The sequence below is a fragment of the Octopus sinensis genome, linkage group LG1, assembly GCF_006345805.1.
Source record: "Octopus sinensis linkage group LG1, ASM634580v1, whole genome shotgun sequence".
Classification (NCBI taxonomy): domain Eukaryota; kingdom Metazoa; phylum Mollusca; class Cephalopoda; order Octopoda; family Octopodidae; genus Octopus; species Octopus sinensis.
In genome coordinates, this window is record NC_042997.1 from 197752847 (window position 1) to 197824935 (window position 72089).

Consider the following 72089-nt stretch of genomic DNA (forward strand, 5'->3'; position numbering starts at 1 on the left):
ATCGTTAATCCAATCAGTTACTTCGTGATGTCCGTTTTCTTACTTCAATTTTTACTTCACAGCCGTCAGTTACTTTCGGTAAACTCTTTAAAGATACCGAATTTCCAAATAGATTTTATTCCGTCGCCTGTCATTCATCTCGCTTTTGTTATGTTTAGTTTATTTTTCATTATATTCGTTCTTTTTAATCAATAACCAAATACTATTATATTTGCGGATCAACTTTCCTCATAAATCACAATTAAACCGTAGCTTTTAATTTCTTTTTGTTTTCTTCAATTAAAGTCACAACTCTACACATATCTGCCTTAATTGTAAATACTGATCAGACAGTCTTGCACTCACCAAGACAGTTCTCAGTTTTTACAATACTCTTTTCTCTTTTACTTGTTTCAGTCATTTGACTGCGGCCATGCAAATCGACCCCGGGACTTATTCTTTGTAAGCCTAATACTTATTCTATCGGTCTCTTTTTGCCGAACCGCTAAGTTACGGGGACGTAAACACACCAGCATCGGTTATCAAGCAATGCTAAGGGGACAAACACAGACACACAAACACATACACACACATACATATATACATATATACGACGGGCTTCTTTCAGTTTCCGTCTACCAAATCCACTCACAAAGCATTGGTCGGCCCGGGGCTATAGCAGAAGACACTTGCCCAAGATGCCACGCAGTGGGACTGAACCCGGAACCATGTGGTTGGTTAGCAAGCTACTTACCACACAGCCACTCCTGCGCCTGATTTATTTTTCTTACTGTTTCCTATGTATTACATTTTATCAGTATGCCGCTACGTTCTTAGTTCAAATTCCGCCGAGGTCAACTTTGCCTTTCATCCTTTCGGGGCCGATTAAATAAGTATTAGTTACGCACTAGGGTCGATATAATCGACTTGGTCCGTTTGTCTGTCCTTGTTTGTCCTCTCTGTGTTTGGCCCCTTGTGGGTAGTAAAGAAATAGAATTTCGTTCCCCACCTCGGGTATATTTTAGCTATTGTGTTTTACCACCGCTCTCTTCCTCTCTCTTTCTCTCTCCCTCTCTCTCTTTATCTCTCTCCCTCTCTCTTTATCTCCCTCCCTCTCTCTCTTTATCTCTCTCCCTCCCTCTCACTCTGTCCCTCACTCTATAATTCTATGAGAGGCTAGGACAAACTTTTAATGGCATTTCTTGGGATGCTTTACCCTCTTTACTTGCTTCAGTCATTTGACTGCGGTCATGCTGGAGCACCGCCTTTTAGTCGAGCAAATCGACCCTAGGACTTATTCGTTGTAAGCCTAATACTTATTCTATCGGTCTCTTTTGCCGAACCGCTAAGTTACGGGGACGTAAACACACCAGCATCGGTTGTCAAGCAATGTGGGGGGGACAAACACAGATACACGAACAAATACATACATGTATACACATATAAACGACGAGTTTCTTCCAGTTTCCGTCTACCAAATCCACTCACAAGGCTTTGGTCGGCCCGAGGCTATAGTAGAAGACACTTGTCCGAGGTGCCACGCAGTGGGACTGAACCCGGAACCATGTGGTTGGTAAGCAAGCTACTTACCATGCAGCTACTCCTACGCCTATCCACACACCCACTCCTACGCTTTGCTGATTATTCTACAAAATCTTTTTTCTATGCTGATATTTTTATTCTCAGTGCTAACTTGTAGCTGACCGTTGCCTCTAACTGGCAATGATCAGTTCCAAGCTAGCTGACCATTTTGCAAGCCAGGTTGTTCTCATGTTGGTATAAAGATAAAGATTTCGTCTTATCACCAAATATAAGCTTCTTTGAGGTATGCTCTCAACGCATCACCAAGTGCAGTAGAGGCGTAATGGCCCAGTGGTTAGAGCAGCGGACTCGCGGTCGGAGGATCGTGGTTTCGATTCCCAGACCGGGCGTTGTGTATGTTTATTGAGCGAAAACACCTAAAGCTCCACGAGGCTCCGGCAGGGCGTGGTGGCGACCCCTGTTGTACTCTTTTGCTCCAACTTTCTCTCACTCTTTCTTTCTGTTTCTTGTCTCGGACTTCCTACGCAACCGCTGAGACTGGATGCGCATTTATCCATCCGTCGATGCTCTCGGTGTCGGGGGTTGACCTGCTTTTTCTTCTGCGGGTCTTACGAATAGCAAATGACCACGTTGCGGACTTCTCCCACTACGGACTTCTCCGCTCGCTCAACATCAACATCAGCAAGTGCAGTTTTTGCTAAATCTGGTCCAATTCTTCTGATTTCACCAAAAAGCAAGAATGTGGCTCTATTCACAATATTAACGTTACCTCTGAAATCTTGTAAAGTATCATCGAGAGCCTCAAATGCATATCTGTGAGATGGTGTGCCCTCATCTCATACTTCCAGCTTGGCCTGCTTTAGCACCTTCAGCCCTGCAGATTCTTTACCTATATTAACAGTCAGAATTGTCAATGCACGCAAAGGAGAAGGAACGGTTTTGTTACCATCTATGCACCCAACGGCAAAAGCAAAAACATTGTGTATCACGAAACCATGCAAAACTGAAATTTTGGAACAAAGATACCTCTCCCTCCGACCACCTCTCTCGCCAACCTCCGACCACCTCTCTCGCCAACCTCCAACAACCCCTCTCGCCAACCTCCGACCACCTCTCTCGCCAACCTCCGACCACCTCTCTCGCCAACCTCCCACAACTTCTCTCGCCAACCTCCCACAACTTCTCTCGCCAACCTCCCACAACTTCTCTCGACAACCTCCGACCACCTCTCTCGCCAACCTCCGACCACCTCTCTCGCCAACCTCCCACAACCTCCCACAATCTCTCTCTCGCCAACCTCCCACAACTTCTCTCGCCAACCTCACACAACTTCTCTCGACAACCTCCCACAACTTCTCTCGCCAACCTCCCACAACTTCTCTCGCCAACCTCCCACAACTTCTCTCGACAACCTCCGACCACCTCTCTCGCCAACCTCCGACCACCTCTCTCGCCAACCTCCCACAACCTCCCACAATCTCTCTCTCGACAACCTCCCACAACTTCTCTCGCCAACCTCCCACAACTTCTCTCGCCAACCTCACACAACTTCTCTCGACAACCTCCCACAACTTCTCTCGCCAACCTCCCACAACTTCTCTCGCCAACCTCCGACCACCTCTCTCGCCAACCTCCCACAATATCTCACGACAATCTCCGACAACTTCTCTCGCTAACCTCCGACAACTTCTCTATTTGAGAGGCGCAATGGGCCAGTTGTTAGGGCAACGGACTGGCGGTCATAGGATCGCAGTTTCGATTCCCAGACTGGGTGTTGTGAGCGTTTATTGAGTTGAAACACTTGAAGCTCCACGTGGCGAACCCTGCTCTACTCTCACCACAACTTTCCCCTCCTGTTTCTGTTGCACCTGTACTTCAAAGGGCCAGCCTTTCCACACTCTGTGTCACTATGAATCTCCCCGAGAACTACGTTAAAGGTACACGTGTTTGTGGAGTGCTCAGCCACTTGCACGTTAATTTCACGAGCAGGCTGTTCCGTTGATTGGATCAACTGGAACCCCTCGTCGTCGTAACCGACGGAGTGCCGTAGTAGGAATATCAGTGCAGAGTCAGAAACGGCAAACTGTTTCTCTTTCATAAATCTGTCTCTGTGTCTTTCACCCATCTCTCATCCTGCATACATATATATACAGATATAAAGACACAACACAGACGTACAGATGAAACGTACATCAGAGATGCTTTGGAGCTACTTAGAAATATTGAAACCATTTCTCTTGACGATGTGTCTAACAAACGTAGACTGATTAACATAACAAGACAATGTGAAAGTAGTCAAAACAAAGATCTCTCTATAAAAACAATGAAGTACAATCTAGAAATTAAGGACATCGAAAATAAATATAAGCGGACACTTTAGATAAACAGAAAGCAGTAGGCTTAGACAGAACAAGATGTTTAGATAGAACAACGGGTTTAGATTAAGCAAGAGGTTTAGAATAAAGATGTTTAGATAAATCCAGAAGTTTTTGTTAAAATTAGATGTTTCGATATAAAAAAAAAGGTTTGGATAAACAAGCTTAAATAGGTTTAAATAAAACAAAAAGATAAATCCAGAGATAGCAGCAATCAAAGTTGTGTGGTTGACATTTTACTTCGCAAACACTTAATTCCAGGTTCGATTCAACCGCTTTGCACAATATATGACCTTTTTCTTATATACTTTTCTACTCTAGGCACAAGGCCCAAAATTTTTGGGGAGGGAGCCAGTCGAGTAGATCGACACCAGCACGCTACTGGTACTTATTTAATCGGCACCGAAAGAAGGAAATGCCAAGTCGACCTCGGCGGAATTTGAACTCAGAACGTAAAGACATACGAAATTACTATTTCTTAATTACCCACAAGGGGCTAAACACAGAGAGGACAAAGAAGGGCAGACAAACGGATTAAGTCGATTATATCGACCCCAGTGCATAACTGGTACTTATTTAATCGACCCCGAAAGGATGAAAGGCAAAGTCGACCATGGCGGAATTTGAACTCAGACCGTAGCGACAGACGAAATACCTATTTCTTTACTACCCACAAGGGGCTAAACACAGAGGGGACAAACAAGGACAGACAAACGGATGAAGTCGATTTTATCGACCCCAGTGCGTAACTGGTACTTATTTAATCGACCCCGAAAGGATGAAAGGCAAAGTCGACCTTGGCGGAATTTGAACTCAGAACGTAACGGCGGACGAAATACCATAAAGCATTTCGCCCGGCGTGCTAACGTTTCTGCCAGCTCGCCGCTTTTAAGAAGAAAAAGAAAAGGTGTGAGTGATCGGTGTTTTGTTCATCATCTTTAAACAACCCTTATTCAGGGGCCTTTTGAGCGTAGTGGGCTACTCGACCTGACAAAATGTCTAACTGGTTCTCACCTGCAATGTTATGCGTTGTTTATCTTGACATCAGGTCACTATGTCGCGCACATATGGTATGTATGTACCTGGTGCACCTTTATCAGACAGGTAGTCATGATGGTTACGTTAAGTTTCGTATATTTGTACCCTTAGTATCACTTTGAGTGCATGCGCTGCTCTCTCACATAATAATAGAATGGTTTCAAATTTTGTCACTAGGCCAGTAATGTTAGAGAAAGAGGTAAGTCAATACAAGCGACCCAGTACTTGGCTGCTACTTATTTTATCGACCTCAAAAGGACGTAAGGCAAAGTCGGCCTTGACGGAATTTGAACTTAGAACGTGATGACGGGCGAAATGCCGCTAATAATTTGGTTCGAAGTGTTAAAGATTCTGCCAGCTGAAAATTAATAATAATAATAATAGTGGTTTCAAATTTTGACACAAGGTCAGGGGATGAGTCGAATACGTCGACTCCAGTACGCAACTGGTACTTAATTTATTGACCCAGAAAGGATGAAAGGCAAAGTCGAACTCAGAACGTAAAAACGGACGAAATGCCGCTAAGCGCGTTCACGATTCTGCCAGCTCGCCTTATTATTATTATTATTATTATTATTATTATTATTTATGGATTCTTTTCATTATAACTTTATTTCAGCTGCCTCAGTACCGGGCAGACAAACGGATTAAGTCAATTATATCGACCCCAGTGCGTAACTGGTACTTATTTAATCGACCCCGAAAGAATGAAAAGCAAAGTTGATCTCGGCAGAATTTGAACTCAGAACGTGAAGGCGGACGAAATGTCGCTAAGCGCTTGATCCGACGTGCTAACCATTCTGCCAGCTCGCTGCCTAAAATTACCATTAATAATAATAATAATAATGATAATAATAATAATGATAATAATAATAAGTGGGGGAGCATCATAGCCATGTGTTGAGAAGGATTCTTTGGGGTTTGAATAATTCACCTCTGGAAACATGGGTGTTTCGTTCAACGTCCTTAAACAACCTTATTCAGGGACCTTTTGAGCGGGATGGGTTACTCGATCTGAAGAAAATTCTAACTGGGCTCCACCTGCAAGGTCATGTGCTGTTTATCTTGATATGAGATCACCATGTCGCGCACATATGGTTGTGATGCATGTGCCTGGTGTACCCTTATCAGACGGGTAGTCATGATGGGTATACTGGGCTTCGTATATTTTACCCCAGTGTCACTTTGATGGCATGCTCTGCTCGCTCACTCAATAATAATAATAATAATAATAATGTCAAGGTTTTGATAATCTAAAGAGTTAATTCCATTCTATATCATTTAAAAAAAAAGCCCGTAACTTAATCCACTGAAGGTATCAGACAACACGAAATAACTTAAAGTACTTTTGTGCTGTTAACAAAAAACGGGAATATCTTCTTACTGATGAAATCCAGTGCTTTCATACGAGACCATCCTGCGTGTTCTCCATAATTCTATTCCGAATGAAGTCTTACTTGATTTAATTTCAGCATTTTGTTTTTATTAATATTGCAAAAGCAATATTAATAAATATTAGTTTTAAATATAAGAAATCATAATTCCTAATGTTACACCACGAATATAAACTCAATTAACCAAATTTAATTGTCTTTTTTTTGTCTTCAATTTCAGTTATTTGGTTTCAAAATACATAAATAGTTTTAAAAAAACAACAGCGAAAAGATACAAATACAATAAATTTTAGTCTGGAAATAGAAAAGTTATGCTAATGGCCTCACTGAAGGATGGTGGATTGGCAGTTATTAATAATGAATGACTAAAAACTTTACAGAATATAATTTCGGTTTTTTGAGTTCAAATACCGGTGAGATTAATTTGGATTTCATGCTTTTCCAACAGTCATTAAGTTAAAGCACCAGTGATATACTGGGGTCGATTTAATCAACTATATGCTCCATCGAATTTTCAGGCCTTCAGAAAATGATAGAAATCTTTCTATATATAAAGCTGAAGTTGTCTGTGTATGGCAAGTTTGGTAGCCTTCAACTAACACTATCTCCTCCGAGACCCTGCGGCGCAAGTTGACCAAAATTGAGAGTATGATAGAAGAAGGCTTGCTCTTCCTTCTGTAGAAGAATAAATTCAAATCGGACCATGTTAACACCAAAAATTATTTACATCAAAAAGGTGCTTTTTTTTCTATGAAAATCCCTATTTTTTTACGATTTTTTGACTGCTGTGTCGCCATTTTTCGGTGTATTTCAACCAGAAAAATGTTCACTTAAAGAGAATAACAAGCTACATAATGCAAAAGTTTTACTTTTCAAAAATTCCAATTCTAAAGGGTTGAAACAAACCCGAGTAACGCCGGGCGATACTGCTAGTCATTGATAATAGCGAAGGCTTTAGGATAAAAGAGAGAAAAATTTATTTTAGATCTGTTTAAATATGTTTGAGACACAGTTGAACTGACCTAAAGGTTGTTTGTTTTACATTACGGCTTCGTGCACCTACCCGGATATTTGTTCCAACCAGGTAGCCTATATGTACAATCAGTAAATAGTATTTGCTAATTTCTGATAAAGACAATAAAACTGTCCATTCAGCTCTGAGTTACTTCTCTTTGCATCTGGTACTGAGGAGAGCTAACGAGCTCGAAATACATCAATCAGTCCATACAGGTCGCTCTGAGCTCGTTATGATAACACATTTTTGTATAAAGCGAAAATATTTTCTCCATGGCAAATTTGAAGGCTCAAATATATCTCAAATACATTTGAACTGATCTAAAGTTTGCTTATTTTCAGTTACCCATATAAAGAAACGTAGAGGCACATGGCCTAGTGGTTAGAGCAGCGGACTAGTGGTTAGAGAAGGGATCGTGGGTTCGAATCTCAGACCGGGCAATGTGTGTATTTATGAGCGAAACACCTAAGCTCTACGCGGCTCCGACAGAAGGTAATGGCGAACTTCTGATGACTCTTTCGACACAAATTTCTCTCACTCTTTCCTCCTGCATCTTGCAGCTCACCTGCGACGAACCGGCGTTCCGTCCAGGTGGGGAATCTACACGCCAAGGAAACCGGGAAACCGGTCCTTATGAGCCAGGCGTGTCTCGAGAAGGAACAAACAATATAAAGAGCTACAACAGAAATAAAAATGTAAGTTATATTCTGATTGTAACTGTTTCAGATTTTGACACAGTAATTTTGCAAAGGAGAAAGTTAATTGAAGCCATCGACCTACTACTGATTTGGTACTTTATTTTATCACCCCTCTCCACTCACACACTAGAAGATGACCATAGCGGTATTTGAACTCATTCATAGAGAATTGGAACAAATATCACGAAATATTTTCCCAGGGTTCTAACGATACTACAACCCACCGCCCCTATTATATTCTAATACATAATCTTCATATTCAGCAATTTTGAGGGAGCTTAAATGATTCGTTATTTCATCGACTTGCCCCAGAAAGAAAGAAACGCAAAGTTGACTCTAGCCAGTTTTGAACACAGATCCGGAAGAGATATTATTAAACAGCTTGTCCGATGCTCTAACGATTCTGCCACCTCACCGCTTTAATTCTCATAGCGTAATAATTGTGAAATATGTTGCTGTGTCACATAACTTCCGGCTCGCTTGGCAATTTCCGCTTTTGCGCGCGTGCACGTGTGTGAGCATGTCTGCCTGTCTGTCTGTCTGTCTGTCTGCATGTATACGTGATTGTATGTACGTATGTATACATACATATATGGTATGAGGAGCAACATGTTACAATATATATATATACGCAGGAGTGGCTGTGTGGTAAGTAGCTTGCTTACCAACCACATGGTTCCGGGTTCAGACCCACTGCGTGGTATCTTGGGCAAGTGTCTTCTACTATAGCCTCGGGCCGACCAAAGCCTTGTGAGTGGATTTGGTAGACGGAAACTGGAAGAAGCCCGTCGTATATATGCATATATATATATATATATATATATATATTATATATATATATATGTGTGTGTGTGTGTGTGTGTGCGTGTATGTTTGTTGGTCTGTGTTTGTCCCCCTAGCATTGCTTGACAACCGATGCTGGTGTGTTTATGTCCCCGTCACTTAGCGGTTCGGCAAAAAAGACCGATAGAATAAGTACTGGGCTTACAAAGAATAAGTCCCGGGGTCGAGTTGCTCGACTAAAAGCGGTGCTCCAGCATGGCCGCAGTCAACTGACTGAAACAAGTAAAAGAGACAGAGTATACACATATATATTCAAACACATACACACGCACACATATAAGTGAATATGGCCGCAGTAGTTGTCTGTCTGTTTGTCTGACTCATACCGAAATGTTTTTATTTCGCAAAGTCATTATTGAGAAAAAAAAATAAGCATGTTCACATATTAAGCTTCTATTGTTGAAAATAGATATTTTTCCATATCTTAAAAAAAAGCATCTTATTACAGGAAGTGAACAAAAACATGAATTCGGGTTTATAAAAGTTTCTTCAGAAAACTTACATAAAAATATCTGCTTTTTTTCGACTACTTTTTCGAAGTTACGCTTAAGAAAAAACAAATGCCATCAATGTATGTATGTCTGTATGTCTGTCTGTCTGTATGTCTGTATGTATGTATGCATGCATCTATGTATGTATGTATGCATGTATTTATGTATGTATATATGTATGTATGTATGCATCTATGTATGTATGTATGTATGTATGTATGTATGCATCTATGTATGTATGTATGTATGTATGTATATATGCATGCACCTATGTATGTATGTATGTATGTATGTATGTATATATGCATGCACCTATGTATGTATGCATGCATCTATGTATGTATGTATGTATGCATCTATGTATGTATGTATGTATGTATGTATGTATCTATCTATCTATCTATCTATCTATCTATCTATCTATCTATCTATCTATCCCTTTGTTTATTTCTGCCGTTTGGCTTTTATTTCTTTCTATCACCCCCCTTTCTTTATCTATTTCTTTACCTCGTTTCCCATCTGTAAGATTTTCCTCTCTTTAGTCCTTCCTTTCTTCCTCCCTTTCTTCCTTCCGTCCTTCCTTCATTCCTTCCTTTCAACATATAATGGCCCAGTTTCACAAGCGTTATCTGTCCACATCAATTACTTCACTTCATTCCAGCAAGACAGTTGAACGATTATTCTTATAACTATTTTGAAAAAAAAATCCCAAAACGAAGGAAATCTTTTGGTTAGAATACCTCAGAAGAACCAAATAAATTATTGGAAGAAGGCTCAATATAAAAAAAAAAAAGCAGGGTCAAGGCGGTGAACACATGGGCAGTTTCCTTAATGCGATATGGCGCAAAAGCCCTACAAAAAGAGGCACGATAACATTGATAAGTTTGTCCATTTGAGGCTATGTGAAAAGTACAGCCTTGACAAAACCCGGAAATGGTTCGGACATGAACCAGAAGGAGTCACCGAGAACAAGGAATATAAGATTCTGTGGGATTTTAAAATCCAATGTGACTCCCTAATCGAGGCTCGGAGACCAGATATTGTTGTGGTAGATAAAGGGAAAAAGGAAACCAAGATTCAGATATTGCAATACCTATTTCTTTATTATCCACAAGGGGCTAAACAGAGAGGGGACAAACAAGGACAGACATAGGTATTAAGTCGATTATATCGACCCCAGTGCGTAACTGGTACTTAATTTATCGACCCCGAAAGGATGAAAGGCAAAGTCGACCTCGGCGGAATTTGAACTCACAACGTAACGCAGACGAAATACCGCTAAACATTTCACCCGGCGTGCTAACGTTTCTGCCAGCTCGCCGCAGATTGCAATACCTGGTGATGCACACATATGTGACAGGGAACTAGAAAAGATTGAAAAGTACAGACTACTAAAAGACGAAATTGCAAGAATGTGGACTATAAGGAGAGTGGCTGTCATCTCAGTAGTTGTAGGAGCACTCGAAACACTGACAACCAAGGTCAAGAAATATATGAAAGAAATCGGATTTTGCATGAGAGCAAACTAAAATCTCTGCTATGCTGGGGACAGCTTGGGTTTTGAGATTGGTATTGGCTGTTAAATGTCTTCCACAATAATTAACAACCAGAGCAAACAAGACATAACGCTATGAGAAATAATAATAATAATAATAATAATAATAATAATAATAATAATGATGATGATGATGTTGTGAATCTAAAAGAATATGCATGATAATCGACATAGCATGCTCCGGTGACAACAAGATCAATGTGAAAGAACAAAAAAGAAACAACTATGGCGATTTGAAGTGTGAAATAGGTTGTAGTCAACGGGGAGAGTAGATCTAGTACCAATAGTAATTGGGTCACTTGGAAGTATCATCCCTCAAATACGAACATGTGTAAAACAGATTGGCGTTTTTAACACACAACAATAATAATAATAATAATAATAATAATAATAATACACAAAAGTATTTTTGTATGATGGCTACCATTGGTTTCATGTTAAAATCATATCTTAATTTTTCAAGCCGATCACATAGAGGAATGGTGTTCGTCTTCATTTTGGATGAAAGCACAAAATATCTCGGAAAATGTGTCGGGAGTTCACAAAAAGTCTTAAAAAAAGTCGGGGGCACTACTCTTTTATGACACGTTTTGAGCAATTATATCCCCTAGGTTTGGCTTTTGGGGGAAAATTTTGTGTTGGGCGGTGAATTTGCTTGCATTATATTATATTGTGGGCATATGTGATGTTCGTGTGTATGCTGTGGATGGGGTGGGGTTTATCAGGAGGCATGTTTCTTCTACGTATGGAATTCGTGTGTTGTATATATTCAATGTTAACGTTGAAGAGAAGAAAGTACGCTGGTGAGGGTGGTGGCGCGGACAGTGACACCTCTTTGAGGTGTCGGACTATGAAATATAACTTGTGTATGCAGGAAGAGATTCCATCCCTTATATTTAAAATGTTATATGTTGACTGTATGATATTTAACCTTTCAGTGATACAGAGCTCACATTTGTTACTCCGTCCTCTGTATTTTATGGCTTTAGTTATGATGCTCCATGTTAAGTGGGGTATGTTTACTTTCCCTTCTTTCAATGTCCATATCATATTGGATAGGGATGTTGCATGTCTTTAATTTTTGTCTCTGAATGACGCCAAGTGTTGTGTGTATCTTTCCTTGAACGAGTTGCTTGCCATTCTGATATACGTCTTCGTTACTCCGTTGGGATCCATGATTTTGGCCTTGTATATGGGTTCTTTTTCCAGACAGTTATTATTCAGCGGACAGTGGTTTGAAGATCTATAATTACAATGTCTTGTATTTCGGGGGTATTCTAGGAACGTTTATTTTTGATGTGGTTTTAATGTGCGTCATGGAGCTGTTTTTTTCACAGATGGTACCCAACTGACCTTATTACACTGTAATCAACAAAACCAAAAATAAACAACGCGCTTGCGCGAAATAAAAATATAAAATGATTACATATATTGGGTCATCCCATAAATAATGCGGTTTATTCAATTCCACGAATTAAAAGTCGGAGGGGGACGGGTTAAATTACCTGCATCAACTTGCTACAAAAGTAGGTAGTATTTTTACATTGTACTTATTCTTCGAGCAAGTTTTGAAGAGTGCATTTCGATTTTAACAGTTACTTTTTAAAAAACTATAATAGAATTGACAAAGGAGCATATTCGGCATATTTTGTTTTACAAGGTCAATAAAAGCAACAACGGAAAGTGCGAGGAATATTAATGAAGTATATGGGGCTCGGACAATAAGCATAAGCCAGTGTCAACGGTGGTTCCGGACATTCCGAGCCGGTAACTATAGCTTAGAAGACGAGTCTCGTTCTGGAAGAGCTGTAGAGCTCGACGAGGACGTCCTGCAAATCCTGATGGAACAAAATCCTATGGTGACCATTGAGGAACTAGCGGAGAAGCTTGGATTTGGTTATTCAACCATTCACCGACACCTGCGCTAGAAGAAAGCGATCATCTTTGTCTTGAAGACGAAAGATGTTCTTCCATCAGGATAATACTTGGCCACATACAGCGAGGATAACATTCCAAAGGCCGGAGCAGTTTGAATGGGAAACGATGCCCCACCCACCATATTCACCGGACATTGCCCCATCTGAGTATCATTTATTCCGCTGTCTTCAAAATCATTTTGATGGAAAAATATGAATTCTGTAGACAAGGGCAAAATAGTAAAGCAGGAGTATTTTTTGTCACGGACAAAGGAATTTTGGAAGAGAGGCCTTGCAAGTTTACCAGCTAGATGGAAGAGCATTGTAGAAAATGAAGCAGAACATATTTTGGATTAAAAATGAACTTTATCTTAATTTTGGTGGTGGCGATCCCTGTTGTACTCTTTCGCCGCAACTTTCTCTCACTCTTTCTTCTGTTGGCCTGCTCGCTTAGCCAGCGTGGTGGCTAAAACAATGCGAAGCGCATTGTGATCAGCGATGTGTAGCAACATCTGATAGTCTGGTCGGTCACGTGATCACGTGATATATATATATATATATATATATATATATATATATATATATATAGCAGTTCCCAATGTTTCACCAAAAGGGAGAAGTACAAATGTCACTAAATGTGACTAGGGTATTAGTAAGAACCTACATTGCTAGAAATAAGAGTTAAAAGCTCTAATGCTGTAGTTAACGCACATAAATGGAAACATATTCACTAACAGGGACCATAATCGTCCGAAAAGTGCCGCTGTCCTTTAATGACATTTGTAATTTTCCCTTTTGGCGAATCATCGCAAACTGATGTTTATATCAATTTTATATATACACATTAGTGAATCGGTATGTCATTTAATTATTTGGATTATGAAAACATAAATACTAATAGCGAAGTGATTCCGGAAGGAGCCAAACAATAGAGCGGTCTTAACTGATGAGGCAACGGAAATTACCGAAACTGACGCGGATGATTATGGTCCCTGTTAGTGGGAACTTTTCAATAATCAATGAAAAACAAAAATTGCTGAAACTGGTTTAGTATTTTAATAAATATGTTATAAAATAAAAAAAAAATACACCCCAATTTAAGACAGTTACATTTTTCAATCCCTCAAATCAACTCTCCTCTATTCTTTCCTGCATGGAAGTGCTCCTCTTTTATTTCCACACGCACACACACACACACACACACACGCACACGCACACGCACACGCACACACACACACACACGCATGCATGCGCAAACAAAAAGAAAAGAAAGTATGCATATAAAAGAGTAATGATTTAATGTAGCTAAAAATCGTACTTGTTTGCAAAAATAGGCGAGATGTCACGTCTGGAACGCTTTTGATCATGACTATGATCTGTCAGGAATAATCTGGACAACAATGACAACAAAGACCACCACAACAACATCAATAGCTGTATCTGTATCAGCATAAAAGTGATAGAAATCAAAGGACCATTTCATTTTTCCTCACAAAAGCTTACATTGAAAGCTCATATAAATTCAATGTGCTTTCAGCCCACCTCTTGCTGAGTGTTCTAAATCTAAATTATATATGTAATTGATAAATTCTATTGGAAGAATGAAAAATGACGTTTAAAAATGATGAAAAAGCAGTGCGTTTCCATCAGATGCGAATTCGATCTTAATCTTCAATCTGATTCAGTGGCAAAATAATAATAATAATAATAATTGTAGATTTACTAAGCATTGAAAAGATATAAATACACACACACACACACACACACACACACACACACACACACACACAGACACATGCACGCACACACACATGCACGCACAGACACATGCAGGCACACACATACACACACATGCACGCACAAATACACACACACACAACACAAACACATTCACGTACACACATACACATAATCCCATACGCACTCAGACACGCGTACATACACACATATATACTTGCATCTATCTATCTATCTATCTATCTATCTATCTACCTACCTATACATACACATCTATCTATACATACATACATACATATACATACATACACACACATACATACATATATACATACGTATACATACAAACATATCTATACATACATATCTATCTATACATGCATACATATCTATACGTACATATCTATACATATCTATACATACATATCTATCTACACATATCTATCTGTCTATATATTTATACATATCTATCTATCTATATACATATACACGCGTACATACACACACGCATGCACAGACACATATATACATATATATACAAAACTTGCATATCTATCTATATACATGCTATACATACTATACACATATACTTATACACGCACATACACACACACGTGGATAATTCTCCAGCACTTCTCTTCAATATATTACAAGGCATTTAATGAATGATTTGCAAGTAATTATTTACCAATATTCACCGAAAAGGTTCTTTCACGGAATTGGTATTTCTAAGCATTAAATTGCACTGTAGAAATGAACACAAGTTTACAATAGTTCAAAGAGACTCCGCGGATATTTTTTTTCATTGCAATATGAAAGAAGTGTTCATTACCCAAGGGGAATATAGAAACCATTTGACCAAAAGTAGCATGGCATGAATAAAATGAAAACGTTTTCTGTAGCGATACAAGAAATGGGAAAATTATTGGTAGAATAGAGAACAAAAAGAAGAGAAGCGATGAAAACGAATTTCCAATTCTAATTTGAAATCCAGAAAAATGGTGGAATTATAGAAAGTGGAATGCATTTATCGGTAAAACGTTGAAATAATAAGTGTGAAGACAGACTGCATACAAGATGGCTACGGGAAGATAGATGTGTAGATGTGTAGATATGCTACAACATTTGTACATTAACTTAACGAGATAGTAATGTGTCGGAATTTGGCGAAGTATGAATAGGTGTATGAATGTATGTGTATGTATGAATGGATTTATGTATGAATGAATGTACATATGTGTGTATCCATGCATTCATGTATGTAGGTATATGTAGGAAAGTACGTATGCACTATGTATCTATATTCTATGTACACATGCATACGTACGTATATACATACATACGTACATATATACATACATACATGCGTATGTTCGTATGTGTGAATGCATCTTTGTGAGTGCGTGTGTCGTTGTGTATTTATGTATGTGTGTATTATTAATTTTGATTTCAAGTTTCGCGCTATCGGCTCGTTCACGCACACACACACACACACACGCACACGCACACGCACACACACACACACACACACACACACACACTTTTAATAAATTTAATCGTCCGTATAAACCAAGATGATCATGAAAGACTAATTCCTTCCTAAAAGTTTTTAAAACGAAATCAATAACAAAAAACATTTCAATGATTTTGTTGCTAAATATTTTTCTCAGCCATTTTACTTGTTTCTCTTAACTGAAAAAAATCTTATTAACGTTTGCTCGACCCTTGCCGTTTTCTTGTGTCTTTCAACTTTGCTAATCCTTTTGGGAAATTGGAAAAATGGCTTTAATATTCTAAGATGGCGAGCTATCAGAATCGTTAGTCCGCCGGGCAAAATGCTTAGTGACATTTTGTCCGTCTTTACGTTCTGCGTTCAAATTCCTATTTCGGGATCGAAAAATTAAGTACTAGTTACGCACTGGGGTCGATGTAATCGATGACCCCCCGCCCTCCTGAAATTGCTGGTTTTGTACCAAAATTTCAAATTGATACTTTAACATTCTAGGATGGCGAGCTGGCAGAATCGTTAGCCTGCCGGGCAAAACGCTTAGCGGTATTTAGTCTGCTGTTACGTTCTGAGTTCAAATTCCGCCGAAGTCGACTTTCCCTTCACACTTTCGGGGTCGATAAATTAAGTACCAGTTACGCACTGGGGTCGATATAATCGACTTAATCCGTTTGTCTGTCCTTGTTTGTCCTCTCTGTGTTTAGCCCCTTGTGGGTAGTAAAGAAATAGGTATTTCGTCCGTCTCTACGTTCTGAGTTCAAATTCCGCCGAGATCGACTTTGCCTTTCATCCTTTCGAAATCGATTAAATATATACTAGCGGATCTTTGGGTCGATGTAATCGACTTATCCCCCTCCCCTGATATTACTGGCCTTGTGCCAAAATTTGAAACCAATATTTCCGCATGGTGAGGTGATGAACTGGCTGAATCGTTAGCACGCCGGGAAAAATGCTTCGCAGCATTTCATCCGTCTTTACAATCTGAACTCAAATACGGCGGAGGTCGACTTTGACTTTCATCTTTCGGCTTTGATAAAATAAGTACCAGTTGAGCACTGAGGTCGCTGCAATCGACTTCCGCCCTTCCCCAAAATTGCTGGCCTTGTACCAAAATTTGAAACCATTATTACGGTGGTGAGCTGGTAGAATCGTAAGCAGGCCAGACAAAATATTTAGCGGCATTTCTTTCTGCTTTACATTTTGAATTCAAATGCCATCGAGGTTGGCATTGCCTCTTATCGTTTTGTAATCGATGAAACAAATACCTATTTCTTTACTACCCACAATGGGCTAAACACAGAGGGGAAAGACAAAGACAGACAAACGGATTAAGTTGATTATATCGACCCCAGTGCGTAAATGGTACTTAATTTATCGACCCTGAAAGGATGAAAGGCAAAGTCGAGCTCGGTGGAATTTGAACTCAGAACGTAGCGGCAGGCGAAATACCGCTACGCATTTCGCCTGGCGCGTTAATGATTCTGCCAGCTCACCGCTGTAATCGATGAAATAAATACCAGTAGAACACTCTTTTAAATTTGTTGGTTTTGAGCCAAAACTTGAGACCGATGTTTTATTTTCTCGAATCTAATAGTTTTGGTATTGAAACGAATAGTTCCATCACACTGTGTGGCACCTTGAGCATAACTCACTTTGTATAATCGCTGGTCGTTCCATATTTTGTAAGTGAAATTAGGTAAACAGACATTGTATAGTAATCCGTCTCGAGGATTGTATCGTTACTTTAAAACGAACAACATTGTCAATAGCACTGTCACACAGATTCTACTTGCTAATTACGTGAAGGATACATGCTCATTCAGGAGCAGATAATTTAATTGATCGAACTAGTGAATTCTCCTCGTCGAACGATAGATATTCACCACCGTAGTTAACGAATAATTTCTGTGAAAACTGGAAAAGAAATATTTCATGCCAGCTATTCGTGATAGTATATAATATCTTCCTGATTTTGGCTCGAGACTAGCCATTTTGAGAGGAGGGGAAGCCGGTCACATCGACCCAGTGGTCAACTGATATGTATTGGGTTGTCCGGACGGTTCGTGACGATTTTTAAAGGAAAGAAAAAGGTCAATAAATACTTTAAATTTTTAATCAACCAAATATGAACCATTTTGTTGCACATTGCGTCTCCACCTTTCCTTTAACTTGAAAATACCCTCTTCCCAGAACTGAGGTGGTTTCATGGCAAAGAATTCATCAAGGTATCTCTTTACATCATCCAAGGAATTGAAATTTTTACCATTAAGACTATTCTACAGAGACCTGAATAAGTGGAAATTCGAAGGAGCAATATCTGGTGAATATGGAGGGTGGGGTAACACATCCCAGCCGAGCTGCAGCAATTTTTATCTGGTTTCCAAAGCATCAAGCCGAAAATGAACTTTCTTATCTTCCATTTTAAAGGGTTACAGAATTAACACAGGTTTATAGGAACATAAACCTTCTTCTACGAAAAGATAGCTTAAACTGTGCTCTAAATGGAGGTGTAGTCAAATCCTATTTTATGGACTCAACCACGTTCTAAAATAAGTCGAAAGGTAAGCTACTAAAAATCGGCACGAACTTTCCAGACAACCCAATATTTATCAACCTCGGAAGGATGAAAGAGAAAGTCAACCTCGACCATACTTAAACTCAATGTAATGCCGAAGGAAATACTGTTAAGCATTTTGTCCGGCGTGGTAATGGTTCTGCCAGCTCATTACTTTAATAACAGTTTCAAATTTTTGGCACAAGATCAGAAATATTAGTTACTCTTTTACTGGTTTCCGTCATTTGACTGTGGCCATGCTGGAGCACCGCCTTTAATCGAACAAATCGACCCCAAGACTAATTCTTTGTAAGCCTAGTACGTATTCTATCGGTCTGTTTTGCCGAACCGCTAAGTTACGGGACGTGAAAACACCAGCGTCGGTTGTCAAGCGATATGGGGGGGGGGAGACAAACACACACACAAACATACACACACACACAAACACACACATATATATACGACGGGCTTCTTTCAGTTTCCGCCTGCCAAGTCCACTCACAAGGCTTTGGTCGGCCCGAGGCTATAGTAGAAGGCACTTGCCCAAGGTGCCACGCAGTGGGACTGAACCCAAATCATGTGGCTGGTAAGCAAGCTACTTACCACACAGCCACTCTTACGCCTAGTTGGTAAGGTTTAGTCGATAACATTGACGCCAGTGCTCAACTGGTGCTTATTTTATCGACCCAGAAAGAAGGAAATGCAATGTCGACCCTGGTGGTATTCGAACTCAAAATGTAAAGAGCGAGAAGAAATACCACTAAACATTTTCCCCCGATGAGATAATGATACTACCAGGTCGCTGCCTTCGTGATAATATCCAATATCGAAGTGTAACTCAACGTAACCAACGAATTCTTTGTTCATTTGTGCCGTTCAGTAACTGATAACTTTCATGTGATGATAAATCTATTTGAGATAATGGAAGAGTAAATTTTGATAATTTATGTATTGATTTTTTCCAATACTTTTATCATCTTTCACTGATTGTGTTGCAACTAAATGATTCCACTCGGGTTAGATTTAGAATATAATCTATAACAGGCAGACGTGACTGTGTTACGAGAAGCTTGCTACCTAACCGCATGGTTCCGGGTTCAGTCCCACCGCTTGGCACCTTGGGTAGATGTCTTCTAATATAGCCTCGGGCTGACCAAAGCCTTGTGAATGGATTTTTGTAGACAGAAAGGCGGCGAGCTGGCAGAAACGTTAAGCACGCCGGGCGAAATACTTAGCGGTATTTCGTCTGCCGTTACGTTCTGAGTTCAAATTCCGCCGAGGTCGACTTTGCCTTTCATCTTTTCGAGGTCGATTAAATAAGTACCAGTTACGCACTGGGGTCGATATAATCGGCTTAATCCGTTTGTCTGTCCTTGTTTGTCGTCTCTGTGTTTAGCCTCTTGTGGGTAGTAAAGAAATTGAAATAGGTATTTCGTCTTCCGCTACGTGCTGAGTTCAAATTCTGCCGAGGTCGACTTTATCTTTCATCCTTTCGAGGTCGATATAATCGACTTAATCCGATTGTCTCTGGGGGTCGATATAATCTGTCCTTGTCTTTCCTTGTTTGTCCCCTCTGTATGTAGCCCCCTGTGGGCAGTAAAGAAATAAGAAACTGAGAGAAGTCCGGCGTGTATGTGTGTGTGTTTGTATGTATATACAGAGAGAGAGAGAGAGAGAGAGAGAGAGGGAGGGAGAAAGAGAGTGATGAAATAAACATACGCTTGAGCTTGATATATAAAATATAGATACGTATACATACGCATATATACGCATGTAAACACTCGTGTATAAAGATTTAAACTCGTGTATAAGCATATAGATATTTATGTAGTTACAAAAAAATTTACCAAAACTACAGGAGACGAAGGGGTAAGGGCATGGTATTTCAGGCCCGACAGCTGTTTCTGGTGTCTCGGAATTACGTAATAGTTGTAGTGTTGGCAGATGGAGTGTTCAAAATGTCAAATATATGCAACCAGTTATGGGTGCATATAAACATTACCGTAAACTCAGCTCCCGTTTTCAGGGTGCAAATCTACATATCAGCTCACATGGATTCCTCTTATAACTATTTTTCAACCCACGAACTTAGTCCCCGAGCTTAAGTTCAAACCATCTGAGCACTACTAGGCGTTTTCTATATTGACCATCTCTGGATCTCACTCTTCTGCTCACTCTCTCTCACCCACTCTCTCTGTATATATCCACACGCATGTGTTTGTGTCTATATTCATATAGGCGCAGGAGTAGCTGTGTGGTAAGTAGCTTACTTACCAACCACATGGTTCCGGGTTCAGTCCCACTGCGTGGCATCTTGGGCAAGTGTCTTCTACTATAGCCTCGAGCCGACCAAAGCCTTGTGAGTGGATTTGGTAGACGGAAACTGAAAGAAGCTTGTCGTGTATATATATATATATATTTAAATGTGTTTGTGTGTCTGTGTTTGTCCCCCCAACATCGCTTGACAACCGATGGGGTTGTTTACGTCCCCGTAACCTAGCAGTTCGGCAAAAGAGACCGATAGAATAAGTACTAGGCTTACAAAGAACAAGTCCTGGGGTGGATTTGCTCGACTAAAGGCGGTGCTCCAGCATGGCCACAGGCAAATGACTGAAACGAGTAAAAGAGTATATTCGTTCCCCAGTACCACTTGTAAAACCAGCATTGGAGTGTATACAGCCCCGTAACTTAGCGGTTCGCTAAAAGTGCCCAACACAATTGTTAGGACGGTATGATTGGACTTCTAGTAAAAAATTCTTCAAGGTGGTGCCCCAGCATGACCGCAGTCTAATGACTGAAACAAGAAAAGGATACATGATAAAAAGAACTGTGATTTTTTAATTTTTTTTATTTCTTCATCTTCATTCGCGTTTCCCAAAATATCTGAACCATCCGCTATCGTAGTAATCATTATCTATTTATTTGTTTTAATTAAATAATTATATCTTTTAACGGCATTGTTTCAATGTTTTTCAGTACGGCCTCTCCTTAATTAAAATAATTAAGAATTAGAGAAACCATCAGTAAATAAACAAAAAAAAAAACAAGAAAAAAACAAAGAAAAACACTGTTTTCTCTGTCATTTCTTTAGCAGAATCTAAAATAATGAAATCATTCCTTCCACCACATTTCCTCGTGTATTGTAAAATTACATGCTTCTCCCTCCTCTCCAGTGCTTAACTGGTACTTATTTTATCGACCCCGAAAGGATGAACGGTAAAGTCGACCTCAGCAGAATTTGAACTCAGATTGTGAAGACGGATGTAATGCCGCCAAGCATTTTGTCCGACGTGCTAATGACTTTGCCAGTTCGCCCCCTTAATGATGGTGATGATAATGATAATTGAGAAGAGCATCGTCGCTGTGAATCTTCTTTCCTTTCCCCCTATTTTCTTTATTATCTTTTTTCATTTTTTCTTTCTTTTTCTTTTCTGTCATATGACTTTGTAAATGAAAATTTTGGCGACAAAATAGATACATACAATCCTCTTAAGTAAGGCGGCGAGCTGACAGAAACGTTAGCACGCCGGGCGAAGTGCTTAGCGGTATTTCGTCTGCCGCACATGTGTTCGTGAAGTAAGAATTGCTGTTTCGTGGTGTTAATATTGTTAACAACTGTTGTTTCTTGTTAAACTGTTGAATAACTTAACTGTTGGAGTTTTCAATTGAAAACACTTAGTGCTTGTGGTAGCACGCGTTGTTCATTCCCCCTTTGGGGGGAAGAATGTCGTCTAGCATGGAGCCTACCGTTGGAGCAGAAATACTTGTTTCTCCTGTTGAGAGGAGGAAATACATGTCCGGCGAGGAGCCAACCACAGACAAGGAAATAGGGGTTTCCCCCGCTACAAGAAGGAATAGCAGAGAGGATAATATATTTGATATTTTTGGAGATGTGTCTGAGAGCTCGTCAGAACTTTCACCAGAAGAGTTTCCGACTTTGCCAGAGAACAAAGGCATTGTGTCGAAGAGAATAATTGATGTGCCTAGCATCCAGATAGAACCAAAAAATGGAAAAAAAAGTTTTGCGTTGGCTGCTGGGGGTGGAACCCAGATACTGTCGACGAATAAAAGCGAAATTATGAAATACAGCAAAATGATGGAAATAAATGACAACAGTGTGAAAATTGAACCTCCGCAAAAGTTATTACAGGAAGAAAAGCAAAAAACAATAATTTTCAAAACATATTGTCTACAAAATAGAAAAATTGAAAGAATGTCAGAAGAGAAAATAGAAAAGTGCTTAAAGCCAATATTGGGCGACGTAGTATTTCTGAGAAGAGGAAAAAAATTCGGAACGGTGGAAGTAAGGTTCACCAATAAAGAAATAGCACACAAGAACTCAGTGGAAACGTTGAAAACGAACGACGTGGAGTTAATACCCTATTATATGGGGATGAGGACGTCGCGAATAAAAATTACAAGGGTCCCGCCAGAGGTCGAACCTATGTGGTTGTTGGCGGCAGTCCTAATCAAAGAGGTAGAAAAAATTACTCTCCTCCAGGCTACCGCTACGGAAAACCCACGCTGGGATGGTAAAACAATTAATCTTCTCATTCAAGCGGACCCTAAAATAATTCAAACAATTCCTGAGACAATTGAGGTAGGGGAGGAGAACCTCGTGGTGTTTGTTGAGGGCCGAAAACCTCGATGTTTTTTATGTGGTCAATTAGGCCACATTCGAAGGAACTGCAAGGAAAATGAAGAAGAGGAGGAAGAGGAGAAAAAAGACAAAGAGGAAGAAGATAAAGAAGAAACAGATGAGAAAAAAACAACAAACAAAAGAAAAATACAACCAGCAACCCAGCCGAGAGCGGCGACTACTACAGAACAACGACCAAAAAAGACTGCCAGAAGAGAAAAAGAAGAAAAAGGCATAATAGCCGTATACACTAAAGATACTGAGCTCATGAGAGACATTCAACTCATAAAGACTGTAAAAAAAATTGATAACCTTTCAGAGGAATTTATCAATTACGACATATATGAAGTCTCAAATAAGACTTATAGAATTCTACAAAATAAGTACAGAAAGACTGTATCTTCATTGAGATTAGATTTTAACAAGTCGATATTTCATGGATTACCAGCTCCGATCCCGCGAGAAAAGGAAAAGGTGGAGATTCCCCCTCCACCTGATAATTCTGTGTCGGTGGTGAGACGGGATTTTGACAAATCTATTTCCCAAGACCGTCCACCTCCGACCCTGGATAAAAAAAAGGTGGAGGGTCCCCCTCCACCGGACAATCCTAATTAAACAGGTAAGTGATGGCTATTCACATTGGTTGTTTAAATGTTCATGGCCTGTTGTCAAGCTGGAAGCAAGGACGCTTTCTGAATGACATCAGGTCGAGAAATTTGGATGTAATTGTTGCAACGGAAACCCGGGTGAAGGGGCCAAGAGATCTGCTCCCCCTCCTGAACGGCTACGAGAAATACGTTTCTCCGAGTCGGGCGGGAGGTGGGGGTGGGGTGTTGGTCCTACTAAAAAGAAACCGGGTAGCCGAGAAAAAGTTGGTTTTTTCTGACCCAGAAGGCAGGCTGGTCGTTCTCGACTTGACATTCAGTTGTGGCAAGACAATCAGGCTGGTCGCTATTTATGCACCAAACATTATTGGCCCGCAAACTGAATATTTTCGTGGCCTAGGAAAGTTCCTAGCCACGTCGCATTCACTAGTAGTGTTAGGAGACTCTAATACAATATGTGCAGCACACACAGATTGTGTTGGCTCAAACTCGAACATGAACAGAAAATGTAACACAGGCTTTCGGGATCTGCTAAGTCAATTTCAGCTAGCAGATCCATATAGGTTGGAGCACCCGAACACTCCACAGTGGACGTGGTCAAATAGTGACGGGTCTACCAGAACATATCTAGATAGGATTTTAATTAGAGAAAAAGATAAGTCCATAGTTGAGTGTCCACAGTTTTTTCTAGTCAGCTACAGTGACCACAAGATGGTTACCTGTAAACTGACGGTAGATAAGTTGCATAGACAGGGATCTGGCTACTGGAAACTCAATACGTCCCTTTTGGCGATTGAGGAGTACAGAAAGCGGATCAAGATGTTAATACAGAGGGCATTAACAGGTACCATCATTAATAACAAATGGTGGTACGCCCTAAAAAGAGCCATCAAATATGAGTCTATTAGGTTTAGCATAAGTTTAGCTAAGAAGGGACGTAAAATAGGAGATGGTCTAGTTAAGGAACTAGAAGAAGCCTGGAGGACTGGTAATACAGACCAAGCGAGGGTGAAAAGACTGGAGTTAAACCAGCATCTTGAAGCCCACCACATGGGAAGTATTACCAGAGCTAAGTTACGTGCAATGGGAAGTGAAGGAATCAAAGCCGCTGGATGGGCCCGAGTGGTGGAAGCTCGGCAAGGAAATAGTTCCTCTATTCGGTCTTTGACGAATCAAAATGGTGTCTTGATAAACGAACCCGAGAAAATGTGTGAGGTCTTTCGGGAGTACTTCGCCCAGCTGTTCGGGGGTGACGGCGGTCCTGGTGGTGGGAGAGCCCTCGAGGACTTTCTTACCGGGCTGCCGTGCCTCTCGGGGTCGGATGCGGAGTCTTGCGAAGGGCCAATCACACTTGAGGAGGTGATGGAGGCTTTGGCCGATTGTAAAGCGGGTAAGTCACCGGGACTTGATGGTCTTCCGTACGAGCTGTATAAATGTATGCCAGACTTGTTCGGGCAACTACTGACTGACGTGTACGCGAACTGGAAACAGAATGGGTTTATCCCCAGATCTGTGCGCCGGGGAGTAGTGACGTTGGTCAGAAAGGACCCGGACAAGGGGGACGTTCTAGAGAATTTCAGGCCCATCACTCTGTTAAACGCAGAAGTGAAGATTTTGGCCAAGGTTCTAGCAAAAAGGTTGGCGCGTGTCGCGAATGGTATAGTCGGGGAGGCACAGACATGTGCCATCCCAGGCAGAACCATTCAGGATACCCTCCATCTTATTCGCTATACCATAGAGAGGTTTGGTAATAAATCTGGCAAAGGTGGGGCATTGGTGCATTTGGACCAGTCTAAAGCTTTTGATAGGGTTGACCATCGATACCTAGCGACTGTACTTGCGCGGTTTGGCCTGGGCCTTGGCTTCCTCAGGTGGTTTATCGCTTTGTACCACAACATTGACTCGATAGTTCGGGTGAACGGTTTCCTTTCGAAGCCGTTCTGCATCAGACGCTCGGTTCGTCAAGGATGTCCGCTTTCACCACTTTTGTATGTGATGGCTCTCGAGCCATTACTGCAAAGGTTGAGTGGCATCCCGAGAGAACCAGGACTAGAGGAGTTTGTTACGGCTTTCGCGGATGATATCACTATCAGTGTAACCACAGTGGTACGCCTACGTGAAGTAGGTAAGACTATTGAGGCTTACGAGGAGGTAGCAGGAGCAAAGATTAACCGGGAAAAGTCGGTCGGCTTGCAGCTCGGCACCTGGGTTGGCAAGTCGATGCCTTCAGACAGTGTTGTTAGGCGCTGGACGGAGGGACCGGTTAAGTTGCTGGGAGTCTGGTTTGGACCAGGCCTCCAGATAGAGAAGAACTGGACGGAGGTATTGAGCAGGGTGGCTGCAGTAGTCAAGACTTGGTCTTGGCGGTGGCTATCCCTGAAAGGGAGGGCGGAAGTGGCCAATGTGTTTATCGCATCGGTCATTACCTACCGCCTGACTGTCGTGCCCTGTCCGGATTCGTGGTTGATCAGGTTGGAGAGACAGCTCTTTCGCTTTTTGTGGAAGGGCAGGTCGCCACTTGTGAAACGCTCTGTCTGCTGTCAAAAGCCTTTAAATGGAGGTTTAGGGATGCCTTGGTTAATGATGCGCAGACATGCGTTGAGGTTGAGGCACCTCTGGATTCTCCTGGATAGTGAACGGGTGTGGTCTCCGCTGGCCAGACAAATGTTCCCTGAGTTCAAGAGTTTTTGCGAACAGGAAGCCTGGTGTTCTCGTAGACCGAGGTCGAGTGAGTGGCATAAAGAGTGCCGTAAGGCCCTCTTGCTGTTCCGGCGCTCGGGCAACGCCAGCGGTGGGGGTTCCACACGGATTTTATATAGTGGGTTGGTAGAGTCTGAATGCGACGATGGCCTGGGGTCGACTCTAGGTCTCGGATTTATTCAACTGGACAGCTTGTTTCATCGTACATTCGGGTTGAGAACGTTGGACAACTTCCAAAAGTCCTTAACCTGGCAATGCTACAGAGGTGCCTTGCCCGTTTGGGATAAGCTCGCAAGACATGGTAAACGTCAGTCGCCGACCTGTCCAAGATGCGGTGGGGACAGGGAAACCGTCCCTCACGCTATTGTTCAGTGTCCGGAGATAACTGAAATGTGGGCTTATGCTGAACATCTGTTGTCCGGCGAAGGAAGAGTACGGCTGTCGACTGAGTCAATTATAAAAATTGACCCACCGGGAGTTCTAACGAACGAAGGTAAGAATTGTTTTCTCACGGTTGTAGCAATAGCAAAAGAGGCTGTATGGAATACTAGGATAAAAGGAATTAAGACAGGCAACTTTATCTCTGGTGACAATTTACGATCCTTTTTTTCTTTTCATTTGAAAAGGAAACTGTGGCTGGAGAAGAGGTGTCTGTCAGAGTGTACGTTCCAAAAGAGATGGAAGTATGTTGCACGAGTGTTGTGCGTGCAAGGAACCGTGTGAATAGACGAGGAAAAAAAAAAAAAAAGGAAAAATAAAAAGGTATCAGCGGTAGATCGGGGCTTGTGGGATCGGAGCGTAACTTGATCATCGCTTCATTTGTATTGTTTTTGTACTGTGTATTCCATTCGATTTTTATGTATTGTATTTTATTTTTGATGTCACATTTATGTAAAATCATATCGATTCACTGATCCCATCAGTTGTACTGTCCATATCTATGTTTGGCCCCCGGTGGGCAATAAAGAAATTGGTATTTCGTCTGCGTTACGTTGTGAGTTCAAATTCCGCCGAGGTCGACTTTGCCTTTCATCCTTTCGGGGTCGATAAATTAAGTACCAGTTACGCACTGGGGTCGATGTAATCAACTTAATCCGTTTGTCTGTCCTTGTTTGTCCTCTCTGTGTTTAGCCCCTTGTGGGTAGTAAAGAAATAGCTATTTCGTCTGCCGCTACGTTGTGAGTTCAAATTCCGCCGAGGTCGACTTTGCCTTTCATCTTTTCGGGGTCGATAAATTAAGTACCAGTTACGCACTGGGGTCGATGTAATCGACTTATTCTGTTTGTCTCTCCTTGTTTGTCTCCTCTGTGTTTAGCCCCTTGTAGGTAGTAAGGAAATAGGTATTTTGTCTGCCGTTACGTCCTGAGTTCAAATTCCGCCGAGGTCGACTTTGCTTTTCATCTTTTCGGGGTCGATAAATTAAGTACCAGTTACGCACTGGGGTCGATGTAATCAACTTAATCCGTTTGTCTGTGCTTGTTTGTCTCCTCTGTGTTTAGCCCCTTGTGGGCAATAAAGAAATAACAATCCTCTTAAGTAAGGAATAACCCAGCTATGGAAGATGGGGAAGGTGAAGATAGTGCCAATTATTGTTGGGTCCTTGGAAACAGTATCAGAAAGCATCAAGAAGAATATGAAGGAAATTGGAAAAAAGTGCTCAATGGAACTGTTACAAAAAGTTTGCCTCCTTGGCACGGATAGAATAATCAGGAAAGTATTAAATAGGTGAAAAGAACAGATTGCATGGTACCGTACGCTGCAAGCAGCAAGCTCGCTACGCATGCAAGATTTCAACCTTGAAATAAAAAGAAAAATAATATAATAATAATAATAATAATAAGTTAGAAAAAATAAATGCCTTTTCGCAAAGATGTATGAAATGCCACTAAGTGATTAACTCGGTGAGGTAAAGATTCTACAAGTTCACCGCCTTAAATTCTGATGAAATATTAATGTTGTGAATTTGTGTTGTAATAATATGCTGAAAATTCCAAGAAGCTTTGCACCTTAATCCATTGTGTGAATGCGATCCAACTGTATCACTAACCCAATTGTGAATATGATTAAATAATGTTCTGATATATTTGAATTTCCTCTTGATTTTTTTTCTTCATATTATTATAAAAACAATTTTAATGTACTTCTCATGGTGGTTACTCTATATCAAAGATTCCTTCTGGAATCTAGGAACAACCTCCCATTGCATTATCGTGTCATTCCTATATGAAGTGGAATATCCGATTTGTAATTATATTCTATATGTTTATTCGGTTATGACTAAAATGGCTTCGAGAAGATCATTATGTAAGACATTATACAATCGATATGAAAATATCATTGTTACTACATATGCCGTCCTGCATGCATTTTGATTTGACGCCCGCACATTATCGAAACGATTTTAAACCATGAAATAAATGTATGACAGGAACTCCATTCTTCACTTGTCATACATACATACATACACACACACACACACACACACACACACACACACACACACACAGACATACATACATACATGTGGGTGTGAAAAACTTCGAGAAAGACAGCACATGGTGAATCAGTAAGAATTTTCCTTTTTATTATATACACGTGTATATATATATACATGTTATATATTTTAATAATTACTGGTATCTTTATATATTTTATATGTAAAGCATAATATGTTATACATGTGTGTATATTCTTGTAATTGTCATTTTAGTAAATAAATTGACATAATATAATGTCTAAAAGTTGATGACCCATCTATTGATCCCCTCCATTTTCTTATTGTTCTCACTCTCTTTCTCTCTCTCTCTCTCTCTCTGTGTATATATATATATATATATACACGACGGGCTTCTTTCAGTTTCAGTCTAGCAAATTCACTCACAAGGCTTTGGTCAGCCTGAGGCTATAGTAGAAGACACTTGTTGAAGGTGCCACGCAGTGGGACTGAACCCGGAACTATGTGGTTGGGAAGCAAGCTTCTTACCACACAGCCACTCCTGCGCGTACGATTTACAAGCGATCTTGAAATCGCTAGATGTCTTCAAAATTTCTCCTGTAATTTCAAACTTGTTGAAGCACAACATGTCAGTGTTGATTTTAATGTCCTGCCAGTGTATACAGTAAGTTTCTTCGCCCTAGGTGTCGAGAAGACACTCTGCAAGAAATGGAGACAAAGTTGAAAAAAATGTTAATAATGATATAATAATAATATTAATAATAAAACAAGTGAATACACATACGTACGTACACACACACTCATACATACATACATATATATATATATATATTATATATATATATATATATATATATATACATATAATAATAATACTAATAATATAACAAGTGACTACACATACGTACGTACACACACATACATACATACGTACATGCATATATAAATGTATACATATAATAATAATACTAATAATATAACAAGTGAATACACATACGTACGTACACACACATACATACATACGTACATGCATATATAAATGTATACATATAATAATAATACTAATAATATAACAAGTGAATACACATATGTACGTACACACGCACATACATACATACATATATATATATATATATATATGTATACATATAATAATAATAGTAATAATATAACAAGTGAATATACATACGTACATACACACACACATACATACATACATATATATGTATACATATATATTTATATATATACATATATGTATATATGTATACATATATATGTATACATATATATATACACTAGCAGTATCGCCCGGCGTTGCTCAGGTTTGTAAGGGAAATAACTATAAAGCATTTTTAGAGAGTTATAGCCAAAAAATAGCAAAAAAATGGAAAAAAAATGATGGTAATTTTTTTTTTTAGTTAAAAAAGGTGGAGTTGCGTCCCCTAGACGGTCTGTGGTTTGGGTTTCTGATTCTCGACCCCATGTCGAATTTATCGATTTTTTTCAGAACTGGGGGAACTTTTCAAAATTTTCGCTGCGTTAGTTTTGAATTATGACATTGGGCTATGTGTGTGTCAAGTTTCATCAGAATCGGTTGAAAGCCGTGGTCAGAGTGAGGGTACGAGAAAACAGACACACAGAAAACGCACAGACAAACTGCCGTTTATATAGAGAGAGATATATATGTATACATATATGTATACATACATACATATATATTTGTGTTTAAATACATACGCACGTACATATATGCGCGCGCGTGTGTACTGCAGGGACACTTCGGGAAATTCCTGGAATGGTGTCTAACCATTTTTAATAATTCAGAACTTTCGTTTTTAGAAGCTACGTCCTTTCACGTTTAGAACGACAATCTATCAAACACCCGAGGAGTAAAGAAATGGTGAGAGGGTTATATAAACGTGTCTTTGAAACAATTTGGCAGCAAACCGGGTTTGTCAAAGAAACCTTGCGAATACATTATTATTTTTTTTACTGCAAAATGATTCAAGAAATGAGAGGAGTGGAGTTATACGATGCCAAGCTATGAATTAAACAATATTGCTGTTCCGTTAGAGACGAATTTGGCAAGAGATAGACGCCATAAACTTTCCCCCCCTTTCATCTCAACTTTAAACAAACTGGTTAATTATTTCTATTGATTGCAAATTTATTATTTCACAAGGGTAATGGTGAAGTGTGACCATCACTTTGAGGGCTAAAATAGATCAATAGTCTCTGGTAAAGAACTTAGTAGAGACAGGGACATAATCACACACAAACATATATATATATATGCACACATAATGATATATATATATATACATTATATATATGTGTGTGTTTGCGTATATATATATATGCACACATAATGATATATATAAATATATATACGTAAATATATGTGTGTGTTTGTATATATATATATATATATATAAATATATATATATATTTATGTATAAGAATGTATATATGGATATATATGTATAAGTGTGTGTATATGGATATATATGTATACACGCACTTATATCTTTGTTGAGACATAATTGAAATGGGGCAAAGTTAAGGAAGTCTGATGTTGATCGGCATTCATATACGTATTAGCAAATGTTTAATGGATGTTTAAGATAGTTGTGTAAAGGGAAAGACTGCAGTAACACAGTAAAACGTAGACCTGAAATAAAGACGTGGAGTCACTGCAACAAATCATAGAGACTATCGTCATGCCTTTGTATTTTGTTCCAATTACTATGTATGGTGAGGTCGAAACACCCCCTTTACACAATTAGCTGAGGAGCAATTGACTTGAAACCAATAAAAGAATATATATATATAGTTAATCCAAACATGAACAAAGAGAAAACACAACAACGCGAGGACGTGGAACAAGTATAGTGTTATTGGACCTTTCAGGAAAGGAAAGAAAGAAGGATTTAACGTTTCGAGCAGATCTCTTCGTCAGAAACATAGAAAAAGGAAAGGTCCAAGGAAGGGAAGACGGAGAAAGAAAATCGCCAACGATACACACGCTGTCACAAATTGAAATGACCAGAAGGGAATGGGTGAAGAAAAAGTTCTTTCAAAGACAGGAGAGTGCAAGAGAAAGATATATGTGTGAGTATGTGCGTGCGCTCAGGTGTGTGTGTGTGGTTGTGGCTGTTTATCTGTGTGTGGTTGGGCTTAGTATTTATATATATATACCCAGCTCAACTCATAGAGGATGGGATCAGACGTGCAACAGAAATCAACATCGAAACTTTAAGAAAAGTTCAACACAACAACACACCTTCCCCGAAAATACTACCTTACATATCTACATACAACCCCAGAAACAAAGAAGCCTTCACCATCATCACCCAGAATTTACCAATACTTCATAAAAACCCCAAATTAAAGGAAATTCTAAACATACACCAAATCATTAAAAGCTACAAACAGCCTAAATCACTTAAAAAGATTCTCACAAAGGCAAAATTGTCTTCTGAAATTACGGATGCAAAAGTAAAAAAATGTGGTAGATCGAACTGTGCAACATGTCCTAACCTGCTAGAAGGATCAGAATTCCTCTTTAAAGAGGGACAGAAATTCAAGATCAAATCTAACTTTACTTGTGCCTCTGAAAACATAATTTATGTCATAAAATGCTCGGGCTGCCACCAAGACTACGTGGGTTCCACGGGACTATCACTCAGACGTAGATGCACACTGCATCGAGAACAGATTGCATTCCCAGAATATAGAATGATACCTTTTAGTGAGCACATTGAGAAATGCGCAAAGCAACTACTACCACAATTTTTAATCTTTCCATTTTACCAATGTGCTTTCGGATCATCAACACAAATTAGACTAAACAAGGAAACATTCTTCATTGAAAAGTACAAGCCCAGACTCAACCATCCGAACATACTGATACAGAGAAATTCACATTAAGGGAAAGGAAAAAAAAAATTTTTAAGCGATTATCTCCCTTACACCGGAAGAAATCACCCACTACCTTCCCTTATTTAGAACTCTCCGGAGCTTAAACACAAGGATAACTCTATTAAACATAAACATAACGTCACAAGAAATTTGAAAAGCTAAATGCGAAACCGGTCTTTCTTTAAAAATTATGTCATTATAAAGGAAAAAAAATTTGTTTAAAAAATTTTCTAATATTCTTCAGACATATTAACGCAAATATATATATTTTTTAACATTTAAGCCTTCTGTCGTTTTTCACTCTTTACTATTTTTTATATATTCACCCACGTGCTTTCACAAACCAACTTTCTTATATATATATATATATATATATATATATTATATATATATATATATATATATATAATATATATATATATATATATATATATGCACGGGAGTGGCTGAGTGGTAAGTAGCTTGCTTACCAACCACATGGTTCTGGGTTCAGTCCCACTGTGTGGCACCTTGGGCAAGTGTCTTCTACTATAGCGTCGGGCCGACCGAAGCTTTGTGAGTGGATTTGGTAGACGGAAACTGAAAGAAACCTGTCGTACGTACGTATGTATGTATGTATGTATGTAGTAACAGACGTGGAGTAATTTCGATGATCCTCATGTGGTGAGTTGTTATATATATAAGAAATTAAAGGTGTGCATTTTCCTTCTTTAAGTTCTTATATATATATGTCTACATATTTCTCTTGTCAAAGAAAATATTTTTCCATCGTTCGGTATTTTACCATCTGGTCTAACCACCCTCCATGTTTGTTTTCGTTCGGTTTCCTTGTCCTCCATAAATCCCAAATTTTATTTTGGTACTTACGAGAGCAACAGTCTTCAAAGACTCATATTGTCGTTCAGTGCTCGAAATGAGGAGTAGATAGACTGCCAACGACTGACGAGGAGTCGTTCTTTATGTTATTTGTCCTGTTTTCTATTTCTTTCTCTCGGTGTTTGCGTATTGAACTCACTTGTTTTCGTATTTCATGTTGTTTATTGTTGGCCCTGTATTGCGTTTTTGTTCCATTTATATATACATACATACACACACACACACATATATATATATATATATTTTTATATTATAATGAGGGTACTACTATTAGTAGATACCAACACGCTAAGAGGGACCAATGCGGTCAAAACTACTAAAAATAAACAAAATATTACCGAATGCAAAACTTCAAAACACATCATTTTAAAAAAAGAATTCAGTTACATATCACATGTGATTTCGCATTTAATGCAGAATATGCATTTCATGTTCGTCAGTGCAACAAACTCAAGAGATATAAGAAAAAACATAACATTACAAACTCGATAGCTGAGGTTTTTCACGCTGACTACTGATAATTTCTTTTAAAGAATTTATCCTCAATTGTTAATTTATATTTTTCACCGGAATAGTTCAATACTGAATTTTTATTCCGACTAGGCAATTTGTTACCGAAATGCATTGCGAAAAAGCCCGCCATTTTCATAGATATGTAAGGATAAACATTCGTACATGCTACGATGAATTCTACGGTTGGCTGTCGAGTTTGTAATGTTATGTTTTTTCTTATATTTCTTGAGTTTGTTGCACTGACGAACATGAAATGCATATTCTGCATTAAATGCGAAATCACATGTGATATGTAACTGAATTTTTTTTTAAATGATGTGTTTTGAAGTTTTGCATTCGGTAATATTTTGTTTATTTTTAGTAGATTTGACCGCATTGGTCCCTCTTAGCGTGTTGGTATCTACTAATAGTAGTACCCTCTATAATATATATATATATATATATATATATATATATATATATATATAGCGGCGTACGTACACCTTATAGTAGGCATGTATCTAAATTTTGCACGACTCTTACTCTATCTTTTAGACCCCTCATTTTCTTCCTTTTTTCTCGGTCCCCCTCTCTCGCATTTCTTGGCCCTCTCTATTTTTAACTCCCATTTCCCACTTGTTTATCTTTCCTGTACCTTTCTTTTTGTTTCCGATTTTTTTCTAATCCTTCAATCCCGCTGTCCCCTACCTATCTCTGCTCCTTCCACGTGACCGGTGTCCAGCCAGCCATGATCTTTCTTTCTTGGCCTGACTGCCGAACGCCAACACCTCTTGTGTCCTTCTCCCATCTTCCTGCCTTTAGGATTTCACTACATACACACAAGCTCAATTTGATTCGTTCTCAGTCGAAAGACGCCTGTTGTTGTTTCTAATTGTGTACTATGTCCTCTGTTTTTCTTGTTTGTTTGTTTTTTGTCTTTCTTGCCGTACTCATTCGCTAGCTTTCTTACAAACGGATCTAATGCTCTTAACTTAGTTTTTTTGTGGGGAGGGGGAACCAGATCGAACCATCTCAGGTGTAACTACCCAAAATGGTCGTGTCTTCTGGAACTTGACTGAAGAAAGAAAGCCACGACTGACCCATCTTTTTTTGCCTGTCCTTCTAATTGTTGTTTCTCTTGTCCGCCTTTGTATCGTCTATCTGTCCGAACGTTTTAATGCCATCTATTGCGTTTTTGTTCCATGTATATAGTTAAGAGAAATAACCTCTATTAAGCAATTCAGCAGTGAAAGACATTAGCCATATTAAATAGAAAAATTTAAATCTACTATAATAAATATTTTTAAAAAACTAATAAATTAAATAAATTCCCGTCAGGTAGAAATATATATATGTATATATATATGTATATATATATATATATATATATATATATATATATATATATATATTAGAGAGTATAACTCCAAACTTACAGGGAAAAATTCAATTTAGTATTAAATCAAATTTCACAATATAAATATATAAAATATAAATTAGAGATAAAACCACTATTATGCAACTCAAACAGTGATAGACATAAACCAAATCATAAATAAAAAATAAAATATATTTTTTATAAAACAAAAAAGTATAAAAATTAATAATCAATATATAATAAGTATATTACTTATATATTGAATATTAATTTTTATACTTTTTGAGATCTAGTTATATGTTTTATAAAAATATATTTCATTTGTTATTTATGTTTTGGTTTATGTCTATCCCTGTTTGAGTTGCATAATAGTGGTTTTATCTCTAATTTATATATATGTAGCCGAAATTTGCTAGGGCGATCCGGTTCCTGACTGAAGATTAGAGGCTTCGAATAACCCGTCCATTCTTTGTGTCGTCTCTTTGTGTTTTTTGCATTCTTGTCCCTTTTTATATATAATTTATATATATATATATATATATATATATATTATATATATATATATATATCTATATATATATATATATATATATATATATATATATATATATATATATATATATTAGAGAGTATAACTCCAAACTTACAGGGAAAAATTCAATTTAGTATTAAATCAAATTTCACAATATAAATATATAAAATATAAATTAGAGATAAAACCACTATTATGCAACTCAAACAGTGATAGACATAAACCAAATCATAAATAAAAAATAAAATATATTTTATAAAACAAAAAAGTATAAAAATTAATAATCAATATATAATAAGTATATTACTTATATATTGAATATTAATTTTTATACTTTTTGAGATCTAGTTATATGTTTTATAAAATATATTTCATTGTTATTTATGTTTTGGTTTATGTCTATCCCTGTTTGAGTTGCATAATAGTGGTTTTATCTCTAATTTATATATATGTAGCCGAAATTTGCTAGGGCGATCCGGTTCCTGACTGAAGATTAGAGGCTTCGAATAACCCGTCCATTCTTTGTGTCGTCTCTTTGTGTTTTTTGCATTCTTGTCCCTTTTTATATATAATATTATATATATATATATATATATATATTATATATATATATATATATCTATATATATATACATATGTATATAACGGGAAGGTTTACGAAAATAAACAAAAGACGAAGGCAGGTGGAGTATAAACAAACAAATGTATTAGTATGGCGCTCAGGAATAGAAATAGAACAAGTCTTTTACGTTTCGAGCCTACGCTCTTCGACAGAAAGATACACAGAAAAAAAACAAGGAGAGAAACAATATATATATATATAAAGAGGTGAGGACCGAAATCCTTCAGAGGGATGTCAAACATCCAAGTAAACAATATATATAAAAATACATATTCAGTATTTGCAAAAAACAGTAAATGAAGTATACAGAAAGGAAAAAATTGTAAGTGTAGACGAATTTTGATTCAATTCAATCCAAGTTGGTACAGAACCCAAATATATTCTACAAATTGTTTCGGAGTCTAACTCATTCGAAAGACAAAGACGAAAAGCTCTTCATAAAATACAAATGAGATTCCTCATCAGGAATTACATACGTCTGGGCTACGAAAGGTGTTTGTATATTTGTGTTGGTCGTAATTATTCATACTAGTATGTAATTCCTGATGAGGAATCTAATTTGCATTTCATGAAGGGTTTTTCGTTTTTATCTTTGGAATTAATTAGACTTCGAAGCAATTTGTAAAATGTATATTTGTTCTGTACCAACTTGGATTTGAATTGAACCAAATTTCGTCTACACTTACAATTTTTTCCTTTCCTTATATATATATATATATATCTATATATATATATATATATATATATATATGTGTGTGTGTAATCTACCCATCCATCCACCTTTCCATCTGTCATTAAATTAATCATTCAGTCTATCAATCCATCCATCCGTTTGTTTGTCTGTCTAGCTTGGTAGCTGTAGAGATATTCATAGATACGTATGTCTATATGTGTCCAGATGAATATATATATATATATATATATATATATATATATATAGAGGATAGTATATTATATATATGTACTATATATATATATATATATATAATATATATGTATATAGTATATATATTGTATATATATATATATATATTATATATATATATATATATTGTATATATATATATATATATATATTATATATATATATATATTATATATATATATTGTACATATATATATATATATAGTGTATATATATATATTGTACTATATATATATATATATATATATTATTGTATATATATATAATATTGTATATATATATATATATATATATATATATATATATATATATATAATATATATATATATATATATTGTATATATATATATATTGTACTCTATATATATATATATATATATATTGTATATATATATATATTGTATAATAGTATATATTGTACATATATATATATATATATATATATTGTATATAATATATATTGTATATATAATATATATATATATATATATATTGGTATATATATATATATATATTGTACCTATATATATATATATATTATATATATATATATATATATTGTATATATATATATTGGTACATATATATATATATATATATATATATATATATATATATATATATATGAGCGAAAACATTTCTATGTATGTAGAGAGAATGCATACATGTTATATAGTTAGTTACATATGTGTGGATATATGTACACAGAAGATATCTGTATCATATGTGTATATGATATCTCTATTATATGTGAATCTGTATATGTATTTAGAGAGAGAGAGAAAAGAGTGATACACAGACAGAAGGATAGAGATTTTCGTTATACAAATAAACAGATTCATAATTTAACAGCTGAGACATATTAAAATAAATTCACGAATGTACTTTAAATAAACAAACATGTTATTTACATAGCGTGTTGATTCCCCTGTTTTTAGTAACTCATACCAACATAGGTCAGACTGAATGTTGATCTACCTTGTAATATATTTGTTATTGATTCGCAAATACGCAAATACACACACATATGTATACATATCTATCTGTCTATCTACGTTATGTATGTGAGGAAAAATATCAAAAATTTTCCAGATTCCTGTTTTGTTATGTATGTATACACGCATGCACACAATCACACACAATATATATATATATATATATATATATTATATATATATATATATATATATATATATATATATATAATGTTTGTTTAAATTTGTTTGTGAATGTGTGTGTGTGTGTATCAAGATCAAATTTCAGCAGTGCAGACAGTTGTATAATAAGGTACCAGGATAACAATCAATATATAAGAAGGAATACTGTATACATATTCAACAAGAAGCAACCAATTTGAAACGACCAGAAACGAAAACATCATTTGATATAGTTTCCCATTAACATCGATACTGAAATAATATCAACAAGGGACAATCTCTCGTTAACAAACAATTTTCAAAACCCAGACTTCCATCGATTCCTTAACAGAAACAATATATAGTTAAGCTTTAGCTGCATACGAAACTATTCCAGTATAATATACGCACGTAATCTTGTGAGAAAGCAAGTAACAGAGTCTCTACATGGATGCACGCTCTAAAAGAAACAGCAGGCAAATCTTCCTCAAATTACACTTTCTTTAAATTTTTAAACAGGATACATGACTTAATGTAGTTTTAGATAGGCGTAGGAGTGGCTGTGTGGTAAGTAGCTTGCTTACGAATCACATGGTTCCGGGTTCAGTCCTACTGCGTGGCGCCTTGGGCAAGTGTCTTCTACTATAGCCTCGGGCCGACCAATGCCTTGTGAGTGGATTTGGTAGACAGAAACTGAAAGAAGCCCGTCGTATATATATGTGTGTGTATATATATATAATATATATATATATATATATATATATATATATATATGTGTGTGTGTATATGTTTATGTGTCTGTGTTTGCCCCCCCCCAACATCGCCTGACAACCGATGGAGTGTGTCTACGTCCCCGTAACCTAGCGGTTCGGCAAAGGGACCGATAGAATAAGTACTAGGCTTACAAAGAATAAGTCCTGGGGTCGATTTGGTCGACTAAAGGCGGTGCTCCAGCATGGCCACAGTCAAATGACTGAAACAAGTAAAAGAGTAAAGAGTATCCCTAAAAAGACGGGTTGCATCCGAGTATTTCATCTTTGATCATAGTTTTGCTCAGTCTAAGTGTGCCTGAGACCAAACATCTTCACTAACACCAGTACCACCACCACCACCACCACCACTACTATGATCTTAACAATACATATGTTTAAGAGTCTTAAGGACACCTATCAACCTTCAGTAGTTCCGCATCTTCTATCTACATTATTTCTCACGAAACATGAAGTAATTTTGCAAGATAATCGTCGTTTAATGTTTCTCAACGTTTGTTATCTTGTAATCCTATTCAAGAAAAAAAAAAGCATTATTTATTTATCAGTCACAGATAAATATGAAGATATAAGAATATACAAGGCAGTAGCATATCATGTTTGCATGCACTCTATAGTGTTGATAAAGAATATTCGTTAACCAATTTAATTAATATCTTTCCTAATTGAATTTAATATATTGCGCTCATGGAATTATATACCCAACAGGAGGATCAAAATAGTTGTTTAAAATTCCATGAGCGCCATCTCTAATTTCATATATAAGATAACACAGTTCTGATTATGTCTTCTTTGGCGTTACAGAGTTATATGTAAAAATTTGGATTGTGAATAACAGCTATAGATTTCATAATAAACATCTGTATAGCATATTCTAACGTATTCATCTCATTGGAAGGCATGATGCTGTGGTTTTTGCCTGAATAAAAAATCTCCATAAACGTTCTGTGTTAGGAAGACTTTCCTTCTAGAACATTGTCACTGACGTGTAGCCGGTCGTCACAAAATTTTCCATATCTGATACACCTCGAGCAGTGAATAAAACATTCACTGGTATTGCGGAAAGCATGCCGAGCTAAATTAAACTCAGTGCACGCAACTGAAATAACATTTAATCAAAATCGCCGTCAGTACCATACACGACATTCTAACAACATATCTATGAAGAAATTTTCTTCAGACAAAAACTACAACATCATGGCTTTCAATGCTCCGAGATACGTATTGTGTCTCTCTAACACAGCGTATCTATGAACGGATTTTCTCTCAGACAAAGGCCACAGTATCATACCTTCCTATGGTATATACACGTTAAATGCAGGTAACAGATTTTAATTCAATCATTTAGCATTTAAACTGACCATATCTAGTCCAATATTCTACCAGTTTTACGTTCAAACTGGTGATATTTAGCCTCTCACACCTACCCTACAATGTCGTCCTAAAAATAAACAATTACATCATTGAAATCTCAAAGCTACGAGATGATGTATGATTAATTCAAAACAATGTGAATAAATAAGGTTTACATTTGACAGAATAATTTAAATGTTGAAGAGTTAAGGTTATTGCAATGGGTATGAGACATTTTAAGCACAGCCGTTCAAGCGTTCTCTATTTAAGGTCAGACGTTTTAATCTTTCTCTCGCTCTCAACCTCCCTCTCTCTGTCAGTTTCTATCTCCCCCCCCTTGCCTCCCTCTCTCTCTCAGTTTATGTCTGAGAGCTTATTTCTCGATCTGTATGAGGGGAGGGAAAGTGTTTATGTCAAATAGCAAACTAGCTCGTTAAGAAAATCTCTATTATGTCAGTCTTGTTTAATAAATTACTATGTCTCTCTTTCTCCGTCTCCCCCCCTCTCTCTCTTTCTCGTTCTTCCTGTCTGTATGTCTGTATCTCCGAATGCTCATGTGTATCTATGTATGTGTGTGTGTGCATGCGTGCGTTTGTCGTCAGCGCCGAAAAGTTCTGTCGCCAAAACAAACAGCCGTGAAAAATCGTCAATATTCAAACAAATGCGCCCAAACATCTTGTGTATATTCATGTCTGAAGGTATCATACGAAAATTGAACAAGATATTCATCGTTGTTGGTTAATTAGACATTAATTAACACAACAGCACAGCATGGACGATGAACATACAATATTCGTATAATACTGAGCATTTAAGAAAATATGAACATAGGCGCAGGAGTGGTTGTGTGGTAAGTAGCTTGCTTACCAACCACATAGTTCCGGGTTTAGTCTTACTGCATGGCACCTTGGGCAAGTGTCTTCTACTGTAACCTCACCTAGCGATATTTCTTCCGGCTTATTACATTTTGAGATCGAATTTCGCCGCAGTTTCAGGGTCGATGAAGTAAGCACTGGGGTCTGTTTACACACTTCGTTAAAATTACTGGCCTTGGGCCAAAATTAAGGAATTGTTGGAAAGGTATGAACTGCGAGAGTTGCAGTTATAACAGAACTGATGGAAAATCTTGTATGGGGATGAACCGACATATGTGTGTGTATGTATGTGTGTGTGTGTGTGAGAGAGGAGAGAGAGAGAGAGAGAACAATATAAGAAATGCATGAAAAGGTGTGTGGTACGTACGTGCATGTGTGTTTGTATTTGTGCGTGTGGGAGTGAAATGCGATGTATTGATTAAGATCTGAATAAAACTCGCCAGGTGAGAGAATCAATGGCTATTGTTGGTTGAAAAGGAAGACCAGACATTGGTGGGGAGAACTGAACGAAGCGTTTCAAAGAATAGAACGGAGATTATGTCTGAATAAAATTCTGTTTAATTAACTGATGTTTATCCTGTAGGTATAGACGAAAATTAATGTATGAAGACATAACTAAAATGTGTAACGTTCCTGTGATGAAGCTGATATCTGAAAGAACACAATAAGCACGTAGATAAAGGTAGATAAATCTCACCATTAAGGCGAATACAATAACGACAAACATGTTTTATATAAGGTTTAAAGATTTATAAATGCCAAGATATAAGAGATATAAGCGTTTCTCCTTAGCAGCGTAATGGAATTTTAAATCTATGATATTATTTTCGATTGATTTATCGATTAGTATTTCTGATCAATCGATAAGTTTATATAAGGGCCTTATTCATAAGTTTAAAGTAAATTTCACATACGCTCTTACAATTTTACAATATATTCGTGGATCGATAACATATAATATATTATTATATACGTGTTATCGATCACTGAATATACATACACCTCAACGCTCAGAACCCAAAATTATATAGGACATATATTACACGCAAATATATATGTTTATCTATCTATCTATCTATCTATCTATCTATCTATCTATCTATCTATCTATCTATCTATCTATCTATCTATCTATCTATCTATCTATCTGTCTATCTGTCTGTCTGTCTGTCTGTCTGTCTGTCTGTCTGTCTGTCTGTCTGTCTGTCTGTCTGTCTGCCTGCCTGCCTGCCTGCCTGCCTGCCTGCCTGCCTGCCTGTTGTATGAATGTATATGAATATGTATCTTTCTTTCCCTGATACACACACGCACACATACATATGTATATATACGATATATACATACATACATACATACATACATACGTACATACATACATACATATATATATATATATATTATATATATATATATATATGTACACGATATATATATGTGTGTGTTAAGCTTAAGGCTTATATTATTTATAAAATTGTAAAAAAAATCGACACTGCTTACCAAAAATCATTACATCATATATGTATGTATATATATATATATATATATATATATATATATATATATATAAATGGAAATGCATTAAATACTGAAAAACGTACATGTAAGGCACAGAAGGACCCTTATTCTTCATCAGTTATCGACCAAAATACTAATATTCAGTTTCGTGCCTTTAACGAATAAGACTGAGAACTTCGTATATCGGCGGCACCCGCAAAATTTGTGGGAGAATTAGGGCTCAAGCAAACAAAACAATACAGGGTGGACGTACGGATGTAAACAAATGTAATTTGAAATGATAGCCGAGACAGAATAAATACAGCCTTTCGGTCAAACACTCGAATGATGGGTAACGTCTAGAAGAAATCCTCAATTGATATAGAAAGAGAAATAGCAAGAGATGAGAAAACGTTGACCGGCAAGCCAAGTGTCCGGCGGCTGGTTTTCTCATCTCTGCCTTTTCACCGCCGGATGCTTGGCTGTATTTATTCTGTCTTCGTCTATCATTTCAAATTACATTTGTTTACGTTCGTACGTCCACCCTGTATTGTTTTGCTTACTTGTGTCCTAATTCTCCGCAAATTTTGCGAGCGCCGCCGATATGCGAAATTCTCAGTCTTATCATTAAAGGCACGAAACTGAATATTAGTATTTTGGTCGATAACTGATGAAGAATAAGGGTCCTTCTTTGTATTACTCGTACGTTTTATAGTATTTAATGCATTTTTCATTTATTGAGTAACTGAACGCCACGTATGCCGGCTTTTGCCAACAGTAAGTTTGTACACACCCACACATACACACACACACACACAAATATATCAGCACAGGCGGATACCATAAGAGCTCTCAGGTATAGTCCAGGTTTAGGCTAACCGCATTAAGTTGTAAGAAGACTGAAAGATCACTTTGGGTGAGCAATCTCATCGGGATTCTTCTGACGGGTAAATCCAGGATTATGAATATTTTCAGGGGTGTAAATCCATTTCAAAGAATACGAAGACCGGTACATCTTCAAATGTTTCTTTTAATTCAAGAGTTATGCCTTATAATTAACGGTTGAATTAAGAGAAATTTGAAAATGTACTAGTCTCTGTATTCTTTGTAATCTCTCTCTCTCTCTCCCTCTCTCTCTCTCTCTCTCTCTCTATCTACATATGTGTGTGTGTGTGTGTGTATTATATATATATATATATATGAATATACACACTTACTCATACACACACACTCATAAACACACACACACATATATATAACGAAAAAAATAAGTACTCAACATATTTGGTTGGAGTTACATATATCTAATAACATTTTAACACAGCTCTTCATTACCTTGAGTTTCTTAGGTGTAGGAAACATCCTCATTATCAGATGTTCAGAGACATTTGGAATAAGGGGAAGCCGACATACGCACACGCACGCACGCGCACGCGTAGGGCTAGAGATGAGAGCGATTACCTCCCTTGCAAATGCTATAAGGACACAGACTGTGTGTAGATAGCCAGCTGAAAAAGATGTTTTCCTGGGGCTATAACAACAGTATCATCGTCTTATATAGGACTGTCACGTTCTGTTGGCATATAACCATTATATATATATCGTATGTAAAAAAACAAATCCGAAAGAAGAAGCACTTCTTCTTTCGCCTGCGTGTATATATACATGAAGAGGTAGGTACGTATATATATGTATATATATATATGCATATGTTTTATTTATTAATATATTATATGACGGAACGCACGCATCCCTTTCTAAGTAAGATTGTTCTTGATATTAATTTTGATGCGCACTCTTAACCTTTCTGTCCCATCCCTTTCTCAGCCTTCATTCTTTGATTTCCTTTTCTTCTACTTAACTGTCTCTCCCTCTCTCTCATTCTTCACTCTCTCTTTCTCCCTCTCTCTCATTCTTCATGGTTTCCTCACAACCATTCCCCTTTCTTCTCTCCCTTTCTCTTGCTCCTCCTCCTCCCTCCCGTCGTTGACCCGCGACGAGAGCTCTGCTACTGTCTTTCTGGCCTGACTTCCTTGAAGTGTAGACAGCATTTTCTGTTGCTCCTTCGCCGTTCTCAAAAATAGCGTTCGTAATACTTTTTCTCGTTCGGCTTAACAGCCCTTCTTGTCTTGTTATTTTCCATGTCCTGTCTTTTACTGCTTATATTTTGTACTGTCGTTACTGTCCTGTTTTTGTTACCATTTTTACCCCTCTACAAAAATATCTCAAATTTTATTTTATTTGCTTTTCGCAGGAAGGAAAGTTTCTATCGAAGATACGTCTCGCCTTCACCTTCGAAACGTAGAGTAGATGAAACCATGGCGACTGAAGAAATGGTTTTTTCCTTGTGTTATTTGTCCTGTACTCTATTTTTTTGTTGTTTAAGAAAAATGTCCAGTTCCTTGGGTTTGTGTCTATGTTTTCGTTTCTCATTGTGTTCGAAGTTTTTTTGGTGTCCCGTACTCATATATGCGTGTATATATACATGTAAAGGTAGGTACGTACATATATGTATATATATATGCATATGTTTTATATATATATATATATATATATATATATATATATATATTTATTTTATTATATAGAAGGAGCTTCTACAGGACTAGAACTGTTTCATTCAAGAGAAATCTTCAGGAAGCTAGTTAACAAGAATTGTATTGGCATTTATACATTTAGGCAGGTTTAAGGGGTGTTGGTGGGGGACTTTTTGGGGGTAGGCATAGCGCAAAATATCATACTTGGGGGAGTGGTCAAGGAGTCAGTGTTAAATTAGATAGAAGAATAAATAAAAAAATAAAAAAATATATAAAAAAAAAGGGAATAGAGTTTTAGGTAAATAAGGAGATTCTCACTTATACCTATGCACATAAGTATACATATATACACACACATACAAACTATATACATATACATACACACATACCTACACACACACATATATACATATATATACACTTACACACATACATATACATATCTACACATACACATATATGTATACATACACACACTCACATGCATACACGTATACACACATGTATATATACACACACCGACCACACATACATATACACACAGAAAATATATATACACATACACACACATACTCACATACACGCATACACACCATATCCACACACACACATGCACACACAGCACACTAGGGACTAGTGTGCTGTGTGTGCATGTGTGTGTGTGGATATGTGTGTGTATGCGTGTATGTGAGTATGTGTGTGTATGTGTATATATATTTTTCTGTGTGTATATGTATGTGTGGTCGTGTGTGTATATATACATGTGTGTATACGTGTATGCATGTGAGTGTGTGTATGTATACATATATGTGTATGTGTAGATATGTATATGTATGTGTAAGTGTATATATATGTATATATGTGTGTGTGTAGGTATGTGTGTATGTATATGTATATATGTTTGTATGTGTGTGTATATATGTATACTTATGTGCATAGGTATAAGTGAGAATCTCCTTATTTACCTAAAACTCTATTCCCTTTTTTTTATATATATTTTTTTATTTTTTTTATTTATTCTTCTATCTAATTTAACACTGACTCCTTGACCACTCCCCCAAGTATGATATTTTGCGCTATGCCTACCCCCAAAAAGTCCCCCACCAACACCCCTTTAAACCTGCCTAAATGTATAAATGCCAATACAATTCTTGTTAACTAGCTTCCTGAAGATTTCTCTTGAATGAAACAGTTCTAGTCCTGTAGAAGCTCCTTCTATATAATAAATTAATTTTACTCTGCTATGTATTGAGTACCTTATTTACTGTGGTTAACCCCGAATCAACCCGGGACCTACATATATATATATATTATATATTATATAATTATATATATATATATATATATATATAATATATATATATATATATATTATAATTATAGTCAAGAGAAATAGCTACGTGTTTGGCTAAATTTTCGGTATGTGGGTGAAGCAAATTTTTTTGCTGAATCCTAATTATAATTATACCCATAATTATAAAAAATTGTTGTTTAAGTTTACCGATAATGGTTCTTTTAACATGCCAAAACTACTTGATAAATTATTAATAATTGATAATTATTAATTAATTTATTTATCATAGCGTTTATTATTATTGATTATATATATATATATATATATATATATATATGTTTATAAGCATATAAATAGATAGATAGAGGGAGATTAGGCCTAGTAGTGATTTTAATTGAGTTTTAATTGTGATGATTTTAGTTTCATTGTTTAAAACTAGAGATATGAAGTACAAAATTGTTCTCTTACATGTGTAATTACAATGTCGATGGGTTGTTAAAGGAAATAGGAGATTCATATGTGCATCAAATTCCACCTAATTTTACAGTTCTATCTCCACTCCTTGAACACATAACTGGAAAAGCTCTTACTCACGAGTTCTTTGATACAGAATCCATACAGCGGAATTGCTGCCATCTATCCGTCTTTTCAGATTCCTTCCTCAGTGCTATAATCCTTTTCTACCGTTTTAGCCTTATCTGGTAAGAGTTGTACAAAATCCACCCTGAATGTTTTAAAGCCCATAGGCAATTTTCTGCTCTTTGACCATTAAGTTTCGATAAAAACTACATTAGCGGTCTAACAACAGTTGAAAGTAACACACGGCTAAACACAGAGAGGACAAACAAGGAGAGACAAATGGATTAAGTCGATTACATCGACCCCAGTGCGTAACTGGTACTTAATTTATCGATCCCAAAAGGATGAAAAGCAAAGTCAACTTCGGCGGAATTTGAACTCAACGTAACGGCAGACGAAATACCTATTTCTTTACTACCCACAAGGGGCTAAACACAGAGGGGACAAACAAGGACAGGCAAACGGATTAAGTCGATTATATCGACCACAGTGCGTAACTGGTACTTATTTAATCGACCCCGAAAAGATGAAAGGCAAAGTCGACCTCGGCGGAATTTGAACGTAGCGGTGGACAAAATGCCACATAGCATTTCGCCCGGCGTGCTAACGTTTCTGCCAGCTCACCGCCTTTAACATGAAAGTTAACGTGTACCGTTGACTCTTTTGTTTGAAGAACATCATTTCCGCTGTAATGTGCGGCCTTATACTATTTTGCTATGGTTAATTTTCATAGTCCGCCTCAGTTAAATGATCAAGGTACATTTATCCACACACACACACATGTTTCATGTGTGACTTAGCTTTAGTTATATGTTCCACTCGCTCAGAATTTCTTATTAAGCTATTTCTTGTAACCACATACACATATGCGAATCATACAACGTTCATTTTTACATGAATACTTCGTTAAACAGATGGTGTATACATACAATCTACACAATTCACATAAATTGTATGAACAGAAGACTTTAAAATATTCTCCAGTGGTGACATTTGAAAGGCCCAAAACATTGTAGCTTCACTGTGAGACACAAAAGACACACATCTTTATATCCTTTGTATTCATAGACAACACACGAGTAAAGATTCCACAGTTTTCACAAATGCTATCTTTCACAAATATCTTAATACTTTCTGGAGACATTTGACGTTTATAAAACAGAAATGACTAAACACGAAAAGCCAGGTTTCTTGGTCAGATCAGTTACTGACCTTTTCAAAGCACAATTGCGTCACATAATAGTATACTGCTTTTGATAGTCAATACAAATTATGCAGAGTCTGTAGTCTTCTCCAGCCTGCCTAGACACTCTATTTAACTGTAATGCAGCTGTTGCTTTGTATAAATATTCTAACCATCATTTCTTGATAAGATATTTGTCTGATCAGTTAATCTTCGTTCAACAACACTAAAATATCAAATGCTATAGAAGAAAGCTGGCTCCGTCGATAATCCGGTTCCTTGTCTTGTTATCCTTATAATATTTCGAACTATCGAACACCTTACTAAGTAATGTAAAAACCCCTAAAATTACCCCTCTCTCCTTGTTTTCTCGACACCCTCGACTTTTAAACAATCTAAGCTATTAACATAACACAAGGCATTTGCAAGGCTCTCTTTATGTTATAAATATACCTGTATGATATTTCGTTTTTGGATTTGGTTTGCAAGATTCTTTATATGAGTTCGTGTATTGAAGCATATTCTGTTGTATCTGGGGAGAGTCATTTCTTTTTGTGCCTTATAATGTAATTCATTCACCGGTAAAATGTCTACTTTATTATTATTATTATTATTATTATTATTATTATTATTATTATTATTAGAGAGTAAAAACTACTGAAAAGGTTGCAAGACGCAACGAAAATTTTAGGAAAATAAAAATAAGAAAAAAAGTGGAAATTTTACCGATGAGTGTGTTACATTAGAAGGTACAAAAAGAAAATGACTCTCCCCAGACACAACAGAATACCTGTATGAATTCTCAAGATTCTCTCTATCCGTATGTTAAAAATATCTTCAACTTAGAGAAAACTAATACAATCCTTTCTTTGATTTTACAATATTTTATATTCCCAACACTATCAACCTACTCGCTTCTTAATATTCTGACGGTTATATTTGTTTCCCTCACTCTATTTCTGCAGTAGTTATTTCGATCTCACCGAGAACTCAAGCTCTGTCAGAAACTAAAAACCATAACCGAATCAAATCTGTCGAGTTCCTTAATACTACAGTAAACTTGAACTGAGATACAGTTCTATATATTGAAGAGAAATTATGTACATTATTTGTGGAGGAGAGTGGCTTAGTGGTTAGGGTGTCAGCGTCATGATCGTAAGATTGTGGTTTCGATTCCTGGCCCGGGCGACGCGTTGTGTTCTTGAGCAAAACACTTCATTTCACGTTGCTCCAGTCCAGTCAACAGGCAAAAATGAGTAACGCTGCGATGGACTGGCGTCCCGTCCAGCTGGGGAACAGATACGCCATTGAAACCGGGAAACCGGGCCCAAGAGCCTGGCTTGGCTTTAAAAAGATGTATTTATTTATTTTTTGTTTGGGGGGGATGGAGTTGAAATCGCAGTAGAGTCCGCTCGAACGGGCAGCCATAACAAAGTGGCTATGAATATTGCTTGTCAATACTTTTTCTGTCTAAAAGAAATGTATAGTCATAAGATTTAGACTTAATTCTGTGACGAGTTCTACGACTCAGAAGTCCGGTGTTAAAGCCGGTTTCCATGGTCTATAAGTGTCTAAAACGACAACACTCTCTCCTGAACGGGACGCCTGTTCGTCGTTAGGTTAACCTCCCAAATATTGTTGGAATTCATTTAGAGTTGAGTGAACTGGAGAATAGCGAAATGAAGGGCTTTGCTCAAGAACACGACTCACCTCCTGGCCCGAGAATCGAAACTATAGTGTCATGATCTTCAGCGCAATATTGTTACCACTTGGTCCCCACCGTGATATATAGCTTTAAACCAATCCTAATTCTTCTACTGACACGAATACCGTAAATCCTCGAGTATAATCCGCATTTCCCCCCCAAATTTAAAGGTAAAAATCCCTTTTAATGAGGTTAAAAATGAAAATTATTTTCTAAGCAATGCCCGAGTCTCTATTTGCTGTCTGGCAATGTTTATTCAGACGCATTTTGTGATGTCGGGCGCGAAAATACCTTAAGCTAAGCCTGAAAGCAATGGAGTCATAAAAGAATCATCCATAACTTGCAGTAAGCAACATTTATTAAACGTTATTACTGTTATTTCTTTATTTTCTGCAAAACAAAATGCATAAAAAAGCTACACGTTTGCATTATGTTATATATACAATAATAATAATGGACGTTACCGTATACATTTTTACAAACCAAGGACGTTATATAGACCTCCTTGACTCAAGTTAGAGAAGGAGTGCGTATTATACACAAGGTTTATGTTTTTCAGAGGTACAGCCCCCTAAAAATCCCCTGCGAATTATACTCAAGGGCGGACTATACTCGAGGATTTACGGTAATTGATGATATCAACATTAAATAGGTTAAGCGATTACATTCAGTTCCGTTGGATAACAGCATACAATATCAGAGTAACTGCAGCCATTTTACTTTGTTCAGCTGCACACACACAGCTAAAATTTGGTTGAAAAATGATAGAAACATCTGATAGTTTCTGCTTCATTGGTGTATTTAAAAAAGAAAACACAAGCCATAGTTTTATTCCATATTTTGCTTAACGCATTCAAAACCATGTAAAGATAATAGATATTCAGAACAAAGCAAGGAAACGGAATAAATAATAATAACAGTCGAAACAGTCGTAAATATATACAGTCTTATAAGACGTAGTAAGTTTCTTTGTTGAATGATTCTGACAACTTCAGCTGGAACCCGAGGGAAAGCAGCAGATCTGCATGTGTGGGCGGCGGGGTGGGGTGGGTGTGATTGTGTCTACCTGTGTCTAGCGGTGTGTGTTATCGTTAGTTACCTGACGGAAGAAAGAAAATCATTGTCGTTGTAATATACAGCTAAAACTAATATATTCCCTACATACACATGCATACATGCATTTATACATACAAACACACACACACATGTATATATATCTGCCTATCTGTCTATCTACCTACCCACCTACCTACATATCTATCTATCTATCTATCTATCTATCTATCTGTCGGTCTGTCGGTCTGTCTGTCTGTCTGTCTGTCTGTCTGTCTGTCTGTCTCTGTCTGTCTGTCTGTCTGTCTGTCTGTCTGTCTGTCTGTCTGTCTGTCTATCATGTATAAATATAATATACTATGCTTCATATATATATATTATATATATATATATATATATATATACATATATATATATATACTTGATACTTTGATAGGTTTCGGCCATTATTGGCCCAGGCCATGTCTAACTTACAGCACCCCACCTGGTGAAGTCTTTCAAGTCAGAATTTGGGCACTATGGCCCACTCAAGTAGAGAGTTATTGTTTACAGAGACATATCCGGGTGTAGGGGGTTTATCCGGGATTTCTTGAAGGAATCTCTCCAAAGACTTCTTGAACCCTATAGGGTCAGTTTCTGTTTTAATGTGTTTTGGTGTAATGTTAAAGAGAGCGGGGCCAATTGAGGTGAAATAATTGTGCCGTATTGTTGTTATGAGATGAGAGTGCGATTTTTGTTTTGGGCGGATGGCACGGGGCCCAAGCCTTGGCTGTACCTTGAAGGTGATGCCAACATCATTTGGGCAATGCTGATGGAATATTTTCCACATCATGCAGATGATGTAGCGCTCACGACGACGTTGGAGAGAATAGAGTTTTAGCTTTTCTAGTCGACCCCAATAGTCGAGGCCTGTCATGCCATCTATCTTTTTTGTGATTGCCCTTTGAGGTGCTTCAACTTTTATGATACCTTGTATTGTGTGGGGAGACCACAGTGGACAACAGTATTCAAGGTGGGTCGGGCAAAAGTGGAGAAGAGAAGGATAATGGTGTGGATATCTCTCGACTGGAAAGTTCTGAGAATCCAGGAACACATTCTGCGGGCCATGTCAACTTTGGTGTTTATTATGAGTGGCCCAGCTTATGTTGTTGTCCACAATTACTCCCAAGTCTCTGATGTTGTTGGACGCCGCGAGAGTTTCACCTGAAGGAAGGGAGTATGGGAGTTTCAGGGCATCCTCTTTTCCAAAGTGGATTAGCTCAAATTTATCCTCGTTCAGCAGCATATTGTTTTTTTTCTGCCCATTGGATAACAGCCAGTAGATCTGACTGAAGGCATGTCCGGTCACTCGCCTCATTTGACCTTCTGTAGCTTGGAGTCATCTGCAAATTTTTTATGTTGCTGTGCTTGATGATGTCATTAATGTCATTAATGTAAATGATGAAAAGAAGTGGGCCCAGCACAGTGCCTTGCGGAACGCCACTACTGACTTTGGCTGGGCTTGATTTTACCCCTTCAACTACAACATGTTGAGATCTGTCTGTCAGGAAACACTTGATCCATTTCAGTAACTTTCCAGAGACACCAATGTTAGATAGTTTTTTCAATAGGATCTTGTGATCGACCCTGTCGAAGCCCTTACTGAAATCAAGGTAGATGACATCGGTGTTGGAGCCCTCTCCCAAAGCTCTCAAAATGTCCTCAAAGTGATGCAGGAGCTGCGTTAGGCAGTCCCTTCCATTACGGAACCCATGTTGGTTGGAGATCAGCCGTCTGTTGCTTTCCAGAAATTGGGTTATTCGAGATCTCACTACCCTCTCAAATACCTTGATGATATGAGAAGTGAGTGAGATCGGACGGTAATTCACTGCAAGGGACTTGTTTCCTTTTTTGAAAACTGGGACAACAGACTGGGACAGAAGGTTTGTTGGAATATAGCCAGCATCCAGTGAGTTTCTCCACAGATTAGCAAGGGGAGATGCAAGTTGGTGTCGACACACCTTCAGGACACAAGCAGGGAACCTATCGGGGCCTCTGCTGAATTGTGTTTTATTCGTTTATCGCCGCTAAGACATCAAGGGGCACTAAACGTTATGTCCGATATAGTGTGTTGGGGGTTGACATCACTGATACAGCCCAGATCGGCCATATCAGGATTGCTGAAAACAGAGCAGTATTGTTTCTGCAGTATCTGGCCATGGATTTGGCATTATCTTGGAGAGTGGCCAGTTCGTCAATTAGAGGGCCTACAGTGGAGACAGTGACCCTGCGTTTCCTCGCAAATGAAAAGAACACTTTGGGGTTGAGTTTGATTTTTTCAATGGCCCACTTCTCCTCAGCTGATCTTTGGTTATTGATGAGGGTCTTCATGCATTGTTGGAGGTTATATTTTTTAGATTCAAGCAGTGCGATAGCCGTCGAATGTGTGTGTTGCTGTTGGCAGTACTTTAGTTTGTTAATTTTTATGTTTGTTCTTTTTATTTTTCTGATAATGGTTTTTCTGTTTTGGGGGATTCTGCACTTTTTGTTCACAGGTCTTGGTGGGGAGTGTTTTGCACATATGTCTGTGACGGTGTCTACAAAGATCTGCCAAGATGTTTTATGGTTGGTGGAGATGTGTGTATGTGTAAAGGTCCAGTCAACATGTGATAGCTCGTTCCTGATTGCATCCCAGTTGGCATTATGGAGATCCATGTTGTCAAATGGGTGGGCTGGAGGAAGGTCACTAGGATTAGCTTTCGGCTGGTGGAATTTCATGTTACAGAGAACCATGTCATGGTCTGAAAGAAGGGTTTTTTCCACTGTAACGTTATGTATAGTGTTAGTGTGGTTACTAAACACTAGGTCCAAAATGTTCTGATGTCTTGTTGGTGCAAGGACAAGTTGGGACAAGAAAACTCATTCGTAAAGTCGAAAAGTGACTCTGCTGCTTCTTTGTCAGCGGTTGAGGCGGGAGTGCTTGGTTTCAAACAGTTTGTAGTCCAGTCAACACAGGGTAGATTGAAGTCTCCCATCATGAGTATGTTGCTAGAATGGCACTGTTGAATAAAGCACTTAATGCTGTTGAGGCATTCTTTAAAGCACAGTATGGGTGTTTGGGGCGGCCTATAGAGCCCAATTACTGTCAGGTCATTGGCTTTGTTGTGCACGGTGACTGATTCACAGTAGCCTTGGAGAATATACTATTTCCATCTGTCGTAAATGAATCATGCAGGAAAATGGCAGTTCCACCCTTCCTCCTGCCGATACGATCCGCGCGGATGGTTGTGAAATTCTTCACTCTCACTTCGGCTTCCAAGTGGGAGTTGTCAAGGTGGGTCTCAGTGAGAATGAAGAAAGGGATGTGGTGTGAATGGTTACCAACCCAGTCTTCAATGAATTGGACCTTCCATTTTTGTGCATTGATGGAAGGGCTGACACCTTGTGCATTGAGTAGGAATGTGGAGGTTAGTGTAGTGGCTGGTTTTGACTGTTGCAGGGGGCTTGGATTTTTTGTGTGTGTTAGTGGCAGCAATGTGGGGAATTGGTGCACTGGGGTAATAGCATAGGATGGTGTTGAGTGATGGCTAGAATGTTTTTGTGTATCTCTTTTGCCATGTTCAACATGGCTAAAAAGAATGTTCCTGCTTAGGGAGCAGTTTTTGGCTGGAGGTGTGGTTGCACTGTTGGATAGGGTTGTAGTTTCCACTTTTGTTGTTGTTGTTTTTGTGTCTTCCTGAAAAGACTGGACCAGCATTACTGCAGCATGGTGTGTTTCTATTTTTATTTTTATTCAGGTTTGTGTGGCTTGAAGCCCCGTTTCTGTTTGTGCGTCGGTCCCTGGAAGATGAGTGAAGGGACAGTCACTCAGTAGACATGTTCTCTCACGTTGGGAATACCGGCAGATTTTGGGACTCCGAGTTGTGTGTGTTTTGAATTTCGATTTACTATTTGGTGGTGTTGATGTTATTGTGGGATGCGTGCTTTGGCCTTGGCCGGTAGTGCGTCTAGTGCCGGGTAGATGCGTGAAGATGCAGTCACTATTTGTGCAGAGTCTCTGGCGCAGTGAATAGCGGCATATTTGGGGATTTCTTGTTTGTGCCGTGGGGGGCGCATTCTGCTTCCTATGTTTCTTTAAGTTTTTGTTACTGCAGTAGTATTGAGGTGGTGATGTGGGGGAAGAGGGCAATGGTTTCTTATTTGGTTTTCTGTTGGTATTTTTGGTGATAGAAGACGATGGTGGCAGCGGTGGTGATGATGATGATAATTGTGGTGGTTGCTGTGAGAGCGGTGAAAAGATACTGGCATTTAGTGAATCGTCTAGTAAGCTAGAGTTGAGGAGTGGCTGTTGTTGTTCTTGTTGCTGTGGCTGTTGTTGTTGTTGTTGTGCTTGACCGATGTTAGGGTCAGCCATTGTGCTGGGAACCAGGAGTGGCTCATTCTGTTGTTGTTGTGGCTGCTGATTTTCTAGCTGTTGCTGTTCTTGAACTGTGAAAATATGAAGAAGCTTTTCAAAATGGCCTTTATCAGTTTGAAAGATACTTCGATATGTTTCAGCTTGCTACGAATCTGTTTGACGGATCGTGTGTTGACCACTTGTGATGTTTTTTTCGGCAACTCATTCAAACACAAGACATTTAGATTTTCTGTTTGGGAAAGAGAGAGCCATGTGTTTATTAAACATCAATTTCGTTATCAGACCAATTTCGTCTGTTGCAGGCCTGCAAGTTAGTCATGTTTGTTTTTCTTTTGTTTGTTTTCCTTTTGATTTTTGAAAAATAATATATTCTTTCTTGGGAGTTAAAGAAGTGTATATATATATAAATGTTCTCTCTTAAGGGTGTGAGTTTTTGATTATTTGGTTGTTTGAGGATATTAAAAGAAAAACAGGTGTATATAACATTTGTAGTTAAATGAAAACGTACTTACGGGTTTGTAGGCAACACTTGGTTACAATATATATATATTTAAGGTCAGTTAGTTTTTGAAGCTGTGTAGCTTGCTACTGACTTGGGAGAGAAACAAATAGACGTCCGTCCACTTCAACAGTTAATCCACATATATATATATATATATCTTGGTATATGTTGCATCTCTTTCTTTCTCTCTTCCTTTCTTTTTCTGTATATATATATATATATATACATACATGCATACATACATACATATATATATTATAGATACAATACATACATACATACATATATATATATATTATATATATATATATAGGCATACATACAACTACATATGTATATACATTCATAAAAGCACGAACACATATGTGTGGGTGTGTATGTATATATATATATTATATATATATATATATATATCTATATATATATATATATATATATATATATATATATATATATAGAGAGAGAGAGAGAGAGAGATGGATGTGTGCTGTGTGTATGTATGTCTGCATCTGCGGGCATATATGTGTATATGTGCATATTCTACGTCAAGCATTAGTTTAACATATGCTAAGCTTAGAGGAGAAACCTTATTAATACTTCTGTAATACAGAGTAAAGAAAAAGGTTTCTTTCATTGTGTCAAACTCTTCCATAATAAAGTTACAGACTTTTCCCAGTCTACCTTTTTCCTCTCTTTTTCTCTCAATCACTCTCCCACTCATTCTATGACTTTCTACCTTTCTCTCTCTCTCTCTCTCTCTGTCTCTTTCTGCCTCTTTCTTTAGCTATCTGCTTGTCTCTGTATCACTCACTCACACACTCACTCACTCTCTTCATATGTATATATATATATATATATATATATATATATTATATATAATATATATATATATATGTATATGTTTTTATGATATCGAACGAACATACGTTCATACACGCATGTATAAATACACGCATGCATACATACATACTTATGTACATACATACATACATATACATACGTACATATATGCATACATTCATGCATACATGGATAAGTACGTATGTACATACATATATTGATGTACACACACATATATATATACATACAGATACATACAATATATTCATACATACATAAATACACACACACATGCGTATATACATACATACATTCACACATGCATACATGTATATACATACATTCATACATACATATATAGATACATACATACATACGTACATACATACATTAAGGTGTGCCTTTACAAGCAGTACAAGTGCTTTCGTCATTGCTCTAATTAGTAATCGAATATCTTCGAACAGATGTAAAATGATGTCTAACAGTCTCCCTTAGGTAGAAAATAGCGAAGCGGCCTGACCTGGTTTCGATACTAATTCTCAGTATTGGCTAAAGTGCTTCTTAGTGGACCAATAATTAAATTACTGGGAAGTCAACAAAAGACATTATTTATGCAAATCGAATTAACCGATTTTGTGGAGCCATAATATTTACTAGCTTATAAATAGTGGTGTGAAGGCGCACGGTTTAGTGGTTAGGATTTTCAGCTAACGATCATAAGATCATGAGTTCGATTCCCAGTGGCGCATTGTGCCATTGTGCCATTGAACAAGTTACTTTATTTCACATTGCTCCAGTCCACTCAGCTGACAAAGTGAGATGTAGACTCGCACGACTCTTCTGCAACGTATCCTCAAATCAAAGGATGAGCATATTATGAGCAGAAGACTATGCATGGATATGTTAGTAGAAAGCTCCAAGATGATAGTAACATCGATCGTCAAAGAAATCTATCATGGACGAATAGCCGGATTACTACCTCCCACTTTGAAGGGCATGCGTCTGAAATCCAGAAACAAGAAATACCAACCAAATACCTGATGCACAAAAGGAAAAGAGACGCAGGGAAAGCAGTGAAATGTGACAACTGATACAGACTTTGTGGAGTTAACGCCGAAGACATCGCCCACGTCATAAGTAGTTGTGCGAAAATGTCATCACGGTGTTATCTACCGATGAGACATGACGGTGTAGCTAAGACACTCTATAATGAAATCTGCCGGAAGGATAATCCCAAGGACAAAGAAATAAAAACACACAACATGATAGAAGCCATAGCCACTCATAATGAAAAGGAACACTGGTGGAATGTACCAGTGAAGACCTCAGTAAGATGTAAGCACAACAGATCTGATATAATGATTTGGGATGGAGAAGTGAAACAGTACACAATTGTGGAAATTAGCTGCTCAATGGATGTTGACATAAAGCTGAAGGTCAGTGAAAAAGAGAACACTTATGCTGAACTATTGAGAAATCTGCCGTCACTCTATCCAGATTATAAGTTCAGGTTTATACCTGTAATTATTGGAACCCTGAGATACACACTGTCAGAAAGGCGAAAGCTAATTCGAAGACTACAGATGCAAGCCATCACTGGAACTGTAAAAATCTGTAAAACTTTCCAGAAGTTTATCATTTAATTATATATGAACATGCCTAGATATGTAACTCTATGCATGAGAATGCATACATAAAACATACAAATCTATACATACATACATACATACATACATACATACATACATACATACATACATACATACACACACACACACACACACACACACACACACACACACACACACATACATACATACGTACTCGTACATACATACATACTCGTACATACGAACATACAAACAAAAATACCCTGTTGTTGACGTAGGGAATGAAGGAGCCTTGGATCTAGGTTAGAAACCTTCCTCTATTGGCAAGACATCTTGAAATAAAACTGAACAATGACACACATACATGCATGCATACTTACACACCTGCATGCATACACGTATACATAAATACATACATATCCGGATTACAGATTTATATCTATATCATACATATCCGGATTATAAATTTATATTTATATATATTGGAGCGCTTGGTTTTGTAAGTAAATGCTTAACTATCACTCTGGATAAGATTGGATTTTCAGAAAAAGAAATCAACCTACTGATTCCCACATTACAAATAAATCTGTAAGTGGAACAGTAAAGCTATGCAAGACTTCTCTCAGATTTAAAATGTAATATTGTTTCCGTTATCTGCATTTCAATGGTGAAGCTTTGTATCTTTGTTAGAAACCAGCTCCTTCTTCAGAGGAAGAATTTAAATCTATACATATAAAGCTGAAGTTGTCTATGTGTGTGTGACAGGTTTGGTAGCCTTCAACTAACACTATCTCCTCCGAGACCCTGCGGCGCAAGTTGACCAAAATTGAGAGTATGATAGAAGAAGGCTTGCTCTTCATTCCATAGAATAAAAAATTCAAATCGGTCCATGTTAAGACCAAAAATTATTTACATAAAAAGGTGCTTTTTTTTCTATGAAAATCCGTATTTCTTACGATTTTTTGACTGGTGTGTCACCATTTTTCGGTGTATTTCAACCAGAAAAATGTTCACTTAAAGGGAATAACATAATGCAAAACTTTTACTTAACGCGACATCAAAGTCTGCCGTTTTAAGTGTGACTAAAAAACAAACCTGAGCAACGCCGGGCTATACTGCTAGTGATTAAATAAAGAAGAGAAATATATATACATAAACACGTATGTAATATATAGATGAACACATATCTATATATGTATGTATATGTCTGTATGTATACGCCCCAGTATGGCTACAGCATTTGGGCTGAGACGTATATAAGAGTAAAAGAATGTGTACATATACATACACACCATATATATATAGGTATCTATTATGTAAATGAGAAATAAATAATAAGGGTAGCTTGTTCGCAATTTTACAACCGAATGGCAGAATCACATACTCTTACTCTCTTTTACTCTTTTACTTGTTTCAGTCATTTGACTGTAGCCATGCTGGAGCACCGCCTTTAGTCGAGCAAATCGACCCCAGGACTTATTCTTTGTAAGCCTAGTACTTATACTATCGGTCTCTTTTTGCCGAACCGCTAAGTTACGAGGACGTAAACACACCATCATCGGTTGTCAAGCGACTTTGGGGGACAAACACAGACACATAAACATATACACACACATACATATATATATATATATATATATACATATATACATATATACGACGTGCTTCTTTCAGTTTCCGTCTACCAAATCCACTCACAAGCAAATCGACCTCAGGACTTATTCTTTCAGTTTCCATCTGCCAAATCAACTCACAAGGCTTTGGTCGGCCCGAGGCTATAGCAGAAAACACTTGCCCAAGGTGCCATACTGTGGGAATGAACCCGGAACCATGTGGTTGGCAAGCAAGTTACTTACCACGCAGCCACTCTGTATTTGTATTATCTCATGCATTGTTTTCGTTTTGTTTAAAACTCCATCGTCTAATGGTTATTTTCATTTTTATCACAACTGTTACGCACAGATCCTGTTTTCTGATTGGGTAAAATGATCAACCTTTAAGAGAGACCGATAGAATAAGTACTAGGCTTACAAAGAATAAGTCCTGGGGTCGATTTGCTCGTCAAGAGGCGGTGCTCCAGCATGGCCGCAGTCAAATGACTGAAACAAATAAAAGAAAAGAAAAGAAGAAAGAAAAAAGAGTAAAATATATATATAAATGCATACACGCGTGCGTGTATATGTGGTTGTGAGCGTGCTGAATCGATGGTATTATTGTAAGAAGATACCTGGAGCTGGTTGATTACAACAGACAGACAACATAAGAGAATAATAGTACGAGAAGAGAAGACGATATGGATATTCACTGGCTGCTTTCAAAGTGTCTGCTTGCTTCCGATAATCTATACGTACACGAGGGTCATTTTATGCCTCACAGTAGTAGAAACCAAACGACTGTAGTGTGGATATCGAACTGGTCTCGGCTTCTAATAAGCTGCAGGTGTTTTGTTGCGAGTTTGAACAGTGTAGTCGATTCTACACGTCCCAGTTTAATTAAGTGACCTGCGTAATTATTAGAATCTATGGGTTCGTTACTAGAGGCTGTCTTTCTCTAGGAAGTATTTATTTCTTAACTATTTTTAGTGACATATGTGTAGCAAAAAATATGCAAAAATGCTAAGCATTAGTACTTGTAAATCCGTTTAGTATTAGAAGACAGTGCACTACGTTTTGTGGTGTCGTTTCATTCCATTTCATTTTTTTTTTACCATGGTTACCCACTGAAAGTTCGCATAGCGGAAACTGGTATTGATATGCTTACGTCACCCTAACTTAGCAGGTCGGTTTAAGAGATCAATAGAATATATATATATATATATATATATATATATATATATAGGGAGAGTTTACGAAGAAAACAAAAGACGAAGACAGGTGGTGTACAAAACAAACAGATGTATTAGTATAACGCTCAGGAATAGAAAAAGTCTTTTACGTTTCGAGCCTACGCTATTCTATAGAAAGGGACACAGAAAAAACAAGGAGAGAAAAAATGTGTAGTGGCTAACGATCTATCATGCCGACTAGTTCAAATTTATAGAAAAGCAAAAGACGAAGACAGGTGTAGGAACAACAAGCAGGTGCATTAGTTTAATGCTTGGAAAAAATAGAAAAGTCTTTTACGTTTCGAGCCTACGCTCTTCAGCAGAAAGTAATAAGAGGAAAAAGTGGAGAGAGAAAAATTGTATAGTATTCAGCGGTTCAACACACACACACACACGCACACACACACGCACACACACACACACACACCACACACACACACACACACACACACACGCACACACGCACACACGCACACGCACACGCACACACACATACATATACATATATAACATTGTGAAGTCCTTCAGAAGGGCATCAAAACTGCCTATTAGAGAAGAAAAATCTGCACTGAAGTAAACAATATTTTAATAAATGAATTATCTTTTCAATATTCTAATAAATTAATTATTCTTTTTGATATTATCATAAATTAATTGTGATTTCTTATCATAAAAGAAAATACAACTTGGTAAGAGGATAATTTAGGATAATCGTTAAGTAGTTCTATTGATTTAAGTATTGCTGTTCGATTTCGATAGAAGCTGCCCTTGTACGTCAGAACAAAATCACTGTTTAAGAAAAAAGTAAATGCAGTAATCCCTCGCTATATTGCGGCTCACCTAACGCGGTTTATTATTTAAGCTTACGTCGATTCCTCTGTGGTGTTTTGCATTTATAATAAAATAAATATATACAAATTATAAAAATTATTAAAAAATATATACAGTGCAGGAATGGCTGTGTGGTAAGTAGCTTGTTTACCAACCACATGGTTCCGAGTTCAGTCCCACTGCATGGCATCTTGGGCAAGTGTCTTCTGCTATAGCCCCGGGCCGACCAATGCCTTGTGAGTGGATTTGGTAGACGGAAACTGAAAGAAGCCTGTCGTATATATGTATATATATATGTATGTGTGTGTATATGTTTGTGTGTCTGTGTTTGTCCCCCGAGCATTGCTTGACAACCGATGCTGGTGTGTTTATGTCCCCGTTACTTAGCGGTTCGGCAAAAAGAGACCGATAGAATAAGTACTGGGCTTACAAAGAATAAGTCCCGGGGTCGATTTGCTCGACTAAAGGCGGTGCTCCAGCATGGCCGAAGTCAAATGACTGAAACAAGTAAAAGAGTAAAAGAGAGAGAGTGCAGCACTGTTTCTACTTCGCGGATTTTCACCTATCGCGCGGGGTTTTGGAACGTAACACCCGCGATAGTCGAGAGATTACTGTACGCGTTTGTGTTATTGCATTCTGATTTTTATCTTTTATCGTGTTTTTAGTCATGGAACAGCGATCATGCTGGAGCACCGCCATGAAGGATTCAGTCATACAAATCGATCTCAGTATTTAATTTCAAGCGCAAAACCTATTCCATCGGTTTCTTTTCTCGAACAGCTAAATAACGGGACGTAAACAAAACAAACTGAACACAGGTTATGGGTAGGGTGGAAAACACAAACACACACACATAGATATATGCATAAATGATGAGTATCCACTCGCGACCGAGGAAGACTGTTACTGGCCATACATATATACATACGTACATACATACATACATACATACATACATACACACATACATACAAATGTACATGCATGAGAAGTCATCACTGACGATTTCTACTGTAAAGACGAAACTAGGCCTAGTCTGGTTGATCCACGAAACTGTCATGGAATGGTTACCTCTCCTATCAGCATATGTATTTATTTGCGCTCCTCTTACCGCATTAAGAGTATTTTAACTCTTACTTTTAGCAATGTAGGTGCTTCGGCACCCTTAGTCATACTCAGTGAATATTGATACCTTTATGGTATCACACTGCGCCTAGCTGTTTATATTAATTTTTACTACATACATGCATACACACACACACACACACACACACACACAGATCGTTAGCCACTACACACATTTTTTTCTCTCTCCCTGTTTTTTCTGTGTCCCTTTCTGTAGAAGAGCGTAGACTCGAAACGTAAAAGACTTTTTCTATTCCTGAGCGTTATACTAATACATCTGTTTGTTTTATATACCACCTGTCTTCGTCTTTTGTTTTTTTCGTAAACTCTCCTATATATATATATATATATATATATATAATATATATATATATATATATATACATACACACACATATACACGCGCACACCCCGAAAACACACATATATGCATACATATATACAAGACGGATTCCATTCAGTTTACGTTTATCAAATCTACTCACAGGGCTTTGGTTGGTTCGGGGCTAAAGTAGAAGACAGTTGCCCAGTGTGCCGTGCAGTGAGACTGAACTGGAACCCATGTTGTAGGGGAACAACCTCCTAGACACACAGCCATGACTGCGCCTATACCTCACGAAATAGAAATAAAACAATGTGGATGTTATTAAATGAATTAACTCTATTAATGTAATTTGAAGTGCCTTGAAGATATGGAATTTTCTAGAACAGCATTTGTTTTTTCTAGCTCGGAGCTGAGAAAGCTAATAAGGAGAGTACAGGAGTCGGTCGAAAAAGCCAGCTTCTATATATGGCTGAAGCGGGAAGACCAAAAAATGGCTTGAAAGTCATAACATGCCGGCAAGAAAATAACATCACTAGATGAGACAAGCTGACACTGAATTAGCTTCGCTGATTGACAGGCGACGGTCTCGTTTAGAGAATGCATGGGCTAAGACTATACGCCTTCATTGGTCAGTTAAAGTTGAGACAGTGTTACGTGACAACTTGCTGGAAGTGTCATGTGACAACTTGCTGGGGCTGCCTGCTGGAGCCTAGCAACAGGTATTTAAAGGGAAAAAAAATTTGACAAGACAGTCAGTCGCCCGCTGACACTCGTTGACGCTACATCGAAGAGGCCTGGGAACAGAAGAAAGAAGGCATGCACCCAACACCAGAGCTGAAAACACCTCCGAAAGGGTTGGCCCCGCCACGTCAAAACAGTAGAGGAGTAGGGGCCGAAACCGGACGTGGTTCTTCCTGATGACATCTTGAGCTAACTGGATCCTATAAAGGAGCTGTTGTGGTAGCGGACCACGAAACACGGTTGAAATTCCTTCCTCGTTAGTATTAGCAGTAAATGTGTAGTAGATATAAGAGTTCGTACAAAGGGAGATAATCGTTAATCTTTTACATATGGATAATGACGTTAGATCTGTTAATTAAATACAGTTCTATATCCGTCAGATGTAAATAATGTAAATTATGTTAATTAAATAGTTTAAATATATTTCATACGAATGTTTGTAAATTAAAGTTGTCACTTATTGTTGTCGTTGCTGTTGTCGCTTTTGTTGCTGCTGCTTTTATTATTATAGCTGTTGTTGGTACTGTTATTACCGTTGTTGTTGTTGCATTTGCAGCTGCAGCTACTGCTGTTGCTCTTGTGGTTGCTGCTTTGTTTGTTTGTTGAGCGAAGCGGTTTTCGTCCCAGAGTGGGAGAAGTCCGAAACGTGGTCCTTTGCTGTTCGTAAGACCCGCAGAAGAGAAAGCAGGTCAACTCCCGACACCGAGAGCATCGACGGATGGATGAATGCGCATCCAGGCTCAGCGGTTGCGTAGGAAGTCGGGAACAAGAAACAGGAAGAAAGAGTGAGAGAAAGTTGGGTCACCCCCCCTGCCGGAGCCTCGTGGAGCTTTAGGTGTTTTCGCTCAATAAACACACACAACGCCCGGTCTGGGAATCGAAACCGCGATCCTCCGACCGCGAGTCCGCTGCCCAAACCACTGGGCCATTGCGCCTCCACTGTCGTTGCTGTTGTCGCTCTTGTTGCTGTTGCTTTTATTATTGTAGCTGTTGTTGGTACTGTTAGTACCGTTGTTGTTATTGCAGCTTTTGTTGTTGTTGTTGTTAAGCAACAAGACGGGTAAGGGTGATTAAGTGATGGTCTAGGGCTTAGGGGCGGGAGACCCCAGACCTTGGAAAAAAAAAAACTTTGGTCATCTTGTTGTAGTCGATGGCTCTTCGTTGACGCCCGACACCACTGGGAGATGGCCCTCGAAGTCGCTGGAAATGGAGATCTCCAAGTCCAAATCTTGTACGGCTGCTGTTGTAGCTTCTGTTGATGATGTTATTATTGATGTTGTTGCTACTGCTGTTGTTGTCATTGTTGTTATATAATTCTCGGTTAATCATAATCAGACATCATCAAAATGAATTCTGCCGCTTTTTTAAATGCATTTAAGGAAGTACACATACAATACACTCTTTTTGTTATAGGACATTACGAATTTAAGGGAGATCTAGCTTCTTTTTTTAGCATGTCAAGTGACTATAGTGAAGCTCTATTTCTTTCATGAGTTGTTGGTTAGTAATAGAAGAGTTATGTCAGGTAATTGACTCATTGAGGAGAAAAAGGGCCAATAAAAAAATTAAAGATAAAAGCAACAAAAACAAAGTAAAATATTATTTATGACCCTCTAAAGATTATTATAATCTGAGATTAATGCATCTTTTGGGAGTAAAGACATCCTTTTAAGTCGAATTACTTTGATGTAAATTTTATGTTGCTGAGAGCCAAGTCCAGGAATATTTCACTGGAGACATTTTATCTTGCATGTGTTACACGAGAACATCGCGTTCCGCCTTTTTTTTTATGTGGATAAGAGCTGACACTTTCTTTTATTCGCAGAGGAATAATAATTAGCAATTATACTATTAGAATATTAGAGACTTATCATTGTTTATTGTGGTCGATATTGTTTCTGATTGAAGAACCAATTACTGCTAACACTAGTGTTGCAAGTGGTAATTGCAACTGCTAACTCTTTTGTGAAAGTATACAGGTGATTTTTTGTTGTTAGAACGGTTTGGAGTACGTACAAGCTTGATATATTAGCAAATAGTTCGATATAGCTTTGCAGGAAAATATAATTACCTCCAACCGGAAATAACTAGCTTGATCGGTTAGTAGCTATCCATCTCACAATATATAGTGTTCAATCAAATATTGGTTGTTTTGTTTCATCGTATGTAATTGTTTTTTTTTCTTTACTCCCAAATGGTCCGATAACAACTACATCCATCTTCTTCAAATTATTTATACTGACTTAGGTGCTCCTGTGTCGGACGACATAAGAGGCCGTCAAAGTATCCGGCAGAATGGCTCAGCAGTTATCCTACGACCGCTGCCCCGTCTGACCCGCGGTGCTTTTGCTCTTTGAGCTGTTTTCATAGCTTCAGGTTTTCCTGGGGACAGGATACTAAGCTGAAGCCCAACCACTTGTATTTAGGTAAGAGACTATAGTTGGGGCTACATATCCTATTGGTTAGCCAAAGTCCACAATGTACTGGGTTGCCTTCAGTCACAGACACCTGGTCGTTGGTTTTCTTTAGACTCCTCCCCACTGGCTGTTGGCCGTTCTACTTATTTCTTTACAACCCACAAGGGGCTAAACATAGAGGGGACGAACAAGGATAGACAAACGGATTAAGTCGATTATATCGACCCCAATGCGTAACAGGTACTTATTTAATCGACCCCGAAAGGATGAAAGGTAAAGTCAACCACGGCGGAATTTGAACTCAGAACGTAAATACATACGAAATACCTATTTCTTTACTACCCACAAGGGGCTAAACACAGAGGGGACGAACAAGGACAGACAAACGGATTAAGTCGATTACTTCGACCCCAGTGCGTAACTGGTACTTATTTAATCGACCCCGAAAGGATGAAAGGCAAAGTCGACCTCGGCGGAATTTGAACTCAGAACATAGCGGCAGACGAAATACCGCAAAGCATTTCGCCCGGTGTGCTAACGTTTCTGTTTGCTCGATGTCTTATTGGCCGTTTTACCGCCTTCGTAGCGCTGCTGCAGTGTTAACACTAAGCTCATCATGTGCTTAAGCCTGCCAAGTGAGGAGCCAGCACATAAAACATTTTGTAGATCAGATAGTCAGTGATGCCCGTCCACCCTACTAAATAGGGAACAACATGCTAGACTCCTAAGATACTATCGTGGCACAGAGCCCCCTCTATCCCTAATGATTTTCAGCGAGCATGTAATTAATTTTTTTCCTGCCCTTCAAGTTAAACATTTGCTTTACATTTTGAGTTTCTAGAATGCGTAACGAAAATGTATCTTTGAATTGCACACACTTTCATCATAACCAATCGTTGTTGTCCATTAATAAAAAGATAAACATTTATCCCCTTTGAACGAACTCTTACAACATCTGCTCCTTACTTAACGATAGTACTGTTCTTGAAAACTTCATCTTTTCAAGGTGTTTAAAACTACACTAATATCGTTAATTCAGTTAATTAAATTATTATTATTTTATTTGTATTTAGTGATGTATAAATTATAATAGAATAGCAAACACCTTTTTACTCTTTTAAACGGTGTTTTTGTTCTGATGTACAAAGCTTTGCCTAGTTCACACAAAATATTCTGTGCAACTCATAAATATATAATAAACGTTACTTCTCCCCGAAAATAAAAGACAAAAAAAAAATAATCAAAATCTATTTTTGGACAATTGAGCCTCTGACCTTCTGTAAAAGGTGCGATCAATCGGACATAAAAACACAACCGATCGAATGAAAATAATTTCCTTATAGATTCTTTCCTCCTTTTCATAACTTTTATTCCTCTTTCCTAATTAGCACGATCATACAAACAATATGTCCATTGTATTACTTGATTGCTATAATAATTGATTAATGTTCGATTACTGTCATTTGTTGGCTAAATACAATTAGTTACAGCAGCAAATTATGAGCATATATATTTTGGATGGAGTTTTATTTAGTATAGCTCTTAATATCGTATAACAATTAAAACCTATAACGTAGTCTGTTGCTATAACCTACTCATTGTATGAGACCGACCATTATAATCTGTTAGTTAAGGCTAACTAATTACGGTATTACGAATTTGATTGTAATGTAGTTATTAACAAAAATAGATATAACCGAGTTTTATATGTTGGGTGTATTCGCAATGAACTAAAAAGAACATGTCAACGGTTAATAAAACTGTGTTCAATAAAAAGTACTTTTTATTCTTCCATAACATCACTAGACTTACCGCGCTTTATAGATGTAGGTAGATTGAGTTTATACATGGTTGGACCTTGGAAGAGCGGTGTACTTTATATTTGTAAGATTGGCAAGAAAAGGGGTCGAGCTTATTAAAATTGAATAATAATATTTGTAAGAAAACTCGAATATTTCTATATATTAATATTATATAAAAATCTATCAATCAAAATCATACCATCTTTTTTTTTTTACAATAAATTTATACTTATTTCTTTTAATCAACACTAAGTTTAAAATGCATTAAATTCTATGTATGTCAAGAATATTTACTACGTGCACATTTAACACTATGTTTGTATATATTTTTTCTTCTTGCCAAATCGCTAGGTTATGGGGACGTAAACAACTAACACCGGTTGTCAAACACAAAGACAAACAAAGAAACAAACACACATACACATACGAGAGATTTCTTTCAGTTTCCCTCTACCAAATCCACAAAATTTTTGTCGCTTCGAGGCCATAGAAGAAGACACCTACCCAAAGTGTCACGCGGCGGGACCGAACCCAGAACCATCTTGCTGGGAAGCAAACTTCTTATCAAACAGCCTCTTACAGCCGTGTATTTGTCATGTCATACTTTATTATTTAAGAGTGTTATGTTTGAGAAATTTTGTAAGAGAACGAGTTGGTGGGTATATAAAAATGAAAATAAGTCTTTTTAACAACTGAAAAACATAAGAATTCAATTAACTGCACAGACTTTCATGAGAAAAGGGTTTCCCTTGAAAAAGGAAATAACGTTCCGCTTAGATTCTTAAAAATGAAATCCGCATTGCTATATGGGACACCTTCCCACCCGCGCAAAAGTAAAATACTGTGCTGTAAATATTCTGAAATTTTATTAAATTCAATGAATTTTTAAAGCATTAATCCGATTACAGAAAATATACGAAAAAACGTAAAAAAATTAATTGCAAAATTTTCGAAAGATATGAAGATTTCGAAATATTAGCTTTAAATTTTGTCACAAGGCCAGCAAATCTGGAGGATGGAGTAACTCGATTACACCGACCCTTAGATTCAAATGGTTCTTATTTTATCGATTCCGAAAGGATGAAAGGAAAAGTCCACCATGGCAGAATATGAACTCAGAACACAATGAAGGATAAAATGCTGCTAAGCGTTTTACCAGCATGATAATTATTTCCATATCTTAAGGCGCCACTTTAAGATATGAAAATATTCCTTTCTACAATAGGCAAAACGTCTAAAATTTTGGGGAAGCGGACAAATTGATTACATCAATCCCAATGCTCTACTTGTATTTAATTAATCGACAAAGAAAGAATGAAGGGCAAAGCCAACCTCGGCGGAACTTGAGCTCATAACGAGAAGCCGGACAAAACGCCGCTAAGCATTTTGCCAGTTTGCCGCTTTAAGACGGAAACATTGAAGTCTATTATAATCCTTTTGCAACCTTTTCTGTATTAACTTTTATTTTGTTCATGATATACACTGAAGAATTCTGATGCATATATATGAAAGGCAAAATCGACCTCGGTGGAATTTGAACTCAGAACATACAGACAGACGAAACGCCGCTAAGCATTTTGCCAGTCCACCGCCTTAAGACATGGAAATATTGAAGCTTATTATAATTATTACGCAACCTTATCTGTATTGACTATTATCTTATTCATGATATACACTGCAGAATTCTGATACGTATATATAATGAAATAGCATGGGGGGAAAATAAATTATAGATTTATTTAAAGTTTGAATTATAAGCAGCTCTTGTAACGTAAACATTATTGATATCACATGCGTTTTGTCTATGCGCTTATTAGCTGCGGGTAACGTCGGTGGGCTATCCTGCAGCTAATGAACGCATAAACAGAACAAATACATTAAATATGTGACATCGATAATATCTATATTAAAGATTTATAGAAACTTACTGTAGGCTACTTAATATGATGGATAGAAATTTTAAAGTACAATAAGGAAATATTGACTGGTGAGGAAAATTTAAAGGCAAAAATCATATTCTAAATCATTTATAACGAGATGCGTACCGAAGAAAAAGTTAGCCCACATACTCTAATAAATCAAAATAATATTCTCCCATTGGTTGTGCGCTTTGAAAATTCTTATCACTTCTTCATATATATTTCTTTACTACCCACAAGGGGCGATACACAGAGAGGACAAACAAGGACAGACAAACGAATTAAGTCGATTGTATCGACCCCAGTGCATAACTGGTACTTAATTTATCGACCCCGATAGGATGAAAGGCAAAGTCGACCTCGGCGGAATTTGAACTCAGAACGTAACGGCAGACGAAATACGGCTACGTATTTCACCCGGCGTGCTAACGTTTCTGCCAGCTCGCCGCCTTCTCACTTCTTCATATTACGATACGGATATCTTTCTCTATGTTGAGAACTATGTGGGCAAAGAGCCTCTTTTCCACACAAGCTCGGCAGTTTATACCTACCTTACTCAAGCTTGGAAACAGAACTCTCCACCGACAGTTGGGAGTGTTGTTTAAATTTTAAGAAGCTCATACGTAACAGTAAAGTTAAGATGAATATCGCTTTCCTTGATATTCTGTCAAAATGCTGTGATCATCTTCACAGCCATAAAATTTACAGAAACTAATTAGATCTTCAGTTTTATTACTTGTCGCCAAGATTTTTGCTTAACTTCCAGTTTAGTAACACAACTGGAATGACTCTACGGTAATTCCTGTGTTGTCTTCCTTTCCTATAAATCTCCTCCCAATTTCTTCTTCATAGGAATTCAGAAATGTTTAATATATTTTCTCACTATAAAACCACTGAAAATTTTATGAAGGTTAATATATCTTTGCACAGATTTCATTCGTATTTTTCCTCAGTCTGCTCTGATTAGAACATTTCTCTGTTACCTC

General features: G+C 37.6%; 1 long non-coding RNA gene across 1 annotated transcript; it reads right to left on the reverse strand.

Moving 5' to 3' along the window:
• Positions 1-15356: 15356 nt before the first annotated feature.
• LOC118766500 lies at positions 15357-37114 on the reverse strand. Its single transcript, XR_005002438.1, has 3 exons — positions 37053-37114; positions 24404-24406; positions 15357-15367 (listed from the first exon to the last, which is right to left on the reverse strand). It is a non-coding gene; the product is annotated as an uncharacterized LOC118766500 (long non-coding RNA).
• Positions 37115-72089: the final 34975 nt, after the last annotated feature.